Here is a 72,089-nt window from a genome sequence, read left to right on the forward strand (position 1 = left end):
CTTACAAATCGATCGCAAAAAAATATTGTTAAAATATCGTATCGTTATCGTGAACCCAATATCGGGTATCGTATCGTAAACTGAGTGTATCGTGACACCCCTAATTAGGGCTGCACGATATTGGAAAAAACTGACATTGCAATATTTTTTTATTCTGCAATATATATTGAGATATGAAAAAAAACAGGAAATTTCACCAAAAGTCTTAAATAGGTCTATCAAGCCTTGCCTGTTTAAGAAGATGGCCTAGTGGGTAACGTGCACGGTTGACGTAGTAGGAAGTGAGTGTGTTTTTAGCCACAGACAGGGTGAGTTGCAGGATCCCAAGTGAGTAAAGGTACTATAGTTAGTAGGAAAAGAGCTTAGAACGTCACAGAGAGGGCATGCATTACTGTATGTTATGAGTTAATTTGCCTTACTTGACATTGCACGCTCTGCGATGTGACTATTGCGCATGTGCACATTGCGATGACGATGCTGAAACGATATATTGTGCAGCCCTACCCCTAATACACCGTCTCTCTCTCTCTCACACACACACACACACACACAAACACACGTCTGTATTCCACCCACCAGTCGTGCGGTCTCCGCTTTCTCTTCGTCAGCTCCATGTCTGAAGATGTTGATCGGGGCCATCGATAAGGACGCCTGCAGAAACACCGATAACCAATCAATGAGTCAATGGATGAATTAATTAAATTAGTCAATCAGATCGAGTGCTGTCCTCACATCATCCTAAAACAATGAATTAATCACTACAATGTGAAAATCACAAACAAAAATTATGAATATAACGTTATGTCCTCAATCATTCTAATCTGGCATTTTTGTGTGTTGCTATATTTTGCTTAATCAGGAGGATTATTTAAGAAAAAAAATCACATTACGCTTTATTTAGTTAAAATTGGCTAAGTGGGTGGGCGGGTGGTGTCAGTCACAATTTGTGACGGAAGTGATGTCATCAGTGATGTCACTCGAGCAACTGTGATGTTATCAGTGATGTCACTTGAGCAACTATGATTGCCCAACTGTGATGTCACTCAGGCAGTTGTGATGTCATCAGTGATGTCACTCGAGCAACTGTCTGTCAGTCACGATTTTGGGAGCCCGTGGAGAGGGTGATTTCCATAACTGCAGTCATGGCGCATCATCTCCAGAGTCTCCACCCAAGTGTAAATGTACCCAATGAGCTTCCTAGAAATACAGTAGCTCAGAGCAGCACCGCCCCGCCCTGCGGTCCTGATCCCGCCCCACGCGCGCCTCCTAAAAACCACTAGAAGCTTTCATCAAAAACTGTTAATCGTCACACACGCCTCAATAAAACAACATGACTTCACTTCTGTTTCATTCACAAACTTTGCATACTAGCAGCGGTGGTCTGTTCGTTTCTCTGTCCGTTCGGTACCGGCAGAAATGAAACAAAGCTCCATCAGCTCCGCCCGGCTGACGCAGAGTTTAGCTGCTGACCAGCTAGCCTAGCATGCTATCGAGCATCATCAGCCGCCCATGTGCTAGACTCGCCGGTTTAGCACGGCTAGGCTAACAGAGAGCTAACACGACAGACAACAGAAGACGTCAGAGCCAGAGAAGCCGGCCAGAGCTAGCGAACTCCGGCTTCATGTCTGGAACACGGAGCGGCTCCACCGGAGCGGAGCCGCTACCGTCCGTTCAGAGTGAGAAACAACACGAGCAGCTTACCATGATTTTATCTGTCCGTCTGTCTGGAGGTCTGAACAAGACGTGCAGCACAGAGCGGGGAAGAAGGGCTGGACCAGGGCGATGACGCAGTAGATCTCGCGAGAGAAACAAGCAACAACAAGCCCAAAAGAAGCGACTTTCAGCACAATAACCACAAGAGGGAGCCATAGCTCTATATTTAAACTGGCTGTCAGTGAAATTATCCCAGATAAACCTGTCGCCAACAACAAAATACCAATTGGCTTATTTGGAGTGAAACACAGATGTTTCCATTATGAATATGTTACTCTAGTATACAAATTAAAATGTCTATCTAATATCTAAATTTTTTTTTTTTTTTTTGTACAAACAATATGGCATGGTGCAACATTGGATATTTTCAAGTCCAGACAACAGACAAGCAAAACAGAGTAGGGGACACAGAAAAATAAATAAACATTAATGATAATGATAATGATGATGATGATGATGATGATAATAACAATAATAATAATAAGAAGAAGAAGAAGAAGAAGAAGAAGAAGAAGAAGAAGAAGAAGAAGAAGAAGAAGAAGAAGAAGAAGAGAGAGACAGATCATTTCTGACCTCTTATTGTGTTCAATAAAGTAGGCTACTAGGCTATATAGTCATAGTATATTGTGTAGAATTGCAAAAAATGCAATGACAATTTAGTTGTAGGGAGTCTGGATTTGAGGGGTGGGTAGGGGGAGTGGCTAGGAGGATGTGGGTGTGGGACTAGGAAGGTTGTAGAGAGCCGGGATTCGAGGGGTGGGTTAGGTAGGAGGAGTGGCTAGGAGGATTTGGGTGGGGGCGTGGTGCCATAAGGCTCAATGGCCACACCCCTGCACCGTGGGCTTAAAGGTTTGAGCTTGTTCTTCTGTAAAGCAAAGCAGTGATGAAGCCTCTGAGGTTTGAACAGCAAGTTCAGAATCAGAATCAGAATCACTTTATTGCCACAATATGCAATATGCAATATACCAAGACAGGAATTTGTCTTGGTGCCTGCATGCCATACAGTGATCAAGTCAACACAAAAAACACTCAATATTGCTAGTGCAAAAGATCGTATATACACAATGTGCTTAAGTGTGTGTGTGTATGTACATTAAAATCAATATACATTAAAGACCCACATGAGTTCATATTCCGAGGCAACCTGTGTCTGCACAAAATCTACACGACATTAGCAGTCAGAGTTAGATCGGCATTAAAAAACGAGAAACTGATATTAAGTTAGAAGAAGTTAAAACTACAGTTCAAAGCTAGTATTAAGTTTAAAACGAAGTTTCATTTCATTTTAATTTAAAAGAATTATTTAAAAATCTATAAAAAATAAAAAGTCAGTGCAATTTATCATCACGGTCCAAGCCAACCAGGCCCTAGTTACGAGAGCCACAGTCTACTGTGTGAAGGGAGGGGAGGATGGGGGGGATTCAGCTGGGGCAGGGGGGGAGGCAGTGAGTCTCTAGTGGGAGGGGCTTTCGGGCCTTATTGGTGAGGCTGATGGCAGTTGGAAAGAAGCTGCTCTTGTGGCGGGTGGTTTTGGCCTCTTGCCGAGGGGAAGTGCTTGAAAGAGCTTGTGGCCAGGATGGGAGGGGTCGGCCATGATTTGACAGGCGCGTTTCAGTGTCCTGGCTGCATGTAGATCCTGGAGGGGCAGCAGCGTTCTGTATCAGTTGTAGATGGTCCAGAGATGATTTATTGAGGCGGGTGAAAAGCGAGTTACAGTCGTCCAGTCGAGATGAAATAAAAGCATGAACAGCCAATCCCAGTTCTGAGTGGGAGACAATGGATCTGAGTTTGGCAATGTTTCTGAGGTGGAAAAAGCAGGTGCGGGTGTTAGGGAAAATTCAGATGAAATGCCTTGTTGATGCACCAATTAATGAGTTGCTCGTTGTAATGAATAAAGATTTGTTTATTCCAATTCTCAAAAACTCTGCAGAGTGTCACAACCTCCAAGTGTTGTGCCCCGAACATAAACATTACATCTCAGTTATACCCAGCCACCCCCCTGGCACAGATGAGGTGGCCGGTTCAATCCCACGGGATATTTTCCATGAAGACAAAATAAAAGCCTTGTTCTTACAACAAACTGAAACAGAAAATCCTCTCTACACCAGGAAGACAAAATAACACGTTATCCACTGTTCTCCAGCTGGGTTCCCCTCCTACACAAAACAAACTGCTTCCCAGCCCATAAAGTTAAATAGCTTAAATTTATCCATGCATGTTAATTAGCTCATAACTAAACAGAGTCTACATTATTCAACAATCTAACAATAAGCAGTCAATCAATTATTTTACCCTCACACGGGTCAGGGATTTTACATGACTGTCCAGGAGCATGGTCTGATCGAAAATGACACAGAGGTTTCTTAGGCTGGGGCGAATGTTGGGGGTTAGAGATCCCATGTGTTTGATCACCTTTGAAACAATGGAGTCAGCAGCAATGATGAGGACCTCCATCTTGTCTGCATTTAGTTGTAGAAAATTACTGGCCTGGCCATCCAGTTCTTAATGGCAGACACTCATGAAGGATGTTCATTTTTTCAAATTTATCTGGTTTAAATGACAGTTACAGCTGGATATCGTCTGCGTAACAGTGATAGGAGATGCCCTTAAAACTGTTGATGAGGAGGCCTAGAGGCAGCATATACAGAGCCCATAAAATCGGGGCTAAAACAGAACCCTGGGGCAGGCCACATGGTAGAGGGGCGGGGTCAGATGTAAAAGGGCCGACGGCCACAGAGAAGCTTCTCTCAGAGAGATAGGATGAGAACCATTTCAGGGCACTCCCGGAGACACCCACCCAATCACTGAGTCGGTCCAACATGATGCGGTGGTCTACACAGTATCAAAGGCTGCACTTAAGTCTAATAGTACCAGGACTGAGCATTCATCAGCATCTGAGGCCATCATGATGTCGTTTGAGACTTGGAGCAGGGCCGTCTCTGTAGAGTGCTTCTGACCAAAACCAGATTGGAATTTGTCCAAAATGTCATTGTTTGTCAGGAAAGAGGTCAGTTGATTAGTGACAACTTTCTCAAGCACTTTAGAAATAAAAGGCAGTTTAGAAATGGGCCTGTAGTTTTTGGGGAGGGACGGATCCAGATTGGGTTTTTTGAGGAGGGGTTTGACAACAGCCTGCTTAAAGGAGGATGGAACACAGCCAGACTGCAGTGAGGTGTTGATGATGGAAACCATGCTAGGGCCAACAGAGCCGATGACGTCCTTGAGCAGGGAAGTTGGTAAGGCATTAGCATAGACAGGGACTGGTCAAGCAGATTTCCCCCAATTTAAGCTGTTTACACCACTCACTGAAGAACTGACTGAAAAACAGCTAGCTCACATGTACAAGTCAAGCTGATTTAATATTTAAATACATTCTTTTTTAAATAGTAACAGTTGAAACGCTGCTGTAGTAGGGAAAATATTGTATTTTTAAAGAAAAACAGACAATCAAAATAATTTCCAACGTCATATTCAAACACATGAGCAGCCCGTTCCCCAATCCTCTTCAGACTCCGCCCTCTCACATCTCCTCCTCAGGCCCCCCTCGTTTTTTCCTCCTCTTCAGGTTCCACCTCCGGGCGTTGTGATTGACAGCCTGGATGGGCAGGCAGTAGATGTGCATGGGGAACTTCCTGAAGTAGCTGCTGACCCAGGGTCTGACAGACGGACAGACAGACAGACAGACAGACAGGCAATTTGGTGAAACATACAAAGAGCAGTGGTTACCCCCTAGGGGTCCCTGTATATCTTTTTGTATGAGTGGACCTTTCTCTCTCCAGCCAGTGTCTTCTCTCTTTTGGTTCATATTTAAGGTGGGAGCAGTTGCCGTGCGTCATGGTGTGTGTGTGTGAACCATAATCAATAATTAATGTTTAATAATTGGCTTAATTGCCTTACCTTTTATCTTTTTCGTGGCCATAGGTTGACACTCACACCATGATCCTCAGCTCGCAAATGATTCCAGCCTTCAATTGCCCCTCATTGGTAGCGCCATTATGTTGTGGCTAGAAAACCTAATCTAAGTTTTTTTTTTTTTTTTTAATCTGAGGAAAAAACCCTCAAAGAGACCCTCGAAACCCTCTAAGAAAGAGACAGTCACTCATTCACTGGAACAGATAATTGGTCTACTTTATTGTAAGTACACAACCCTTATATAGGCCTCCTGGCACGTAAGTCTCACTCAGGAAGTCACAGGGACCACCCTGTTGCTCATGGGGTTCTCTGCTTCCCGAGATAAGACCTGTTGACAACTTCCTACAGAGAAACCATTTCACTGTTCCATGCCTGTGTGTCTCGCAAAATTCCACCACAGCATGCAGGAAGACAGACATACCGACAGACAATAATTATCAATATCGACTGATATGAAATCTTTTATATCGATATACTTTTTAACTATATCGCCCAGCCCTACTCATGATATAATATACAGTCTCTAGAAGTGTACTGTATGATTCAACTTTTCCCATGTTCTAGTGTAAAAAAGAACAAACAAACTGAAAAAATTAAAATTAAAAAAAGGAAACAAAAATTGTAATAAATCGTAGTATCGAATCGCAATAATCGTAGAATCGCAATATATCGAATCGGCACCCAAGTATCGTGATAGTATCGAATCAGGAGATAAGTGAATCGTCCCACCCCTAACACGCATGTGTACACACACACACACACACACACACACACACACACACACACACGCACACACACACACACACACACACACACACACACACACACACACACACACACACACACAGTCACTGCTCCTCCATGTAAACCAGTTTCCATTGAGATTTGTTTACAGTCAGGCCTGGTCACGGTAACGTATCCCTCCACCAAGGTCGTGGTTCGGTGTAGAGTAAGGCGCTGACAAGGTTCTGCGCAGCCTCAGCTTGGAGCCTTCCCGCTGACTAGCGCGTGGCGACAGTGAGACTGTACATTCGCTTGTTAAGCTGTGACGTATGTGACAATACGACCTTCGGGTCCAAGCGCCAAGCTTCCAAGCGTCTCTGCATTGTCAATATGCCGCAGTGCTGTGTCCTTCATTGTTGGAATAGATCCGAGACTAAAAAACGATTCAACTGTCATTCTATCACTTTCCTTGCGATGAGAAAGAGAAGAGGAAATGGCTGAAGTTAAGGTACGTTACAATTTGGAGAAAGTACGTAGAAAAACAAAGTTTGGCGCTAAGTCGAAACAGATTATCTATAAAAAGTTATGTTAAGTTAAAAAATAATTTATAAAAAGATATCTAAAAAGATTCATGGGAACCATACTTGTTTTGAATGCGGTGAATGAGGAGCGGTGCCGCTTGGCCCCGGAGGTGATGCCTGTCGTCAGTCTTAAAGGAGAATTTCATTTTTTTTTTACCTGAAGCCCAAGTCAGTCCACAGGCCAGCGGCAGGAAAGTCTCGCGGGACTTGACGAGAGTTGGTGACACTGACCCGAAATGAGGAAATGGGATCCCTGTAAAGACTGCTGGAAATAGCCCGGGGGAGATTGGCAGTCTGATGTTTCTTTAGGGATCATATAATGACAATATGGGTCGAAAACGGGAATAAAACTGTCTATTTACATGGAGGAACAGCAGGCTGCCATGTGGCCCCGACGGAGCTCAATTCTAGGACTGGCTTGGACACTATTGATCTCCAAACAACGCGTAGGAGGCACAAAAACGCTGCGGAGAACATTGGGTGAGTCGTCAGATAATAATTAATGTGAGGAGAGGGCTCCAGGTAAAAAAAAACACGAAATTTTCCTTTAACAACCGAATAGGCTACTCGAATGTACCTCGGCGTGTTGGCTGCAGTACACCTCCAAAACACTAGGTGGCTTCTGGTGCACTCATGTCCATTACATAGGGTTAGGGTTAGTGTGAAAGGGCAGTGTGGAAAAAGGAAAGAAAAGAAAAAAACGGGGGAGGGAGGAAACCGCTATGGGCACTGCATCTAATTAAATATTAATTTTGGAACCGTCTGTCTGTCCTTCGCATATTTTGAGAACCGTGCAGAACTGAGCAGGTGGGTGAGTGAGTGGTCACTGTACTTCGACTTGCCTCCCTGCATCCACACACCCACTCATTGCTCAAGTGACATCACTGGTGACATCATCACAATGACATCACAAATGCATGAGTGACATCACTGATGACATCATCACTGATGACATCGTGAGTGATTTATGACATCACTGATGATGTCATAGAAATTGTGACATCATCAGTGATGTCATAAATCCTTCCCTGCAGAGGCAATAAGTATAGTTTGTGTAACCACACTCAGTGATGCACTCAGTGAGTAAAAGTCCAACACAGTGAGTGATTACAAACTGAGCAGCAGGGGAATAGGAGCTGCTATCTACCAACATGACAGAGCAGATTCAAGATTCAAGATTTATTAAGTGTCCCAAAAGGGCAAATTGGATTGCAGAAAGCGTAGTACGAAGTACATACATAAAAACAAATAAGACAAAAAGAACATTGTAAAAACAGTCTAGAGCAGCAGTTTAAAGTGCAACACAATAGTTAAAGTGCAAATGACAACAGTAGCAACGATCTAAAGTGCACAGTAGAGATATAAAGTGCATAGTAGCAAAGTGCAGTTCGCTCACAGCAGCACATTTATATCACAAGAAAGAGCTACAATGTATCATTGTATTAAAGCACAAGAGAAAAAACCTCAGTCCAGACCAAAGGGCAGACAAAGTATATAATACAGATGTACTGTACTGTACCCCTAAGAATAAATAAAGATAAAAGAATAAAAGAATAAAAGGATAAAATAAATAAATAACAAAATAACAGCAACGGCAGATGGGGAGACATTACATTTGTACCCCAGCAGCGTTCAACGCTCTGATAGAGACAGGCACAAAGGAATTTCTGTATCTGTTCTTTTTAACTATGGGGGCACGAAGGCGGAGCCCGGAAGGAAGCAGCTCATATTGGAACCTCAGAGGGTGGGCATCATCTGATCGGATGGACACAGCTTTTTTCAGCACCTGTTTATTACAGATCTGGTCCAGGCTTCTGAACTGGGTTCCGGCTATTTTTGAAGCCACCTTCACTATTCTCCCCAGGGAGTTCTTGTCTTTAGTACAAAGATTACCATACCAGCAGATTATGGAAAATGATATGACAGACTCCACAAAAGCACTATAGAACATTTTCATCAGAGTTTTATCAACCTGAAATTTGGCTAGCTTCCTAAGGCAGTAAAGGCGCTGCTGACCTTTCTTACACAGCATGTCGGTATTCAGATCAAACTTCAGCTTGCTGTCAATTACCGTACCCAGATATTTGTAGTCTGTCACTATATCGACAGGCTGACCGTTGACAAAACTGCTCTGGGGAACAGGGGGGGAACGTCGAAAATCAATACAAACCTCTTTCGTTTTGGAAACGTTGAGTTCCAAGGAAGCGTTTTCGCACCAAGAAACAAAGTCGTCAATGACTTGGCCGTGTCCTACATCATCATCGTCAAGCAGACTGACGATGACAGAATCGTCAGCGTACTTGACGATGAATCTGTTGGCGAAACAGCTGCGACAGTCGTTGGTGTATAGAATATATAAGAAAGCAGATAAAACACAGCCTTGGGGCGAGCCGGTAGAGGACAATAAGATACTGGACAGTATCCCATTGACCCTCACCTGCTGAGATCTATTCGTTAGAAAGTCTAGAATCCAACCAACGAGGCACTTATCCAGACCGAAAAAGCTGGTTAATTTCTCGACCAGAATGTGTGGCTGGATGGTGTTAAATGCTGATGAAAAATCAGCAAAGAGCAGCCTAACGTGATTCTTACTGCCCTCTAGATGCTTGAATATGAGGTTCAGTAAGGTGGCTGTAGCATCCTGCACGCCTCTATTAGCACGATAGGCAAACTGAAGTGGATCGAGCAAATAGTCAGTTTTTGTTACTAGCTCATCCTTCACTAGCCTCTCAAACTGTTTCATGACCAGGGAGGTTAGGGCCACTGGCCGGAAGTCATTAAGTGATTTTGGATTGGTGCACTTGGCAACAGGAACTAGAATTGATTTTTTCCAAAGGGACGGCACCCTCTGCTGGCGGAGTGACAGATTAAAAATATGGCTGAAAATGGGACCTAATTGCTCAGCACATACCTTTAAAATACGCCCGCTTAAGTTGTCTGGGCCAGGGCTTTTTTTAGGTTTGCACCCTTTGAGACATCTTATTACCTTTTGCTCGTCGAAGAAGGGGTTCAATGGGGGGGCCAGAAGGCTGGGCAGGCTGCATCAAGGTAAATAGATCGTTCATTTTTGAATTGTCTCTAAGATATAATAAGGATATGAGCCGCTGTGCATCAGAAAACAAGCTATTTACAGGACATAAATACACGCATTAAACATGCCCCGTATTCCTCGTTTCCAGGTCGCAGCTCAAAGTAATATAATCGTTGTGCAGGTATATCAAACCAAACTTATCAGCGTGAGTTAAAAATCATATTTAAAGCTGGAAATAAGGTTCAGGTTGTAAAAAACAGGAATTCTTCTTTAACTATACTGGGCTCCTGTGTGTGGAGGGCCTGAGAGACACTTCTGTAAAGGCCCTCTCTGTCATTCTCTTTCTTCCTCTTCCTCTTCATTTTTCTTTCTTTCTTGCACTTTGCTGCCCCCACTGTCTGGGCCCCCTAGTCGCAAGAAGGCCCTATAGGCATGTGCCTAGAATGCCTGTGCATAAATCTGGGCCTGGGGGTAGGACCGGTCATTATTTTGTTGTATAAAATAAATATTGCTGTTACCAGTGGTTGAACATTATGCACAAATAGAGGGCGGCTGTGGCTCAGGAGGTAGAGCACGTCGTCCAACCAGAAGGTCGGTGGTTCGGTGGTCCTCCAGTCCGCATGTCGAAGTGTCCGATGGCTGTGCCAGCACCCTGCGTGGCAGCTTGCCGCCTTTGGTGTGTGAATGAATGGGTTAATGTAGGCACATTGTAAAGCGCTTTGGATAAAGCACTATATAAATGCAGTCCATTTAGCATTTACCATATAGACAGTAGCATTGGGAGTCACCTGCTCTTGGCTATAGTATCACAAGGGACCACAAAGACATATGCCCAGATGGAGGACTGTGGACAGGCCCGGTTCTACGGGGGTGCAACAGCATGCATTGCACCCTTCACATTTTTTCTTCAAACGACACCAAACTTCAGCATCTGCATCGTTAGACTGTCCTACACAAAAGTATCAAACAGATTTTCGATTGGTCAAAAATTAAGCCCACAGTGCATCAAAACGTTGAATTCTGCCCCCGTGTATAGCCTAATTGCCTTAATTACCTAGGGCAATTAGGTTGTATTTGTGATGTCATCAGTCACTCAAGCAATTGTGATGCCATCACTGATGTCACTCGAGCAATTTTGATGTCATAATAGCTCAAAGCCCTGAGACTTGCCCGGCCACGACTCATTGCTGCGCAGCAGCTATAATTAAATATTAATTTTGGAACCGTCTGTCTGTCCTTCGCATATTTTGAGAACCGTGCAGAACCGAGCAGGTGGGTGAGTGAGTGGTCACTGTACTTCGAACTTGCCTCCCTGCATCCACACACCCACTCATTGCTGATGACATCACTCACTGATGACATCACAATTGCTCAAGTGACATCACATGTGACATCATCACAATGACATCACAAATGCATGAGTGACATCACTGATGACATCATCACTGATGACATCATGAGTGATTTATGACATCACTGATGATGTCATAGACATTGTGACATCATCAGTGATGTCATAAATCCTTCCCTGCAGAGGCAATAAGTATAGTGTGTAACCGCACTCAGTGAGTAAAAGTCCAACACAGTGAGTGATTACAAACTGAGCAGCAGGAGCAATAGCAGCAGGGGAATAGGAGCTGCTATCAACATGACAGAGCAGGCTGCATCAAGGTAAATAGATCATTCATTTTTGAATTGTCTCTATGATATAATAAGGATATGAGCCGCTGTGCATCAGAAAACAAGCTATTTACAGGACATAAATACACGCATTAAACATGCCCCGTATTCCTCGTTTCCAGGTCGCAGCTCAAAGTAATATAATCGTTGTGCAGGTATATCAAACCAAACTTATCAGGGTGAGTTAAAATCATATTTAAAGCTGGAAATAAGGTTCAGGTTGTAAAAAACAGGAATTATTCTTTAACTATACTGGGCTCCTGCGTGTGGAGGGCCTGAGAGACACTTCTGTAAAGGCCCTCTCTGTCATTCTCTTTCTTCCTCTTCCTCTTCATTTTTCTTTCTTTCTTGCACTTTGCTGCCCCCACTGTCTGGGCCTCCTAGTCGCAAGAAGGCCCTATAGGCATGTGCCTAGAATGCCTGTGCATAAATCTGGGCCTGGGGGTAGGACCGTTCATTATTTTGTTGTATAAAATAAATATTGCTGTTACCAGTGGTTGAACATTATGCACAAATAGAGGGCGGCTGTGGCTCAGGAGGTAGAACACGTCGTCCAACCAGAAGGTCGGTGGTTCGGTGGTCCTCCAGTCCGCATGTCGAAGTGTCCGATGGCTGTGCCAGCACCCTGCGTGGCAGCTTGCCGCCTTTGGTCTGTGAATGGGTTAATGTAGGCACATTGTAAAGCTCTGGATAAAAGCGCTATATAAATGCAGTCCATTTACCATTTACCATATAGACAGTAGCATTGGGAGTCACCTGCTCTTGGCTATAGTATCACAAGGGACCACAAAGACATTGTATGCCCAGATGGAGGACTGTGGAGCTTTAATTCGCATATCTCGAGAACCGTGTGTTGCTGGTGCTGCTGACTATCTGCTTTACATACAGTATGCAAACTTTACCGACAATCATCTCGCTCAGCTTCGTCTCTCGCAGGTTTCCCAGAGAGCTCTCTAGGAAACGACCGACAGCCAGCTCTCTAGGAAAGCTGTGAGAGATGAATGCGAGCAACCTTGAACGTCGTTGGTGGGTAAGATTTAGCCAACACCACAACCAACATGTATCCTGCAGTTCACACTGAGGACATGGATCTGTGTGTGTGTCTGTGTGTGTGTGTGTGTGTGTGTGTGTGTCAAGGAGCATTCAGATAAGGGGTACCTTGCGCACACTGGGGGTGGAGGGGGGCTCCGGTGTGTCCTGGCCCAGCCTTGTCTCTCTTATGTGTGTGGGGTTGGGGGCATCGGTGCTCTCCATCACTGGTGAAGGGATGCCGGTAGGTCAGAGCTGGTGGACTCGGTGCGATTCGGGGGGGTGAAGTTGCAACATTGTTTCAATTTTCATTTGGTAGGCTGTAGACCAGAGGTTTCCAAAGTCCGACACCAGGGGCCTTCTCTCAGAAATAGCATGGAAAAAGCTCCATGAAAAAGTTGCCTCCAATCAAACTATTAATTTAACTATAACTGAAAGAAAAAATATTTCATTCACTGAGCCTCCCCTCAAACTGTTTGAGGCCCACCTCCCACTTTGGAACCCTCTGAACTGGGGTGTTACAGCTGTGTTCAGGCTAAGATCAGAGTAGAGTAGAGTAGGACAGGGCAGACTAGGCTGTAGATTAGCTAGACTCCTTGTGTGCTAGTTAGTTCTGGTTAATATAGTCAGATTATCTGAGCTGCTGCTCATTTGGCCTGGCTGCTCTGCTGCTGGTTCCAGTGTACTGGGCGGATTGAGTAGCTGCTGTATATCTGTTCTGCTCTCCTCTTCCCCCCTTCCCCTGCTCCCCCATCACCTCCTCTCTTTCCCTGCTCTCTCCTCCCCCACATTCCCCTGCTCCCCCATCACCTCCTCTCTTTCCCTGCTCTCTCCTCCCCCACATTCCCCTGCTCCCCCATCACCTCCTCTCTTTCCCTGCTCTCTCCTCCCCCACATTCCCCTGTTCCCTCCCCACCTCCCTTTCCCTGCTCTCTCCTCCCCCACATTCCCCTGTTCCCTCCCCACTCCTCCCTTTCACCTGCTCTCTCCTCCCCCACATTCCCCTGCTCCCCCATCACCTCCTCCCTTTCCCTGCTCTCTCCTCCCCCACATTCCCCTGTTCCCTCCCCACCTCCTCCCTCTCCCTGCTCTCTCCTCCCCCCACATTTCCATCGCGCTTTCTCCCTCTCTTTCTCTCTGTCTCTATTGTATGATTGTTCAATCATGTTGTCATTATTACTACTGTAATTGCTATTGTCGTGTCAGCTAGATTTAGCTAGAGACATTCTCCGTGAAGTCCTCTGAGACGTGCTTGTGAATTAGGGCTATACAAATAAACTTGACTTGACTAGATAGGAAGCAATTTGCACTGCGCTCGGTGCTGGGTTCAGCGCGCATTAGACTAGTCTCGATGGCAAGTGAACGCGTATCCGTTGCAGCGGTCAAAGTTCAACCTAGCCGTGAGAAATAATAGGTTTCAGAGGTTTTCAGAGGTTTCAGAGGCTGAAAGGGGCTTTAGTGCTGACAAACCTATAGCAGCATGTCGGCCTATTGATGTCTGGTCTGAAGGTCTGAAGGAAAGAGTGCTCATAGACTCGTTTTCATATCTATCTGCATTTTGTGGGGAATAACAAAACTGGTTTTGTTAAAAATGCTTCAAGGAGAAATGAAGCTTCTTACTGTAACATGATCTCTTGGGCTGGCTGAAGGCCTGAGGTGCTGATGCTCAGATCATTTCCAGATGTTTGAGTGGAGCCGTTACAATAGGAGTCATATTACAAGAGCCTGGAGTAGGAGATGTGCTGCATGCTCAGACAGGCTATCTTGCTGATGTTGTACAGAACAAGCAGCAGAAGCAGTTGGTCAGTCCTGACACCCAGGCTTCTGACACACTTGTGGGAGTGAGCTGAGACGATTGGAGCAGGATATGATCTGTTGTTGTACAGACTCAGAGGGACTGGCCGGGATGAGGAAGAGCTCCGTCTTTGACAGGGAGGTGGCCTTCCTTCAACGTGTCAACTGGAGACATCGCCGAGGCATGCTGCTCTCCGTGCTGAGACTGTGAGGTCACCAAACGCACACGGTGAATCAACAAGTTAGATCCTCTACGACTTCAGTAGGAGGATATGGAGAAGGAATTTAACTCCATCGTGAATCCAGAGAGACAATTCTCCAAGGTAATGTAATGATATCTGCTGTGTCTCGGCCCACTCTGAGTACCAGTAACAGGCAGTGGATAGAACAGGCTAGCCTTTCATGGGTGAAGATAAATACATACTGGTGGTTTTCGGTTGACATGAGATATAGACACAGTGGCAGAGAGCTCTTCAAAACCAAGATCTTTGAAGAACGTGAACGTTGTTGGAAAATTTAACTTTTTCCATTTTTGTATAATAATCACACAAGTTGTTTTGTGACACAGTTTTGGGTCAGCGTGGCTGAAATAATAATTGTTTTGACAGATTCTATTGTATTTGGCGAGGTTTCAGTTCCTGTTTCAGTTCCTCTCTCGTCTGTCGTTATGACTCCACAACAGTTTCCTAAGTGAGGGATTTGATTGACTTCGTTATGAGTTTGTAAAGAGGATAATGTTGCCCCGCCTTCTCAGATATCAAAGCTGTGCTCTGTCTCAGTGTTTGCCCATTCTCTATCTGTGTTGTACTGTAAAGTAAGTGTGTGTGTGTGTGTGTGTGTGTGTGTGTGTGTGTGTGTGTGTGTGTGTGTGTGTGTGTGTGTGTGTGTGTGTGTGTGTGTGTGTGTGTGTGTGCGTGCGTGCGTGCGCGTGTGTGTGTGTGTGCATTAGGGGTGTCAAAAATAATCGATTATAAGATGCATCGCGATGCGGACGTGCACGATTCTGCATCGATTCACAAATGTCAAAAATCGATTATAAAAAAAAACATGCAGTTGTTTATTTGGATCATAATACAATGCAATTCCAAATGCACTTTTATTTTAAAAGTAGCCACACAGTGAGAAAAAAAAAAAAAAAAAAAAAAAATGTATTGATTGAACTGATTAATGTCAGGTGTGCCTGATCACTGTTGTTGTGACTGCAGCAGTCAGGCACACCTGACATTAATCAGTTCATCCAATAGTGTAGGACAGGAAAGCAAGATGCCCTACTCATTTCAGGAAGTAGTGGAGTTGTGCAAGTAGTCTATTCAGGCCGGGCATTAGATACCATGCAGGCCAGGCCAACACACATGAAAAAAAGAATATTTTTATTTTTATTTTTTAGAACTCATCCGTGACTTGATTGGCGGGCCACCAGTTGAATAGCCCTGGGCTACAATGTAACAATGAGAACAATTAGGCTACCATAACCTGAACATTACTGAATTTAGTTAATTGATACACACATTTCAAACCAACTCACTAAGTTAATTTGAACACAAGTAGCTGCCAAAATAATGTAAGCATTCAAGTAATTGAGGGATGCATTATTATAGAAAACAGACTACATTGTGTCCAATGTGTGACTGTTTCTCTCTTGACATAGCCTACAGTCAGTAACGCGTTATTTCGAAACCCACCGTGGTTAAGCCAAAACCACGACCTGTGCCCGCCAATGCAGCAGTCAAGCGCCGGGATTGGCCAGGAGCAAGTCTTTTGTCTTCTTTTGAAAGCTCGAATCTCCCACACCACAAACACTGCACGGCACGTAGCCCAGCGATTTCATGAACCAACTGAATTGCTCTTGATAGCGGACATGTGGAAGCTAAAAACCTAATCTAAGAAAAACCCTCAGATACCCTCAGAAACCCTCTAAGAAAGAGACAGTCACACAGTCCTGGAATAGATAATTGGTCTATTTTATTGTAAGTACACAACCCTTATATAGGCCTCCTAGTAGCATGCAAGTCTCACTCAGGAAGTCACAGGGACCACCCTGTTGCTCTGAGGCGGCCCTCTGCTTCCCGAGATAAGACCTGTTCACAACTTTCTACAGAGAAACCATTTCACTGTTCCATGCCAAAATTCCACCACAGACATTTAAATGAATTATGGTCACATAGCCTACCTTCCTTAGTGTATTAACGCTAATGAAAACGTAGCCTAATACAAGCTTTTAACACATTTCCAACACCACAAACACTGTGCCCAGCCCAGCGATTTTATTAACCCAATTGCTCTTGATAGCGGACATTGAAAATAAATTACTGTAATATATTAACCCCAATAACAACGTAACACAAGCTTTTAACACACAATCGATTTACATTTATTTCAAAACATCATTGTAAAAGGCAGGCCTGACGGTGGGGTCGTCAAAAGGGCCTTTCTGTGTGGAGTTTGCATGTTCTCCCTGTGCCTCCCGGGGGTTTCCTTCATATAGGAACCCCCTTCACCAAAACATGCAATATCCTGGTTGCTAATGTGGTTCAAGTTTCGGCTCTCCCCAGATTGGCAGAGGGTGGAGTAGCAACCAGGATAAATAAATTAAATTAGCACTAATTATGGGGGTTAAAAATGGGATAAAAAAATCGGGGGGGGGGGAATGCATGCCTTTAGCCAAAGCTTCAATAACAGAGCTCAGCTGACAGTTTAACTTGCAAATGAAAAATATAAAATGAAAAATACAATAGGCTACAGCACATAGGCCTAGCTCCCCCCCCCCCCCCCCTTCCCCCAGGCCAGCCGTTTGTTCCAGGCATAGGTTCCAGGCCAGTGAAGTCCCAACAATCTACAAAAACATGCAATACTGTAAAGTATTAGGGCATTTATGTCCTTATATCTACTGTGAGTATATGTACTGTTCAGTGTATTACGGTAAGATTCTCATACGAGATGACGTCACCACACAATGCACACTGCTTCCTGATGCCGCGCAATCGCAGCCTGTCTGTTGTCATGTCATGGCTCTGTTCATGTGAAAGCCACAGAGAAATAAATACGCCAGATCAGCTAAAGATATAAGTGTGTCAAGCTCACTCCGTATCCAGCTAAAGGAACCGCTGAGTAGCCACTCTACAGTCTCCTGGTGTCATCTCAATCATTCTGCCCGTAGACGCCGTCTACCTGCGTCTACCCTCCACTACACCACTGGACAGATTGTGGCAATGTTTCACTTTATTGATCCGGGGTCAATAAAGTGAAACATTGGTAAAGCACAAAGGAGGCCTCTTTCCTACAGTAGTAAAGTAAACAAGATGCTATGCCTACAACCTGATTTTCAACAAAACCATCCATGCTCCGAGCTGGACAAACACTGGTCCCTCCGGCGAGCGATATTTTTTTCCCATAATGGCGAAGGCTAGGCGACGGCATGACCCGCCCCTCTCTGCCTCTGATTGGCTGATTGCACTCGGCTGCTCACGCCTGCTTCCCTAGTCTGGGCACCTTTCACCCCGCTTTTTGTCATGGGACATAAACCACGGAACCAGAATGAACACCGGAAGGGTCAACACCAAAATCATCCTGCAATACAGCTTCACTTCCACATTAAGGACTGTGTTAAGAAGACACTCCCCAATCTTGCCCCCTGTACCAGTTAGCAAAGATCTAATCTTTGAGTTCAGTTTGAAAACTATCCGTAAAACAGATTAAAAGGAATTACAGGTTGATCAGACCCCCAACCCTTTCAGAACATAGGGGTGCAGCCTACACCCCATTACACATGGTTCCTTTGGGCTCATGCGACCGTGTCCCCCTCAACACACATCCAAAACGTCTACTAGCTATCTAATAGCTACTTTAGCTTCATGCTACACCATCCCTTGCGCTTCTCCAACATACCTGATGCAACGAATACATTCAGTATTCTCTATATTAAGCCTGGAATAAACAGAATAAATCAAACACATATTATACACTATACAGCATTTTCATACTCCTTCCAACACTCCGCTGTGGCTCCCCAGCCCGACCCCGCAACACCTGAACAGTCCCAGTGTCCCCAGTGAGCAGCGGCTCCTCGTTCAGCTACTCTCCACCTACATCCTCGTCGCTCTCCGAGGGAAAAGTATGAAGAGGTGATCGGAGGCTCCCACACCAAGGTCAGGGATCTGCAGTACGTTTCTCAGCTCTCCAGTGAGGAAGCCACACAGTCAATTCAATCATCTCTACAGTGAAACATGCTCATTACATAAAAACAAAATAAAACAAGTCAACAGTATGGTGAAACAAATAATAGACCCGGAACAGTTCAGAACCATAGGGCACGTTCACCCCCAACTCAGTCCATGGCGACCCAGCTGAACTCCCGGGACGCCGGCCGGCTCTCCCGCACGTAGCTCCATGGCACCTCTGGCGACGCGCTCACCCTGGACCCGCTCCTGCAGCGCCTGCCCCCGGGCTCCTTCACCGACCAGCTCCCCCACCTCCACCGGACAGCACCGCATGGCCGACCGCCGCTCCCTGGCTCGCTCCTCCGTCATTCTCCGACGCTTCTCCCCATGCTCCTCTACGCTGGAGAAAACTCCACGACGGCTAGCCTGAGCAACCATGCTAGCTTTTCACCACACGTGCGGTGTAGGCAGCTAACGTTAGCTCACCTAGCCGCACCAGCTGCAGTTCCTCCGTCTATTCAAAAATGTCCCACACGGCCGAGAGTGACCATCTTGAAAAAAAATCGATTGTGTCGAGCTTCCCACGGCGACCGAGACGACATCGATCACAGATTTATCCAAAAAGGGTCACGGCACTAATGTAGCCGGTGTGTTTCGTCTGCGTTGTGTTCTGGCTAATATATACTGTGTGGCGACACTTATGAGTCAGGAGGCAGCAGTAGTGGGTCTCAGAACTCTTTACTGTTCACAAAATAAATAAAACAATAAACGGTTGCATACACTGATACAAAATAAACAATAAACTACAAATAATACGCGTTCTCAGGCAGAGATATCAGTAGCACGTCCATCTCGTTTCATTCTCCCATTCAACTGACTTCCTGGAGCTGTGCGCATGTGCACTAAGCGACACACCACTTGGGGTGTGTTCACACGCAACAACCACAGAACACTCAAACAAGACATTCACATACAAAACGAAGGAAAATGGTGGTGTTTTGGTTAAATTCATACATGAACCAAATTAAACCCGTTACACACACACTTCACCACACACTTGCGCACACACACATACCGTTTACAATGTAGCCTCAGCTCGGCGATCCCCCGAGGAAAGCGACTATCACCTCATGCCGCAAGGCAATCGGCGTCTTGCAGCCTAGCTGACAGCACCAGAGTCAAATCAACCGCCCTGAGCTCGGCGCGTCCTTATAACGTCATGAGCGCGCCCGCGGTAACCTTGACAACGAGTCACACAGCCTTACAATAAACGCTGCCCTTCCTGTCTAGGGCGGGCTCTAGGCCGGAACCAGGTAGGGTGACAAAATCAATTGTGAACGGAAGCCAGGCTCTTTCTCGCCGAGAAGAGCCTGGTGACGCGAGGTTACTGCTTCCCAGGCAAGCCAGAAGTCATTATGCAGCGGGGGGACTAGATAGGCTAGTGGTGTTTGCTGGACAACTAACATTCATACTTTAGTCAGTTAGTTCCTGCTGAGGCTATTAGTCCGGGAGCCGTGGGGTTGAACCTCGCTTCGTCGGATAAAGTTTTTTTCTCTGCTGATTCTTGAAGTTTGGGGGTACCTAATCAAAATCCAAGAGGGTGCCCGGTGAGTACCCTTGAGCATTTTCAGATATTAACCCCTTAAGTGCCAAAATCTCAGAAAAATTGCGATTTATAAGATTTCATGCAAATACTCAAATCAAATGCATCAAATGTGTTTTATCCAATGTTTATTCATAAAGGAGATGTACAATGTACAATGTATTCGAAGTTTATTAATATTAACCCTTTTAGGACATGCCAGCAAAACACACTTTTTATGATAATACAGGTCATGCTGGATGAACCTACTTGAACACTCATTGAGCCTTTGCTCATTGGCATGTAGAGATTTAGATTAGATGATACACACTGGTAGGTGTGAATAGCAATTCTTTCTGATGGTTGTCTAACAGCAGTTAAGCCTATTTGCATCTTGAGCATCCTGAAACATGCACAGAACATTGTGCACGGCAAACCATGCACTCTACAGTTGCACTTCTTGGAGTTACAAGGGGTTTCCCTCTTGCAGCCACACCTGATCATCTCCAAAATGTAGTCTGGGACAAGTTTGCACTGTTCTGGTAGAGTAGTTGGGCTCAGTGATCTGTTGCATGTGTCTTTTCTCCATCCAAATTCCTCCGGATTCAATGCTGGTGGCAGATTATTGAGATTTCGCCACAAGATAGCTTGTAAGTGGGCCCTCTTAACATTCTCAATGAATGCTTCATTTGTTGGCGGTAGAGCAGACAAGTTTGGAGCAGATATGTGTCCTTTCCCATTCTTTTTCCCCCAGACAAGTAGCCTTGTGTGTGACATATCTGTGCTCTCCTTTATGCCATTATTGCCATAACAGGCTGAGATGAAGGCAGTGGCTTGGTTGAGGACTTGCTGGAATGGTGCATCCACATTGGCAATGGCTGACAGTTCATACCCAGCTTTCAGGACTTTGATGACAGAGCCTTTCCCTAACCCAAAGTACGCTACGGTGTCACATCCCGATATGGCATGGGCAGCTAAAAGGTTCTTCACAATTTGTGAATGCTTGGCCAGTGTCGATTTGATGTCCACTATTGCCCTTTCCTTGCGGGGGGATTCCATCGTGAGTGGTACATCCAGTCCTGCCTGATTGTAATGGTGAAGGAGTAGGACGAACACATCTGTGTCATCAGAAACCACAGCAATTTGATGGGCTTCTCCAGCACAACTCAGGACTTGTTGGACAATGATGGTGTCCACTTCTTCCTGCTGATTTTCTAGATCATATCGCCTCCTTCTTTCTTCCATCCTGATCTCGATGGGGCATGGGTCCTCCCCTGTCACCACCAACTTGTGTTTGCTTGTGCTCCGTAGATGGAAAAGCCGGTCTTGGGTCAGTTCCTCACATAATAATAGGTTCAACTGTTTCTTGTTTTCAATGGATGACAAGACAACCTTCTGGGCAGGAAGTTTTGTTGATGGGAGGAGATGATGTTTCTTGCTGACCCCTGTCTCTCTCACATCTCTGGTGACAGACTTGATACTGTAATCATAGTACCTGTCGAAGATGAGATAGACGTCACTGTCTGACAGGTATGAAGTCAGCCGTGTCTTAACATTTTCGATGAAGTCAGCTATGGTGCCATCAGCTGGCCAGTGGATGGTCCAAAGAAGGGCTGATCCATCAATGACAGTGATGTCTGCACCACTGACATTCCTCCTGGAGACTTCTACCTGGAGTGACTTCTTCAGTATGGACTTGGCTTTGCAAATTCTCATTCCGTCCTCGGAAAACATGGCAGTTGGGACTGGTGCCAGCTCGTAGGCGAGAACATCATGCACGTCAACATCATGGTCACTAGACAACAGTGCGATGACCCTTGAATAGATGGCATTTAGGTCATAGATTTTGGAGTTGCCAACTTTGATTGATTTGGTTGTTGTTGCCATTGTCTTCACTTTGTTTGAGATGGTCTTGTAAAACCCCTCTGGCCAGGTCTTCTCAAAATCTTTTAACATTGCCTCTCCAATCTTTACGGCACTGTCTACATTGACTGTTGGTGGGGCTATCTTCCCACTGGTGATGTTCACAATGCTCTCCCCTGGATGTTCATTGGGATCTAATGGATGGAGGCAAGTTTCCAGTTTCTGACGAACTCCATCCCTGTCCTTGGCATCTGCTATAATCCTGGCGTTAGCCTCTTCCTTGTGATAGAGATGGACTCTTGCAGTATCTGGCTCTGCCTCTTCCATCTCCTTCATATCAGATTCAATCTTGCAGCAGATGTGGCGGCTCAGGGCCCAGATCTTCAGTGCCTTTGGTAGTAGAGGCCATACCTGGCATAGTTGACATGGCCAGCTGCAAAGTAGTACGGAAGCATCTTCCGGAATGTGGTCAGATGGAGAATCCAGTCACCCTCACGTTCAGCCCGGATGTACGACATCATCAGCATCACTGGTTTCACCAAGACCTCAACCCAAAGTTTAGCTGTCCTGCTCTGACTCGCAATCTGATCCAAGGCTCTCATCAGGTCATCTGCTTTCTGGAAATGGCCATTCGTAATCATGCTACGAAGCACCTCCTCCGCCATCATTCGCAGGGCACGTACATTCTGAGGGAACTTCTTGCCATTCAACATCTTGGCAACCCCTCCAAATACGGGGACTGCTCCCTAGTCCGACACCTCACGAGACCGAATTTGGGTTAGGGTCTGGGGGAGGTTAGGTTTAGGCGTGGGGGTGGGAGAGGTTAGGTTTTGGGTTAGGGTCTGGGGGAGGTTAGGTTCAGGGTTAGTGAAAAACGGGGAATATAGAACCCGGGGAACATAGAACCCGGGGAACATAGACATGGTCCCCTGTCCAATGCCTCTTTTTTCGGACTCGTGAGGTGTCGGACTCGTGAGGTATCGGACTCGTGCCATGGCACCACAAATACTGCTGACAGGACTCCTGAGAGCCCACTTTCAGCCATCAGTCACATTGTCACATTGTCATGTTGACAAATAACATACTGTCATTCTTTTGACTGTTTTTGGAGCTACTGTAATGCTGCATTAGCTTGTGTCCTGCTACTCTAGCTAGCTAGCAAGATTTTATGGGCAGGCGGCATTACCTTAAGATTAGCTAGCAAACTTTCCAGTAATTGCCTAACCATGGTAGCCTAATCCTCACTATAGAAGATGAACTACTTACCTGTTTGTCTGCATCTACATCTCTGTCCCTCTCTCTGCCTCTTTGCCTCAAAGACCTGCACCTGTTGGATGCATGGTTGTATCTATGAGTTACATTTTGAAGCGGTGATGTAGCTGCTTCTATACGCAGTGGTGTATAAAGTACTTGAAAGCCATACTTGAGTAAAAGTAGATAACTTACCAGAAAATAACTTTGGTAAACGTCAGTCACATATATTACTTGACTAAAACTCTCAAAGTAGCTGATATTTTCTGTAGGCCTACTTAAGTAGGCTACCAAATGTACCAAAATTGTCTTATAGTTAATGTCCTACTTGAGTATTGAAATTAAAAGTACAAGTAAATGCTGTTAATAAAAAAGCAAGCAAGAGACATGTTTGGGCTTGAGTGGAAATCTTCTTCTTCTTCTTGAGTTTGATCTTGGTTGGCAACATTATGGTGCATTATCGCCACCTGCTGGAATGAAGTATAGATCGTGATTAACGTAACATGCCAGCTAGGATCACTTATTCGCCAAACCTGCTTGCTTGCAGGCTACCAAATTTCTTCTGATTTTACTTTGCATCCACACATGCGCACACACACATCTGCACATGCTCCGAATTGCACTGCTTACTTCAACAGCTAGGTGTAATTTATCAAATTAAAAGTCCTCTGCTTATTTCAGGTTTTTATTGGGCGACCTCCTTTATGAATAAACATTGGAGAAAGCAAATGTGATGCATTTGAGTATTTTTTCATTAAATCTCATAAATCCTCATTTTCCTGGGATTTTGGCACTTAAGGGGTTAATATCTAAAAATGCTCAAGGGATATCACCGGGCACCCTCCTGTATTTTGAACAGGAACCCCCAAGCTCCAAGAATCAGCAGAGAAAAAAACTTTATCCGACGAAACAAGGTTCATAAAAAAAACAGCCTTTGGCTCCCGGACTATATGGGTCAGCATTTGTTCATAACGTGAGCAGCAGGTGCAAAACAATCATTAAATCAACAAGCATGAGATGGCAGTTGGCAGCATACAGAATCAAAAGGTTATGTGTGAGATCTTACTTTAAACGTTGCAATTGCAAACCGTACAACTGAGTTATTTAGGCCTACTGATCGCCTATTGCACAGGCATATATGATAGAATGTGTATTTTTTCTTGTCATTCTCATTTCATCACCAATTGTTTCCTCTGATTAATATTTAAATTCAAATAGGCTACATGCAATTCTTGTGTTACAATGAGCTGAATTAGTTCACTGTAAATGCGCATTGTAGCACCCTCATCAATTATCTGTCTACAGAGTGAGTGAGTAAAGTCTAAAAAATATCGCCTCCGGTGGTGAGACGGGGTCAGGGACCATCTAAAAAGTGCAACATCAAAAAGAGATAGGCTACTACAAAAAATATACTTTTCTAAACTACGTGCAATAGTAGCCTATATTAACATGAGTATTGATGTGGTAGGTGATTTTGGTGAAACATCCCTATTTTTTTTAATATAGTTTAGATTTAGGGCTCCGGCTCCCCCTCAAAGTCTCAAATTATTATTTCATGGGAGCCCCTTTTCAGTGCCCCCCCCCAGGGCACCTCGAGCAACCCGGAAGTCGTTGTTCCGGGTTGCTTCAGATCAGAGAAGAAGAAGAAGTGGTGCGCCAGATAAATGCTTTTCGGTTTTTGAAAGACAGAAAAGTGGATTTTATGCAACAATTTGGATGCAACAACTAGGTGTCATTAAAAGAAGAGGATGTTTTACATCGGATAGCGTCTTCACTTCACGTGAAGACTCAGGTAGAAGCCGGCATTTAGACCTAGACGTGAAAATGTCACAGTGTAAAATGGGAAAATGCGTGACGTTCACCGGGCGCTAATGCGCTCGTATGAGCCAGAAGCGCCCGGCTAGCGGGGAAAGACGAGCATGACTCCCGACTCGATACTCCCAAACAAAGGACATCGGTCATCTAGCTAGCAGATAACGGCACAGAAAGCAGGGGAGATGGACATTAACAGCAGGTGAGTATCTGTAGTCTCTAGAAACTAGGTCGGTGGAAAAGGGCTTGTGTCTTCTGAGGAGAGAGAACGGGCGAGAATAACAAGTGTACAGTACAGTAGTAGCCCACCATAGAGTGGTGATGTAGCACGTTAGCCTCCTAACGCAAATTTAGTGAATCAGCAGATCCGCTACCAAATGTAATATTCTTCCTCTATTCTTCCTTGTTACACCCTCCACCAAGTTTCAGGAAAATCGGCCCAGCAATTTTCAATAATCCTGTACCTACTGGCGAAAGCTAGTTAAGTTAATTGGGGACTTTCCAGTACGCTAAACACGTCATCTCTAACGGTAAACCGTGTAGCCTATAGTAACTTTACTATCAAATGTTGATAGTAAAGTTATAGCCTAAAAATAGGCCTTGAAGTTCAGCTAAACGTTCCGGCCATAACGTTAGAAATGACAGCAGATATGTTGTAAAAGGCTTTCGTTTTTGAGATACCCTACCCTATAAACAAAACACAACAATGATTTTTCTTATCTCCCTTTCATGAAATTGATTGTTGTCAAATTTTATTTTGGGGGAAAATATGTTTTTTGGGGGGTTGTTCTTTCGATGTGAAAGGAAATATATATTATGTGAATAAATGTACCGGTACATACAATAATAGTAGGAAAAAAACTAAATAGTGTAGCTAGTGTAGCCCAACACCACCTCAGGCTAGTGGGCCCCCAAATAAAATAAAATCAGCCTTTCAGATGGTGTTGTAGGAGGCCTTTGGAGATGATAATGAAGTGTTTGCAAAAAAGTATGTTTTTGTAAGGTTTTATGGAAATACTTATATTATAGCCTATATAATATATCATATTTGGGGAATGTATTTCACAATAACAACTATGTACGTGTTCTAGTCATTTTACTGATCACAAAAAAAATTAAAGGCATTTTACTACTTTACTTACTTAGAATTGATAAGTCCAATGAGACCCAGTCCAATGAAACAAAGGGTGGTTAATTATCAGCCAAGTTCTGGAAGTTGTGATACATCATGACCTTGTGGGCGGGACTTATATACAATTGTCATATCCAATAGCATTGTTAGACTAAACAATATGACCCAATCACTATGTATATGAGGGGAGGGGACACAAAAAACAAACATTTATACCTTTTTTTAGATCCAATAAAAATGTTGTAATTCTGCAACAGCGGGTCTTACAGGGTTAAAAGAAGATTGTTAATGACACCCCCGCTCCGTGGGAGTTGCACATGCTCAATCCAATATAGCTGAGAGAGGCAACAGTATGGTGCAAGTGATTAAAGTGGTTAGCAACAGGGCTCTTGGGATCATGGTTTCTGATATTGCTTCTATGTTCTGAGATTCTGTTCTTCAGAGGCCTAGAGGTTTTACCTATACATAAGGCCACAGGGGTATTTGAGCATAACATTACTGGTTTTACATGAAATTATACCTTTCATGTTGAAGGCTTTGCCTGTGTGTGCATGGGTTTTTTGGTCTTTCTTCTAGTGAAATTGCACTGTTGGCAGTTACCACACTTGTAGTTCCCTGGTTTAACAGGTGGGAGGAACGTGAGTGGAGTGGGTGGGGGGTTGGGTGGGCAGTCAGCCCTCACCAGCATCTTCCTGAGGTTGGGGGTTAGTTTGTAGATGATCCGAGGTGGGTGGTCCAAGTGTCCCCTGATAGCTGTGGAGGTCTGTGGAGATAATATGCCAGTGTTTGTTAATCACACAGGACATGTCTTTAGCCCATAGGGGAGTACTGAAAGGCACATGTGATCCTGTTCTCTGTGGTGGTTGGTCTGGTCTGATTTAGGCATGCAGCTTGTGTGAGCTGAGCAAACAGTTTGGAGGCTTGTGTCACCCACTCCTCTTTGTCACTCCTGGCAAGGAATGTGTTTTCTAGGTCTGTTCTGTATTTGTTGAAGTTGCTGTCTGAGATAGAGAATATTTTGCATATTATGCGACATATTCTGTTGAATTGTGAAACCGGGAGAGCTCTTTTGAGAGGTATGGGGTGATACGACTTAGGGGTGTCAAAAATAATCGATTATAAGATGCATCGCGATGCGGACGTGCACGATTCTGCATCGATTAACAAATATCAAAAATCGATTATTAAAAATAAAATAAAAAATAGAATGTAAGTACATGCAGTTGTTTATTTTAATTATGGATCATAATACAATGCAATTCCAAATGCACTTTTATTTTAAAAGTAGCCACACAGTGAGAAAAAAGAAAGTGAGAAAAAATAAATCATGTATTGCGGAAAAAGTGATGCATCGATTTAAGATGCATCGCGATGCATCGTGATGCATGCATCGTTTAATCGAATCGAATCGAATCGTTGACAGATGAATCGTAATCGAATCGAATCGTGAGGCCAGTGAAGATTCACAGCCCTAATACGACTGTCCATGTACATGGGTCAAGAAATGTGGTGAAAACATGGCTCAGTGTGCTTTACTTCTTGATTTAATTTCTCTCTCTGCAGAGAGCAGCGCTCCCCGGGAGCTGTGGAGGTACGCGCTGTTAGAAATATTTTTAGGTACGCGCTGTGCGGCTGCGGAGGGCGCGCCCAGCGCATTGACATAATTTTTTGTAAAACGAGCTTACCCGCTCACACCAGATAGACACTCTCCTCAGCGCCTGGCTCGCAGCTGCTCCACTGGCCACTCCCCTCCTCCCCTCACAACCTCCCTTCACTTCATGCCTGTCAGCTTCATGCTTGGACAATAGGGGTGAATCCTGAACGATCGCGTGGCTTCGGCGAGGCATCAGCATGCCACGCGCACGGCTGGTGTGAACAGCTTCGCCTGTTAACAAGGACGTCTAAATGAAACTTGTGGGTTCAGCGTAGGTTGAGCATTGCTTCGGCGTACTGTGTGAACGGGCGCTAAAGGAGCACTGCTCCCCTCATGAAAACAAACCAAAAGAATGATGATGATATAAGAAAAACCTGCATTCAGTGGAGAGAGAGTCAGTCAGCCAGACAGCACAGATATCAGAGTACTGTAGCAGTTCAAGTTAGGCAGAAAAATAGGTCAGAAACTGACAGAATGTAAATTGCTGTATTCTGCATTTAAACTGCTTAAATTATTAAATAATTATGCTTAAATTGGATTGATTTAAATGGGTGTGTTGCTGCCTTGATGTTATTTTACGACGTTTCAAATGAATTCTTTAATTATTTTGTTGAGTAAATCAAAAGCATTTACAAACTATTTTGCATGGATATATGAATTACAGCTGTGCCTTGAGATTTTGGCTCTGCAGCGTCTCTATGGTATTCTGACAAAGCTGCAGAATTTTACATCAATAACATTAACACGTTGAGTGCCATGGACGAGATATCTCGTCTTACATAATCCAACCGTTGAGTGCCAAAGACGAGATATCTCGTCTTACATAAACATTTTTTTTTTTGACGGTGGGACATCAATCAACCCCTTTTACGTCTTCTATATCAATATTGGAGGAAGAGAATGTGTATAATCTATTTTACCGACCACTAAGTGGCGACAGTTCTCTCCAGACAGAGAGAAAGCCAGTCCGCGGGAGAAAGCCATTCTAATTTTCAAGGAAATAGCTGGGCGAAAACTCTTTCGATTTCACACACACACACACACACACACACACACACACACACACACGCGCGCGCGCGCACACACACACACACACTCGAGTACCTTTGCGCATAAATAAGACCAGAATCGCAAAAGCTTCTTCAAAGCTCTCAGCCGACACCTCAAGAAACGAACGAGCCCGTTTCCAGACTCGCCCGAGAGCCGCCAGCAGCAGCAGCCCAGAGGAGCAGCAGCAGCAGCAGCAGCAGCAGCAGAGCGGAGTAGGCTGCCTCAAGATTGGAAGAAGGGGATCGCGAAGGAATTTCTCTCCCGTGTCTAACCCCCCCCTCGCCTCTCCTCTCCTCTTCCCCGCTCCTGCGATTCCCTTCTATTTTTTTGGGATCTGTGAGGCAACAGAAACTCGCCTGTGACAAAACACTGCAAAGCCACACCTACGGAGGGAGGAGTTTATAGACACACACACACACACACACACACACACACACACACACACACACACACACACACACACACACACACACACACACAGACACACACACACACACACAGACACACACACACACAAAAAACAGTATACAGACTTGCCCAAGGGCACCCATAATCACAGGCACGTGAGGTGGTTCTAAAAATCCATTTATCTCAAAACTATCTGAAAATTTCTGAAACCATGCTGTACTCAACGGCTAATATCTACATAACTACTAACTCTACAAACTAACTCTTTTAGACAGAGAAAGCACACATTCTATTAGTTCTTTTTAGATGATTGGTGTTCACGAAGTCTTAACAGAAAAGAATCCTCGGCTCTTGTAAAATGAGCCAGAATCCTCAAAAAAAAACCTGGCACAACTTACCTACAGCATTGAAAAAACGGCTGGCACTCAATGTGTTAAGATGATTAAAAACTGGACATAGGACACTTTTTACATGTGAAACAAGACGGCTATACTATAGCATAAAATAAATAGAATTATGTTTACATAAACTAAGAATAAGCACAGCTCAGTCTATCCCCACCATAAATGGGAGCTCTGGCTTTGTGTGTCTCTCCCACTGTGATTGTCCCACTGTGACATCATTCGTGATGTCATAAATCCCACTGTGACATCATCAGTGACATCATTAGTGATGTCATAAATCCCACTGACATCATCAGCGAGCGGGCTCGCCCAGGAATCGGTAATAAAGATGACAATGTAACCTCGAGAGCTGTTCAAAATAGGGATGCACATTTTCCACAAATTCCGGAATCGATCATTGGTAACGTTAACGATCAATCAATCAATTGTAATTAAAAATACAAAATTTTCCAAACAATACCAAATGTTTTTTCCTCAACAAAACCTTTATTTATACAGCAGCAACATATTGTATATTACAATTTCTCACAGCATTGCATAGCATAGCCTATGAAACACATAAAAACGTAGAGGCATAACTTTTAGACATGTCAACATTTGCCCAGAATCCACCCTGCGGCTGCTACCTATAGGTCCAACAGGAGCTCACTTACTGCAGATTGTTTGTTTTTTCTGCTCGCCGTGCGTTGCAGCTCTTAAACGCTGAGCTGATGCTAAGTTGCTCAGCTCCAGTCCAGGTGAGACTAGGATCCAGGCAATTTATCCGAATGAACATTGTTCAAGTGATTGTTGTTGTAGATGTACACCAAATCACAGATAGGCATGATGTCTTTTTCTATAAGCCCGCAGATCGATTGGGTTATTTTTTCTGCTCGCCGTGCGTCACTCCTCTTCCTCGCTGAGCTGATGGTGGGTTGCTCCAGGTTTGAGGAAGAGGAGCCAGCCAATTTATCGGAATGAACACTGTTCATGTAATATATGAACAGATATATAATATAATAATATATATGGGGCACTGTGCCCACATACGCCAACATTTTGGGGAGATTCGCCTATTTGCCATATTCCCGATAACTAGGGTGTAGACGTCTTTCTCTCCTCTGTGTAGCATTAGAGAGTCAGTTTCACCCTCCTGCTACTTGGCTTAGCATTACAATGGCAGTCTATGGGACAGCTGCCTACCCCCATTCAGTCGCCCAATATACACATTCCAACAGCGCCAGAAACACTCACATGTACATGTTGTGACTCGTGTACTCGCCACGTGATGAAATAATAAATCCTAAGTTACTAGTCATTTACGAAGTAAATCCATAGCGAGAACTAACAACAACAAAGCGGGTTCCCTCTGAAACCAAAGTTACTTCCTGCTTTGCCTGAGGCGCATGTATAGAAACATGTAGCCTGCATCATGTGAAGGGGCCTTGGCGCCGTTCATTAATTATTATTTTCTTTGTTTTCAGCCAAAAAGATGGCCATCTCCTGTTTGCACCCCTAATGATGCCGATGCTGATGCTGATGCTGTCTCTCCTTGTGCCACCAGGTAAATATAAATATATATATACACATGCGTATATGTAATATGGGTATGTATGCATCTATGCTAGGCATCTTGCGCGCTGTGCACGCTCAATTCCTAGGCTCGCCCGCTGCACGGCCTCGCCCGACAAGCTGGCCCTGCAGCTCGCATACGCAGCTCAGCCGCTGCACAGCTCTGCATCCCATGTGTTTAGACTTTATTTTTACAACAGTAAAAAGTTTGCGTTTCTTTGGTTAACACAGTAGTAAGTATTGATGTGGGTGCAGAATGAATAGATGCCAGCAATAACTGCTCAAAGACCTCTAATCTACTGCATCTAATGTAAATATCAACCTGGCTGCAGCTTTTACAACCCCATAGTGGCAAATAACCAAACTACAAGCAACATATATTTGAAATTGTAATACAAGTTCTGACAATATGTAAACACTATGTACAATGACAAATGGATGTTCAAAAAGCATAGTTCAAAGAGTTCTAATCTGCATTGTCCAAGATGTAGCCTACAGATAATGAAAAATGTATGCCTAATTTTAAGAGTTCAAATAGTTCTTCTGTGTCATGGATTGTTTGCTGGAAGCCACGGTATTATCCATCAGGTGAAGGGTACACAGATCGCCTGCACAGCACACGCTGGCAAAACAATAGGACGATGCCTCCCTCTCTCGCCGTGTAGAATAGGCTATCAGGCGACACTGTCAGCATAAAAACAAACAGAAAAAACTTTAGAACGAACGGCACGCCTATTTTCAGTGTAACGTTTGACGTTACATACAAATGTTCTGCTAAATAGTAGGATGCAAAAAACGATTGGTTATCATCATAATCTACTGCAAGCTATCAGGACTAACGTTACACAGACACCAAAACAGTATAGTAACGTATTGTTATTGTTACATGTATGGTTGTATCGCTATGAAAAACATCATCACATAATTATTTAATTTATTCACAGATGCCACTATAAGACCAAAACAGTATAGTTTTGGTCGGGTCTGAAGCCAGACTCCCACTTCTTTCAGTGTCTGCCCCTGGGACTTGATTTTGCTCTTATGACATCACTGATGACATCATCAGTGGGACTCTTGTGACATCACTGAAGATGTCACAACTGATTTTATGACATCATTGATGACATCACAACCTCTTATGACATCACTGATGATGTCACAATGCCTCTCTGACATCACTGATCACATCTTCACTGGGACTTTGTGTGTGTGTCCGTGTGTGTCCGTGTGTGTGATGTCACAATGCCATTGACATCACTGATAATGTCAATTTGACATCACTGATGACATCATCACTGTCTGGGACTGTGTGTGTGTGTCTGTTTCTTGTGTGTCTAAGTGAATTTATGACATCACTGATGATGTCATCAGTGGGACAGACAGACAAAGCCCTAGCTCTCTTTTATATACTGATGATTGATAATGGATAGATAGATGGATAGATGTTATGTATGTGGCCTATAGACGGGTTTCTTGTATACAACAAACATTAGTGGGTGCGTGCGCGCGCAGGGACAGAGGATGACGAGAAACGCATCGAGCTGATCGCCCATTGGTTCAACACAGGTGCATCACAAACCCACAGTGAAGTGTAGAAACTTCAATTTTATATCTATTCCAAGCTGTCACTCTACATTTTACATAAATACCACCTGTAATGCCTACATTAACAATAAATTAAGTAATCTGAAGGGCTGGGTCATTTGAGCAGTGAGTGTGGGTGGCGCTAATGCACGTTTTAATTTGTTTACAAACCGCTGTTAAACCAAACTGTAGAAGAAGAAAAGCAGCAGTGAGTGTGCTGCGGGGGTGTTTGACTTGTTGACGCCTCACCTGACTGTGCTCGGCTGCTCTCGTCTGCTTTCCAGGCGAGGCAGCAGTCAACTCAAAGGAGTGTGTGGAGCATTATGTCTAATGTGTGGAGCGGCTTTCTACCCCCGCGATGTGCGTGCATCTATGAGATGACGTTGCACAGAAACCCGTCTATGTAGGCTATGTATATGTGGTATGTGTATAATCTACCGTAAAACTTCAATTAATAGCCCGGGCGTTTATTTACAAAATATGTAGCCAGACCCTGCGTCTATATGGGACCTGCGGCAATTTGGGACCTGCGTTAAATTATTTTTGCACAAAATTCTTGCTCAGCAAAGATTGGAAATAGTATCAAATTATTGAACCAAACCTGTCGGATTGAGTGTAAAAAAATCATCAGAAATGAATAGAGCTCAGAACGAAAATGTGTTGCTGGTGAACGAATTTCCACTTTAACACATTCACTGCCAGCCATTTTTTTTTTACTGTAGGTAGCTTCTGCCAAGCCGTTTTTTGAGGATTCTGGCTCATTTTACAAGAGCCGAGGATAATTTTCTGCTTGGACTTTGTGAACACGAAGTTCACAAAAGTACTAATAGAATGTGTGCTTTCTCTGTCTAAAAGAGTTAGTTTGTAGAGTTAGTAGTTATGTAGATATTAGCCGTTGAGTACAGCATGGTTTCAGTGTCTGAGACAGGAAGCTGAGATAATCGCAGTTTTGTGAAATTCAATCAAACAGGCAGAACAGTCACTTTAACCATTTATTTTTGGCATCAGTGAGAGATCAGACATCTGAACAATATAGTTCTGAACACCCTCTCCCTTAAACTCCTCCCTCCGTGGGCGTGTCTGGTGGCGTTTGTCACAAGCCAGTTTCTCCTGCCTGTCTGAGCAGTGAGCAGCCTCCCTCTCTGGCGGCCCCTCGTCGGCGAGTGTGGCGAGTGTGGACTGTGGATGGGACTCAATCGTTTCTTGGATTTTCGGTTGAGAGCTTTGATGAAGCTTTGTGCGATTCTAGGCTTTATGCTGCCCACCCAGTCTATTTTTGGAACCCCCCACCCTTGTGCGCCCGTGTGCAGCAGCGTGAAAGCGTTTTCGCCTACAGTATGAGAATGAGGCTCGTTCGTTTCTGGGTTTTCGGAATGCGTGCGATTCTGGCCTTTCTGCGGGTGTTTCAAAGTGTGTTTCACCCATAATCTATTATGCAAATTTGCAATCCCCCATGCCAGCACCGCTCTCCGCTCTCGGTGTGCTGCTCTGCTGGCGCGGCCGCTCTCGGGCGAGTCTGGTGACTGATGACTGTAAAATCGCCAAGCCATTTCCTTGAGAATGGCTTTCTCCCGCAACTGTTTTTGGTTGGCTTTCTCTCTGTCGGGAGAGCACTGTCGCCACTTAGTTGGTCGGTAAAATAGATTATACTAATTCAATACTTCCAATATTTTTATAGGAGACGTGGGGGGCATTGATCCACGTAGCACCGTCAAAAGTCAACTCGTCATTGGCAGTGAACGTGTTAAATAGCGCATCACTCAGCTGCGGCATACTTACGCACCTCTCGCATTCACTGTAGTTGAGCCGACCATGCATGTCAATCCCACTGACCTAAAAAATATGGTCAAAGCTATCCCATTCATTTTGGTTTGGAGTTGAAACGTTGGCCATCGCAATCTTGATTTTTCGTCAGCAGAGGAATGGGTTGAGTCCTTGCGCAGCTCACATTAGATGGGGGTTTCCCAGAGCCGCAGCTCCGCCTGCTATTGGTCCGTGATCGGCAAGCTGCGGGATCACTGGACAGGCGATCTGTCAATCACCCCCTTTCCTATCATCTATCTTACGCCAAACGGGCGAGTTATATAAAAAATGGCCCAGTTGTTATGAAGGTGAAATTAGCTATATAGACCAAAATCGTGTTAAGGCCCAGGCTGTAAAGATGCTTAAAGGATGGCTTTACCGTGGTGAATATGAAGATCTATTAAATGTAATGCACCTATGGAGTTGGAATCCGTTGAAATTTTTAAAATTGGTCGTTTCTACACCGAGAAATCAAACAAAACCCACTCTGTGGGGTGGGGTGGGGGAGGGGAGGGGCGGTTGCGGGAGGCAGAAATCCTCCACTTCCCACAATGCACTGGGCTCATGGTTTTCCAGTCCACGCCCAGCCCGCAGGCCCTGGGGGCAAACTCCTGTAGGTGGCGGTAATGCACAAAAAGCTGATTACCAACCGCCATAAAACAATAGAAGAAGAAGAAGAAGAAGAAGAAGAAGAAGAAGAAGAAGAAGAAGAAGAAGAAGAGTCATTTCACCATCAAGAAGAAGAAGAAGAGTCATTTCACCATCAAGAAGAAGAAGAAGAGTCATTTCACCATCAAGAAGAAGAAGAAGAAGAGTCATTTCACCATCAAGAAGAAGAAGAAGAGTCATTTCACCATCAAGAAGAAGAGTCATTTCACCATCAAGAAGAAGAAGAAGAGTCATTTCACCATCAAGAAGAAGAAGAAGAGTCATTTCACCATCAAGAAGAAGAAGAAGAGTCATTTCACCATCAAGAAGAAGAAGAAGAAGAGTCATTTCACCATCAAGAAGAAGAATAATGCTTGATTTTACCTGTCTTGTCATTTCACCATCAAGAAGAAGAATAATGCTTGATTTTACCTGTCTTGTCATTTCAGCGTGATTTCTAACCCCACATAGGATAAGCAAAAACCACGCCCTGTTGCGCTGGGATTGGCCAGGAGCATTGAAGCTTGGGACTAAAGCACCTGGGGTTTTTCATCTTTTAAAATAAAGATGTTTAAAAAACTATTGCTTGTTACATTTTCAGTGCTGTACCTTTTCTCTGGGTAAGAATTGAGCTTGAAATTAACGATATGATACATTATATTATATGAGCTATGAACGTGAACACAACACTGTTTATATTATTGCATGTTTTTGTAGATTGTGTACATTGTGTAGATTACAATTATTATGCTTGACCATAATTAATTCATTTCAATGTCCGCTCTCAATGTCCGCTCTCGAAATTGCTGTCCGTTCTCAAGAGCTATTCAGTTGGTTCATGAAATCGCTGGGCTGCGTGCCCTCCAGTGTTGCTCCTGGCCAATCCCGGCGCCACAGGGCGTGGTTATTGCTTATCCTAAGTGGGGTTAGAAATCACGCGTCATTTCACCATCAAGAAGAAGAATAATGCTTGATTTTACCTGTCTTGTCATTTCACCATCATCGCTGGCCAGCCTCCCCTCGCTGTCTACATTTTCACTTTCCAGGACTTGGCATATATCGTCAATTTCAATTTGTGAATTATAAAGTTATATATATAGATATATATTTTTTCATCCATCACTTACCACAGCAAGTCAAGGATTTGAAATCATTCAAATATGTTTTCATTCAGATGTGAATTCAATCCATAAGTAACACATTGACAGAATGTGGCTATTTTGGTCATGGGTTTCCTACACTTTCTGTAATAAAACATCTAAAGCAAAAATCTTATCAGATGGGGTGCTCTCGGACATAATCTTATCAAATGAGGGTCAATGGTCTAATTTGGCACCGTTTAGGGGTCCTTGACATGAAAAGTTTGAGAACCACTGTCTTAAAAAATGCAGTAGGATTTCTATTACAAATTTATGGAATGAAGACATTTTATAGGTTGGTGTGAAAATCAACAGCTCTGCATCCCATGTGCACTTTATTTTTGCAACAGTAAAAAGTTTGCATTTCTTTGGTTAACACAGTAGTAAGTATTGATGCGGGTGCAGAATGAATAGATGCCAGCAATAACTGCCCAAATACCTCTAATCTACTGCATCTAATGTAAATATCAACCTGGCTGCAGCTTTTACAACCCCATAGAGGCAAATAACCAAACTACAAGCAACATATATTTGAAATTGTAATACAAGTTCTGACAATATGTAAACACTATGTACAATGACAAATGGATGTTCAAAAAGCATAGTTCAAAGAGTTCTAATCTGCATTGTCCAAGATGTAGCCTACAGATAATGAAAAATGTATGCCTAATTTTAAGAGTTCAAATAGTTCTTCTGTGTCATGGATTGTTTGCTGGAAGCCACGGTATTATCCATCAGGTGAAGGGTACACAGATCGCCTGCACAGCACACGCTGGCAAAACAATAGGACGATGCCTCCCTCTCTCGCCGTGTAGAATAGGCTATCAGGCGACACTGTCAGCATAAAAACAAACAGAAAAAACATTAGAACGAACGGCATGCCTATTTTCAGTGTAACGTTTGACGTTACATACAAATGTTCTGCTAAATAGTAGGATGCAAAAAACGATTGGTTATCATCATAATCTACTGCAAGCTATCAGGACTAACGTTACACAGACACCAACACAGTATAGTAACGTATTGTTATTGTTACATGTATGGTTGTATCGCTATGAAAAACATCATCACATAATTATTTAATTTATTCACAGATGCAACTCTTCTAACACCAAAACAGTATAGTTACGTATTGTTACACGTTCTGCTATTACTTACTCGACGCTGCTGGCCTTGGCCTCGTTCCTCGGTATATTCAGCGACTTCTTCAAGAAGTAATTGGCCTCTCGCTGTAGCAGAGCGATCCATCGGAGCACATTTGCAGCAGCGGCACGATGCAGAATGTCTCCCCGCACAGCGAGCCTCGGGGCCTCGGCCTCTGGTTCGTCGCCAGCGGCCTGTTCAACTGCCTCTCCTTCCATACAATTACGCAATTCCTCTGCACTGGAGTCTGGCTCATATGGCATTCGGTAGCCCTGAATGTCAGAGTTTATTAGCACACTTTGGAAATCGTCTTCATCCATATCAAACTCTTCAATTTCACCAGAAATATTTCTTCTAGCCATGGTTCTTTGCAAGGAGCTAGGGGAGCTAACGTTAGCTGTGTGGTGGAAAAAGATGGCTGCCCACTGTTTTGGTTTTGGAGCTGTGGAGGGGCGTGGAGGCCCTCTAGAGGCGGGACCATGGCGGCACACCCACACAAGACTTGTAGTTTAAAGCTGCTCATCTTCCGCAAGTGTGGTACACCGCTCTGACGCGGTCGTGACGTAAAACGCGTCAGAGCGGTGTACTAAATATGTGAAAGATAAGGGAGATCAGCCAGGAGGGTTGAGTGAGGGGAGGTAAAGGCTGCTTATCTAATCCAACTACTGACATTGTAATGACAAAAATCTGTTTGAAAATCAGGAAAGCCGGCCTTTAATTACTGTTACAAAGTGGAGCATTTTAACAGGAACAATGGGACTTCTGAGCCCTCCCTCAAGTGGCGATTCAAGGAATTACAGTTTAAACAAAGACTTCCGCATCTTCCTGGGAAAGTGGCAGAGCTTCTTTGCCCACTGGTCAATCCACACCGCAGTTTCATCCATGGCTATGATGTCCCTCGCCTGTATCTTCTTTGTCTCAAATCTGTGTTGAAAATGCAGGGTATCCGAGGGGTCTTGAAAAGTATTAAAAGTTGATAAATAAATTTAGGTAAAATTAAGACCCTCAAAGTCTTAAAAAGTCTTAAGTCCATTTCAAATTCAAGACGTTCTAAATTAATTTTTTTCGATGCGAATAGCATATTTGTCCAAAGATTTTGTTAAAATTTTACGTGAATTCATTTATTTTGGGCCTTACATCAGCGCAACAAAAAACTACAACCCGGAAACACTCACGTTAATGCATAACTTCAACCCGGATGCTAAGGGCGCGAGTAGCGCTTGTGTTTTCTTCCGTGTGCTGGCTGCAAACGGAATGGGGAAATGTAACTTTGTTGAGTCATGGTTGGAGCACACTGAGTTCAAACCATGGCTGAAGCCCGTCACTGGGAATGACCGGGAGGCGTATTGTTCGCTGCGTGAAAAGAAAATAAGCGTAGCTTCGATGGGGATCAATGCTCTCTGTCCCATATGCAAGGCGCTAGCCACAAATCCGCTGCAGCACAGACAGCGGTTGTCCATCGCGCTTTTCTGTGCTACACCTTCTGTGCTACACCTTCCCCGGCCAACATTAGACCACCCAGTATGACAGCTGAAGCTAGTACTGCTAACGTTAGACCACCCGGTACGACAGCTGAAGCTAGTACTGCTAACGTTAGACCACCCGGTACGACAGCTGAAGCTAGTACTGCTAACGTTAGACCACCCAGTACGACAGCTGAAGCTAGTACTGCTAACGTTAGACCACCCAGTATGACAGCTGAAGCTAGTACTGCTAACGTTAGACCACCCAGTACGACAGCTGAAGCTAGTACTGCTAACGTTAGACCACCCAGTATGACAGCTGAAGCTAGTACTGCTAACGTTAGACCACCCAGTATGACAGCTGAAGCTAGTACTGCTAACGTTAGCCACCCAGTATGACAGCTGAAGCTAGTACTGCTAACGTTAGACCACCCAGTACAACAGCTGAAGCTAGTACTGCTAACGTTAGACCACCCAGTACGACAGCTGAAGCTAGTACTGCTAACGTTAGACCACCCAGTATGACAGCTGAAGCTAGTACTGCTAACGTTAGACCACCCAGTAAAACAGCTGAAGCTAGTACTGCTAACGTTAGACCACCCAGTATGACAGCTGAAGCTAGTACTGCTAACGTTAGACCACCCAGTACAACAGCTGAAGCTAGTACTGCTAACGTTAGACCACCCAGTATGACAGCTGCAGCTAGTACTGCTAACGTTAGACCACCCAGTACAACAGCTGAAGCTAGTACTGCTAACGTTAGACCACCCAGTACGACAGCTGAAGCTAGTACTGCTAACGTTAGACCACCCAGTACGACAGCTGAAGCTAGTACTGCTAACGTTAGACCACCCAGTACAACAGCTGAAGCTAGTAGTCAAGTCAAGTCAAATTTTATTTATATAGCACCTTTCATACACAAAGGCAATTCAAGGTGCTTTACAAAAAAATAATCGAAAAAACAAGCAGCAAAGCAATGCACATATAAAAAACACATAAAAAACACAGCCGACAGTTTTAGTTAAAATATATACTCAAATTAACAAACATGAAACATTATTTATGTTTTAAATAAGTTACAAGGCATTCTTCAGTATTATTATTACATGCACAGTCCATTTGTTGGAAATGTACAGGAATCTTTTTTTTTTTTTTTTTTTTTTTTTTTAAATTACAGGCCGAGAGAGGCTAGTAGTTAGTAGAGGCTACTAGTTTAGTAGCAGTTAAAAGCAAGAGTAAACATAAAGGTCTTTAGCTTGGATTTAAAAATAGGCAGAGTAGGGGCAGATCTAATGTGTTCAGGGAGTTTGTTCCAGTTATGAGAGGCATAGTGGGAGAACGCGGCTTCACCATGTTTTGATTTGGTCCTCGGGACCATTAGTAGACCAGTGCCTGAAGATCTCAGGGATCTGGATGGTTCATAGTGTAGAAGCATTTCAGAGATGTAGTGTGGGCCTGACCCGTTGAGAGATTTGTAAACTATTAGCAGAATTTTAAAGTCTATTCTAAGATTTACTGGCAGCCAATGCAGGGATTTGAGAACTGGTGTAATGTGTTCAGCTTTCTTGGTTCTTGTTAGAACTCTAGCAGCCGCATTCTAGTACTGCTAACGTTAGACCACCCAGTACAACAGCTGAAGCTAGTACTGCTAACGTTAGACCACCCAGTACAACAGCTGAAGCTAGTACTGCTAACGTTAGACCACCCAGTACGAACGACAGCTGAAGCTAGTACTGCTAACGTTAGGTCGGCTGCCGCTTCAACTTCTGCTGACAACACTAGCGCTGCGCTGGTGTTGTAAAACACCACTCTCACACCTCCAATGAACGAATTTCAGAAGTTTTCAAAGCAATTTTTCCTGAGGAACTTCTCCCTGGAAGTGATGTTGGTATAGATGGGCCATTGTATTTAAGAAAACAGTATTATATCATATAGTGAGTGACCTGTATGCAGAATATAAATTGTATGTAGGGAGATATTGTTCATCATTGTAAAGCCACAGCACAGTAAAGAGGATATTGATGTGATGTTTGTCGTTCTTCATAGATCTATAGCCTTTTCATTTTGCTCTCAAAGTTCACCACATTCATGCATTTTACTTTAAAATGTATTACATTTTCTTCCGGGGGCGTCGCCCCCCTAGAGGGTCCAAGGTCCACCCACCATGATCTCTCCAAATACTGCGGGAAATGAACACTGCTGTGTGCATTAGCGGTGGGGGAAGAAATCGATACACCATAGTATCGTGATATTTTCCCTGACGATATTGTATCGATATTTGGACGCCAAGTATCGATATTGCATTTTTTTTTTTTTTTGCAGGCCATGCCAGGCCACCGGGCTACTATAAACTTTAGTTCCAAGGCCAGCAGTAAACAAACAGTAGCATATTTTCATTTTGTTTTAACAGTAACAGTTTTGTCATAACAGTCATTTACAAATTCCCCAGTTACTGAATGGGCTGCACAAGATGTTTTGTGCAAGTGAAGTGAAGTTGCATTGTTCAAAAACTACCTAAGTACAGTAGTCCACACACACATCCAGTTAAGGTGGACTGTAAGTAGGCTGTAACAAACAGTTCAGTTTGTCAGGTGCATGCAACTATGACATGACTTTATGAAAGTTGTTGGTCTGTCTACTTGACAATGTTGCTGCAATAAAATGGTTGAAGTCAGATGTACAGACTGGAAAATTGTTCTTTATATACAGTAAAACAGATGTTGACAAAGTTTTCCTTTGGGGACATCATTTGCAGTTGAAAAAGTAAGAAATCGCAATACATAGAATGAAATATCGCAATAATCAATATATCGCAATAATCAATATATCGCAATATCGGCGATATCGCAATACTATCGTATCGTGACTCAAGTATTGTTTTAGTATCGTATCGTGGGCATCTGGTGATTCCCACCCCTAGTGTGCATGAGTGAGCCTGTCACTCAATGTATTCTCTTATTCCCTCCCAGCCTATCTGATTTCTGTTGTATTGGTACAGTGCTCCATAGAAGTTATAGAAAATTAAGACCGTTTAGTTTTGCAATCTCAAACTCAATGTATAGTAAGTGTTAGTTAAGGGTGTGTCGCTGATGTAACCGGTTACAGCTCAAAGTGGCGCTGAGGTCTTGAAATATATTGGAAGGGTCTTGAAAAAGGTCTTAAAAAATATTGAATTTAATTGCTGCATATACCCTGAAATGTGACCAAATTCACCAGCTTCTCGGTGAAGAGCCTGGCATCTTTCTGTGCAACTGTTGTCTTCTGACAGAAAGGTTGTTGGAATGTGTCAAGCAGCAAAATCTTCCTCGTCCCTGCTGTCACTCACCGAGGCGTAGATTTCTTTAGCGTTCATAGAAGGAGAGTACTCAAGCATTTAAATCATCATCATCATCATACATGCCGAAGTGGCGTCTGTCTGTGATTTTGGTCCCACATTGTGAGATTTGTGACACGTTTTTGGTCCCACATTTGTTGTGATGATTTTGGTCAGTAATGATGTCACTCGAGCACTCGATGTCATCAGTGATGGTCACTCAAACAATTGTGATGTCACTGATGATGTCACAAGGTCGCCATGACCAAATGTAAATCTTCTATGCGATGTGCAGACTCGACTTTTAATGCACAATTTATTTCTTCCCAAATCTTATGAAATGGACCTTTTAATGGGGAGTAAATAAAACCAAATTTTGTTGTTATCTTGTAGCTTCTGGCCAGGAGATGATGATCAGCGGTTTCAGAGGAGAAGATGTCCTGTTACCCTGCACCACCAGTCAGCCTGACAAGGGCGCCACCTTCTACTGGCGGGACAAAGACGACCTCAATGTCTACGATACTGTCGGCAATAAACCGGACGTTTCTGAACAGGATGTTCGCTTCAGGAATCGAACCCACAGTTTCCCTGAGCTGTACAGCCAGGGGAACTTCTCCATCATTCTGCAGAAGGTCCAGCTGATGGACAGTGGAACATACAGCTGCATCATACCGTTTGGCGACTTCGAACACCAAGTCACACTCAGCGTCATAGGTTTGTAGCAGTGGGTTCTTGTGTTTTTTTATTAGTAACGTGCACAAAAACTGATGTATTCTATTCACTCTGCAAATCAATTAATTAATCAATTAACAGCAGGCATTGGCACAGTGGGAGGCGTGTGCAAGTTGTTCGCTATTCTCCCTGCAAACCACATGCTATATGTAGCAACCAGGCGACCTCATGCAACTCAAGCCCATTCAAGGAAACTACGGTACATCTTTCAACAGCCCAAGTTTGGCAGGTTTAAAGATGTTTTCAATATCTCCAATCTCTGGCAGATGTTCAGCTGTGTAACACTGGAACAGAACCATCGCCAAGGCAATTTGATTCTTTAAACATCCGTCCCTTTCAAAGTACATCACAAACGGTCCATTTTTCTGCAACTCGACAGTGCTGCTTATCCCAGAAGCTTACTTCCTGGAACTTTTGTGAGGTAAAACACTGGTCCATTGGAGTGAGTGGAGATGTTGCAACTCTTCTATTCTATTATACAGCTCTGGATGAAACCACCAAAATATTTGGTATGTTGTCATCACTGATGACATCACTGATGACAACATCACTAATGACATCATCACTGATGATATCCTATCCGTTCCTGACTGAATGAATGAAAGAATGAATGAATGCATGACTCACCCCAAAAAGCCTAGGGATGTCTAGGGATGCAGGTGGCGACTAATTTCCCTGAAGACTAGTCTATTCTTTTTTACTTAGACTAGTCAACTAGTCTATAAGTAAGAAAACAGTTAGAAAACAGCCAAAACTGAGCACAATTTAATCTAAGGTTAAAACACTGTCTGAAAAAAACATTGCGTGTCTTTAACACGTTCACTGTCCTCGGCTCTTGAAAGATGAGCCAGAATCCTCAAAAAAACCCTTGGCAGAAGCTACCTACAGTAAAAAAAAACTGTTGGCAGTGAATGTGTTAAGAGCCATTTGAAACCATTAACTCATTGTGTGCCAGCCACTTTTGGAGAACGGACGCTCCCAGTGCCAGAGTTTCAGAGCGTTTTCAGTGATTTCTCGAGGCCCACAGAATATTGTGTGATATTACTATGTAAACACCGAACACGCACAAAGAATGATGAGACTCTCTTCTATCATCTGCAAAAAAAAGTTTATTGATATAATTTTCTGTTCTTTAGTTATCAGCCGGAGAAGATAGGTTGATTTCAGCAAAAACACACGTTTCAATTTAGAATCTGAGATATTCAGCCTTTTGTGAAATTAAGCATTTCAAGCACATCATTGACTCTGAAGCTAATATTTTCTGATGTAATGACACCTCAAAAATAATTTCCTTCAATAAAACAGTGAAAACAAAGGAATTTTGTTTGGCCAAATAATATTTTTTAGCTGCAACCAGCAGCGCTGGCCCCTGCGTGCGCAGACCCTACACCTTCTTGCTGGTCTTGATTTACTGCTGGTGGGCATCAGATATTCTAGCTTGTTTGCCTGTCTCTGTGCATCAAGCCTGCTGTCTGGGTCTGTGTCCACCATACTTTCACAGGAGATGGATCTGGCTTTGATCCACGTCCCACCGTCAAAAAACGCAATTGACGAACATACTCGTCCTTGGCACTCTACGTTACTAAACGAATTGACGAACATACTCATCCTTGGCACTCAATGAGTTAATTACGTTCGTCATAATCGTCAATATTCAAATCATCTTGCACTGTTTATGAACATTGCACATCAGAAAACGTTACAGCCAATGCTCCACTCCCACTAACACATGCTGCCTGCTTTGCTTACATCTAGGCATTAGAAGAGGGGGGCCACCGTAGTGACTGGTGGTTAGTAAAGACGCAACAGCTCCTGCCCGCATTGTTTATGATTATAATTTAATTATTTGTTTAACCGACTAGTATTTCTCATGCCGACTAGTGAAGGAGTGGGCGTTTAAACGTTTAACTGGATGAATCATCTGCATCTCTACTCTTGACCACGTATCACTTAACGTTACAGCTCCAGGAATGATTTTTCACGCACACTGGGCACAGATCCACACACACACCCAGCCTCACCTCAGTCTTCAAAGTGACTGGGCCTCTTCAGGGCTGTTTCACCGTTAAACGCCACATGGAGTCGGGCAGGATGAAGAAGAACAGAGCGTATGTTCTTGTTGTAGACGGCTGATTTCACGTTAGCCCGCTGAGCTCATTATGTCAAGTTAAGTTATTTAGCAAATGCTTTTATCCAAAGCGACTTCCTGTACATTTTGTAAAGAGTGAAATCAATGATGCATCAGCCAAGACTAAAGCAATAGAGCTCAACGGTCATTTGACATTTCCTGCCACTGAAGTGAGTTTAATTTTCTCTATAGACATTTCAAAAAACCTTAAATACCGTAATGAGTTTTAAGGCTGGAACCAAGCCAACCCGTGACCTACTGAATCATGAGTGACCATAAAACATTTCACTTTGAGCAAAAATAACTATATATATAACTTATATATATATATATATATATATATATATTGCCACTGTCACTAGCCACCACCAGGGTTTTTGATCATTTTTATTAATTTTCCAAGACCCACAGAATATTTTCTTCTATGACTACGTAAAGACTGAATATCCCAAAATAAAGAAGAGAGCCTCGACTTTCATAATAAAAATAAGTTTGATTCTACCATCATCCGTTCTTTAAAGGGGGACTAACCCCCCAGATATGTATCAGAACAGTGATTTGAAAATACCTATGGAAAAAACCAAGAAATAACATAATGCTCTTGTCTATACTATACTCTTTGGCTGTGTTCAAGTCAGGATTTTTTTTCGGAAATCGACGCCATTACATTTTGCCCACCGCCTCGAAAATAATTTATTTGAGAGCTGCAATATCTTTATAAATATCAACAACTAGCCAACGCTGGTGGCCTGTATGGAAACAGCGTTTCTGAAAATGGTTGAAAGTTATATCAATTTGGCCATTCAGTGGCGAACTAGAAATTTAATTATTTTTCTCCCATATGTGTGTGCGTGGCTTGTCTAAACTTACGTTAAAAGAGACTAGTGACGCGAAGCGAGGCTCGTTACCGCAGCACACAGCACGGACAAATGCCCCGCTCTCAGTTTATGTAATCACAATGCGAGATTTCTCCACGTCATTCCCTCGCCCAACTTTCGATAAACCGCGCCATGATTTTCAATTCAATTAATTTATTGAAGAGTTTTGCAGAGACAGGTCTGAAATGCACTCTTCTTAACAACAAAGATAAAAAATTGACAAAGTGTACATACTGTAGGCTGAAAACTAAACAAGGATAAACAATTTAACTAAGTAAGTGATTCACATATCAAGCCTCAACATGGAGATGGTGACGGTCAGACAGTTTTCACTTCTTTATCATTATAGAGTCTGACTGCAGTGTGCAGGAAGGACTGCTGGAGGCGCTGTGTCCTGGCAGGCGGCATGGAGAGGGCGGTGCTGTTTCTCATGTGCCTCCCAGTACATTGCAGTCTGGTTGGAGGGAGAAGATCATGTAGTGGATGGGATGGACTCATCATCTCTTTTAGTAAAGTGATTGCAGCTTCCTCCCTACGATTCTTTACAGATGGGAGGTGGGGGAGCGGCCGCGTGCCACGTCTGGAGATGATCTTAAGTGCCCTACGTTGCACTCGCTCTAACTCCTCCTCCTGTCCTTTGCTGCATCCAACCAGGAGGACATGTCCATACTCCAGCACTGATCTGATAAGGGCAAAGTATATCAGTAGGAGGTCATCGACTGACATGCTTGTTCTGGCCAGCACTCTCAGCAGATAGAGATGCTTTGATGCCTTGAGCACCATGTCCTGGACTTGGTGAGAGTGAGAAAGAGAGGAATCTACCTGCCAGCCTAGGTAGCGAGCAGATGGAACCACAGGCACTGCCTCTCCAGCCAGATGTAATGGTGTTATCACAGGGGCTTTTCTCACACAGGTGATCCGCACCTCATAGCTCTTCTTCCCATTTAGGATCATGTCATTTTGCAGAGCCCATTCATCCAGATGCTGGGCTTCCAGTTGCATAGTCAGATCTGATGGCAGAGACCTGGTAGCCAGGCATCTTGAGAGACTGATGTCATCTGCATAACCCACCGATACTGAGTCATCAAAGAGAGTGTTCCTAGAACTCATGTAGAGCAGGAATAGGAATGGAGACCACACACCTCCTTGAGGGACTCCAGATGTTATGTGAGTCCACTGGCTACTATACTGGCACAACTACTCGTTGTGTCCTGCCGTGGAGATAGTTGAGGGTCCATGCAATGTCCCGGGGGTCTGAGATGACCTCACAAAAACGCTGCATCAGTGTTGCATGGTTGACTCTATCAAAGGCCTTGCTCATATCAGCCAATAACACCCGGATCACTGTGCCATCACGAGAGTCTAGCGCAGTAAGCCAGGACTGGTAGGCTTTGACCAGGGCAATTGTCGTGGAAGACTTCTTTTGGTAGGCAAATTGGTCCTTCACCACTGAGAGGATGTGATCACTGGTTCATTTGAGCATGCACTTTTCCATAAGTTTAGCTATGACACTTATTAGGGATATTGGTCTGAACTGGTTTAACTGATTAGCGCCAGCCTCTTTAGGAATGGGCACCACATTTGCACTTTTCCAGATGGTTGGGAGTTTGCCCTCTGAGAACGAGTGGTTGAAAAGATGTGTGATGATTGGTGCTAATTCTTCAGCATGTTCTTTTAAAAGCCACGAGGGAATGTTATCGGGCCCGGCTGCTTTTCTGCCATTTATGTTTTTGAGTAATGACTTGACCTCTCCAACAGAGCACAGCTCATTGTTGTTTGTTGGTCCTGGGAGGGGGAGAATACTCAGTGAGTTGCTTTCACACCAAGCACCTGCAAAGAAAGTGTTAAGCTCCATGGCTACATCCCCATCTGAAACGCCCTCTATTCTTACATGAGCTGAGCCCTTCTGCTTCCTTCCCAGCTCCATGTTGACGAAGTTCCACCATTTTCTAGGGTTTTCATTTTTCAACTGCTGAATGTGTCTTGTATAGTATGAATCCTTTGCTTGCTTAACAAGCTTCTGTGCCTGGTTCCTGAGTGTCTTCCACTTCTTGGTCCTGCCATGTTTGTGGAAGTGCTCCTGTCTCTTTAGAATTATTGACTTGACCTTTTCTGTCATCCATGGCTTGTCTGTTTTTCTGACCCTCTCTCTCCTTTTTGGCATGCATGTGTCTAGCATGGTGGTGATGGTAGTGTTGAGGGCCTCAGTTTTGTTATCCATCCCCTCAGCTGAGAGCACATGGTTCCAGTCAGTCATGGCCATGCAGAGTCCCAGTGCTGCCTTAGTGGTGGAGTTCACTGTCCTTGTATATACAAACTCAATTTTTGGCCTGCAGGTGTCACCTTTGGGCATCATCGAGACACAGGCATGGTCACTGGTTCCCACTGGAGCTGATACTTCTGGCCTGCTGTAAAACTGACCCATGTTGGATATCACAAGGTCCAGAGTTGCATCCCCCCTGGTGTGCTCTTTTACAAGCTGTTTCATGGAAGGAAAAGCACGTTGAAGGGGGAGGATGTTGAGGCGATTGAAATCACCACAGAGAATTATGCCCACTTGTGGTTGCTTTTGGAGGATTGTGTCAACAGATCTAATTAGATGGTCAACCAGTTTATTTTGACCATCTGCATTGTTCTCAGAGGGCGGATGGTATATCAGACCAACAACCATATAGGGGGTTTGCCTAGGTAGCCTACAAGGCCTCAGCTTAATCCACAGAGTCTCTAATGAGTCGTCTTCCAGTTCTTTTAGTTGGTTGGCATGAATGTCTTCTGACACTTGCATTACAATCCCTCCCCCCTTTCTACCAGAAGATCTGTCCTTCCTGAACATCTGATAACCGTCAATGTGGAATAGTTCATTTGGTATGAATTTTGTGCCCCAAGTTTCTGTGACACAGACAATGCTGCTCTGTTTGTTAGACACATGTGTGGCAAGTTCATCTCTTTTGTGAACCAGAGATCTAACATTTGACAGCAGAAGACTTGGCACACAGGAGGGCATATCTTTTTGCTGGACAAATCCGTTTTAAATTTTCGTTTATGGGCTTTTCGTAATTCTTGTTAAAAGTTACTGCAGCGCAGGGCGGTGTCAGACCTCCATGTGAAGAGCTCCGCCCGCGCGTCCCCGCTGCCTGGAGCACAGCAGCTCTAAAAGGCAGGGTGCCTACGAGCTGCTGCCTGGCCGGCAGAAAGTACTCCAGACTCGGTGTGATAATCCTGTAACAGCATTTGAGCTTATTCAGGTAAGATATTAATAATGTAATGCCTACCTACTTCACTTGCCTGATCAAACCCATTCCGCGCATTCCTCAGCCCAGCGCTGAGGAGCGCACACACACAGACAGAGAGTGTGCTGCTGTGCCAGTCCCCAGTCGCTCTGCTGACTTCATTTCCTGAAAAGTGTTGCTTTCATTGCACAGTGACGATATTATAGTAGCCGATGTGTTTAGAGAAGCTTTGTCACGTTGTCACGTCGTAGTATAGCGTTATATTTTACATGTGCGCTAAACTGCGATGAGATTTGTTTGCGGAAATGTCAGACTGAACTTCTCATCCCCATGCAAAAGCCCCCGCTTGAGGCAGAGCACCGCTGCTGCTGCGCGCGCCCCCGCTTGGGGCTCGTGCATGAGGATACAGTACGACTCTCTCCCGCCTGACTGGCCGTGAGAGAGTGCTTCCAACTCGGACTGATAATATAAACATCATCACTTGAGCTTATCCAGGTAAGATATTAATAAAGTAATGACACATTCAGCGGGAAACTAACTATAATTAAGACATGTGCCAACTTCGACGACGTTTGGTTCAGTATTTTAAGAGCAAACTTCCTGAAAAGTTGCTGTTTTGGAGTTTTCTAAAAGGTTGGGAATGATTTTACAGCAACACAATGCCATGTCCTTCCTTTTATGATTATAGTGGCGTTTATTGATAGTATTGTGTTACATAGGAGTTGGTAGGAAAATAACAGGCGATTGTAATCAATTTACAGGTGATTAACACATTCACTGCCAGCCATTTTTTTTTTACTGTAGGTAGCTTCTGCCAGAGGTTTTTTTTGAGGATTCTGGCTCATCTGTTAAGACCCGAGGATTCTTTTCTGCTAAGATTTTAAAAAATATCAAAAGATAATATAGAATATATAGAATAGAATATATAGAATATATCAAAAGAACTAATAGAATGTGTGCTTTCTCTGTCTAAAAGAGTTAGTTTGTAGAGTTAGTAGTTATGTAGGCATTAGCACTTGAATACAGCATGGTTTCAGCGTCTGAAAATTTAAGCTGAGATAAATAGCTTTTTGTGAAATTCGATAGAACAGTCACTTTAACCATTCATTTTTGGCATCAGTAAGACGTCAGACATCTAAACAATAGTTTTGAACAGTAATTTCCTCCATAACAGCAGGAAACCCCCCTCTACTTCAAACTCCTCCCTCCGTGTGTGTTCTTCTTGGCTGCAGCGGGCGTGTCACAAGCTCGTTTCTGCTGCTGCTTTGCTGCTGCTCCTGTCTGCTGGCGGCCGCTGGGCAAGTCTGGATGGGCTCGCTCGTTTCTTGGGGTTTCGGTTGAGAAACCCCAAGAAACGGGGTTTCTTTTGCGATTCTGGTCTTATTTATGCTGCGTGTTTCAAAGTGTGTTGCACCCATAATCTATTATGCAAATTTGCAATCCCCCACCGCCAGCAATCAGCGCGAAAGCGAAAGCGTTTTCGCCAATCCATTTTACAGTATGAGAATGGTTTCATTGCGCGTTCCCCTGCAGTTTTGGCTCGGCTTTTTCTAGAATGGAGAGCACTGTCGCCACTTAGTGGGTCGGTGGAATGGGTTGTACATGTTCGGTGGCTTCAATATTTATATAAGAGATGTAAAAGGGTTAGATCAACGTCCCACCGTCAAATTTTTTTTTTTTTTTTTTTGACGTATTGACACGTCATTGGCAGTCAACCGTTGGATTCTTTTTTGACGTATCAACACGTCATTGGCAGTGAACGTGTTAACAGGTCAAGTGACATCATGGGAATAGGCTTGGAGTTGTGAGGAGCCGAAAGGGTACAGGGAGAGTAGGGGAGTAACTATTGTGAAATCCCATAGTCTTTGGGGACAACCTGACGTCAGGTTGTACCAAATCTCCCATTCATTTGAGGGCAAAAAAAAAAGCAGTGTTCCACCCTTAGAGGGCGCTTATGCCAGGTATGCTGCTGAAAAATGATACAAATGGTAAAATGGCAACAGTTTGGTGTCAAATGTGGAAATTTTGACCAGAATTCTTCACACATCACCCCCAAAGTCATATATATTGGTTAAAAGCTGAAAAAAAAGTGTTTTGGGGGTTAGTTACACTTTAACAGCGGTCTCTGTCTGACCAGAAAGCGGAGGAAATGGCATTTTTGTAAATTAAGTCATCTTCATGGCTCCTGACCCGAATAAATGCCTTTGATGGCGGATACTGGCGGTGTTACACTCAACTATGAACCCCATAATGATTTTGTTTCCCCATCTAACTCGCCCGTGGGCACGGCTTTTACCGTAACACCGGTGTGAGAAAGAGATTCACCCGGCTATGAGAGAGGGAAGCCTGGGTCGCTCGTTCGTCTTGCACGGGGAGGCGACTGGTTGTCTGTGTAGGCTACTGTATGTCAGGAGCAATCTACCGGCTGAAATTTACACGGCGTCAAGAGTTCAGGAACTGGATTACTATTTCCTGAGGACAAGTGACTTGTGGAAGTGTCTGGCTGGGTGGGCTTCCTGCTGCAGCCATCCGACCGCTTCAGCTCATCCAGAACGCTGCAGCCCATTTGGTGTTCAACCAACCAAAATTCTCTCATGTCACTCCCCTCTTCCGTGACCTTCACTGGCTTCCCATCTCGGCTCGCATCAAATTCAAGACACTGGTACTGGCCTACAGGGCAGTCCACATGACAGCCCCTTCATATCTGCAGTCCATGGTCAAGTTCCAAACTTCTCATCGCTCCCTCCGCTCTTCCACCCGTCCAGATCGCCTCGCTCCTCCACCCGCTACGTGGGCTCAAAAGTCACGCGTCCCGATCGCGACTCTTCTCGTCCCTGGCCCCTCAATGGTGGAATGAGCTCCGGTCAGAATGGCCGAATCACTGCCAATCTTTCGGCGGAGACTAAACACTCACCTTTTCAGGCTACACCTGGGCCCTTCTTGAACTAACATCTCTAAAAAATAAAAAAAAAAACTACTAATGCTACATGTTACTTATTCCTTCTCAAACTACTTCCTACATGGTGCTAGTCTATCAAAATATCTTAGCTGTCATTGATTGTGTTGCATAGTGGTTTTCTGTACTGTTGACAAATTGTGATATTGTAAGTCGTAATTTTTTTTTTTTTTTTGCAGGCCAGGCCACCGGGCATCGGCCCGACGTGTTAGCTTGGACGCTCACAGTCACAACACTGCCTCAGAAACTTGGCTGCATCCAACTCGAGACAACTTTTCAGACCCTGGAGACAATCTTTCTCAGAAGAGACTAACGCGACAAATCTGGAGACTTTTTCTGACATGGGATTAACATTACCAGCAAGCAGCAGTTGGTTAATTTTGGTTAATAAAAAAAAATAAAAAAAAATCGACAGGTCAATTATACATTCGAATATGCCCTCCTCCCCCACATTCGAAGTTAAATTCGAATTTAGAATAAAAAGTGACAGCCCTAATCTCTGGGCACTGATGACATCAGTGATGTCGCAACACTGATGACATCATCATGATGTTACAATGCACAATTGCTGAAGTGACATCACTGATGACGTGTGTGTGTGTATGTGTGTGTGTGTGTGTGTGTGTGTGTGTGTGTGTGTGTGTTTTCCCAGGATGGCGATTGTCTGATTTTTTTGTGTAGGACAGTCTTAACGATGCAGATGCTGAAGTTTGGTGTCGTTGAAAGAAAAAATGTGGGAGGAGTAGGGTTTAATTAGTTTTACAGTTTTTGCAGTTTTGCAGTCTTTAGACTTCATAATTGGCCATAGGTTGCAGTGTACAAAAGTTTCTCCTCACTTGGGCCCACATTTCAATGAAGGTTGCAAAGTCGTATGGCTGATTTGTTATGAAATTTAAAAGTTTGAAACTTTAGACGGTCATTGTGTTATGTATGAATGGAATTATAGCTAAAGTAAATTACCCCCCTTTTGGCTGTTGACCCCCTAGAACCCCCTCAAGGACCCCTGGGGGTCCCCGGACCCCCATTTGAGAACCACTGGTTTAAGCCACCAAATTCTTACTGCTCTATCATTTATTTTTTAAGACCATCATCAGATAGCGCGGCCAACTGAATATATTGCAATGCATAGGCTATCTGTTATTATGGTTGTTATAAGCATCACAAACCGCACGTCCAGTTCAAAGAGAAAACATTTCAAGAAGCGTCAACTCGAGCAGTTCGTTTTTCACTCTTAACACATTGACTGCCAGCCGTTTTTTTTTTGCTGTAGGTAGCTTTTGCCAAGCCGTTTTTTTGAGGATTCTGGCTCATTTTACAAGAGCCGAGGATTCTTTTCTGCTTGGAGTTTGTCAACACAAAGTTCACAAAAGTACTAATAGAATGTGTGCTTTCTCTGTCTAAAAGAGTTAGTTTGTAGAGTTAGTAGTTATGTAGATATTAGCCGTTGAGTACAGCATGGTTTTAGCGTCTGAGACAGGAAGCTGAGATAATCGCAGTTTTGTGAAATTCAATCAAACAGGCAGAACAGTCACTTTAACCATTTATTTTTGGCATCAGTGAGAGATCAGACATCCAAACAATATAGTTCCGAACGCCCTCTCCTTCAACTCCTCCCTCCGTGGGCGTGTCTAGTGGCTTTCAGCCTGCGTTGGTCACAAGCGAGTGCTCTGCTGCTGGGAGTTTGAGCAGCGTCCCTCCCTGGCAGCGAGTTTGAGCAGCCTCCCTCCCTGGCAGCGAGTGTGGATAGGTCTCACTCGTCTCTTGGGTTTGAGAGCCCCGATGAAGCCCCGTGCGACTCTAGGCTTTATGCTGCCCACACAGTCCATTTCTGGAACCCCCCACCGCAGCAGCGCGAAAGCGTCCCCGCCTACAGTATGAGAATGAGGCTCGTTCGTTTCTGACTGTAAAATCGCCAAGCCATTTCCTTGTGAATGGAGGAAGCAGCCGCGGGAGGCGGCTGCTTTTGGTTGACTTTATCTCTGTCGGGAGAGGACCGTCGCCACCTAGCTGGTCGGTAAAATAGATTATACACATTCAATACTTCCAATATCTCCATAGGAGACGCGGGGGGCATTGATCCACGTAGCACCGTCAAAAAAAAAAAACTATTTTTTTGACGTATTAACACATTGAGTGCCAGCCATTTTTTCAATCCTGTGGGTAAGTTGTGCCAGGTTTTTTTTTGAGGATTCTGGCTCATTTTACAACAGCCGAGGATCGGTTTTCTGTTAAGACTTCGTGAACACCAATCATCTAAAAATAACTAATATAATGTGTGCTTTCTCTGTCTAAAAGAGTTAGTTTGCAGAGTTAGTAGTTATGTAGATATTAGCCGTTGAGTACAGCATGGTTTTAGCGTATGAGACAGCAAGCTGAGATAATCGCAGTTTTGTGAAACTCAGCAGAACAGTCACCTGCCTGTGATTGTGGGTGCCTTTGGGCGAGTCTGTATACTGTATTGTGTGTGTGTGTGTGTGTGTGTGTGTGTGTGTGTGTGTGTGTGTGTGTGTGTGTGTGTGTGTTCGCGCGTTGCTCCGCGGCTCTGGGGGGAGGGGATCTCTGTCCGTTCTGTGTGTGTGTCTCCGGGCTCCTCCCTCCGTCTGTGCTGCTGGGAGTTTCCAGCGAGTTGAGCAGCCTCTCCCTGGCAGCGAGTGTGGATAGGTCTCACTGTCTCTTGGGTTTGAGAGCCCCGATTAAGCCCCGTGCGACTCTAGGCTTTATGCTGCTCACCCAGTCCATTTCTGGAAACCCCCACCGCAGCAGCGCGAAGCGTCCCCGCCTACAGTATGAGAATGAGGCTCCTTCGTTTCTGACTGTAAAATCGCCAAGCCATTTCCGCGGGAGGCGGCTGCTTTTGGTCCACGGGTCCCGTGGCTGTGGCTTCTCTCTGTCTCTGTCGCCACTTAGTGGTCGGTAAAATAGATTACACACATTCTCTTGCTCCAATAGTTATCTCGAAGATGTAAAAGGGGTTGATTGATGTCCCACCGTCAAAAAAAAAAAATGTTTATGTAAGACGAGTTAGCTCGTCCTTGGCACTCAAGCGCTGGATTATGTAAGACGAGTTAGGTCGTCTATGGCACTTAATGTGTTAATACGTCAATGGCAGTGAACCGCTGGATTTTTTTTGACGTATATATACGTCAGTGGCAGTCAACGTGTTAAGTTGTGAAAACGATCTCTCACCCTAAGTCTACAGTTAGCGACAGGGTGAGAGATGGAGATCTTTAAATTGTGAAGCAGAGGTGTGGACTCGAGTCACATGACTTGGCACAAATTTGATGACTTTAGACTCGACTTGACAAAATCAACAAAGACTTGCAACTCGACTTGGACTTGAACACCAATGACTCATGACTTGACTTGGACTTGAGCCTTTTGATTTGAAAAGACTTGATACCTTCCTCCAAACCCAAAGATTATATATATATTTTTAAAGACACTAATATCGCTACAGCAAGCCTGCCGTTCACAAGATGGGACAATCAATACAGACCTCACGGAGGGAGTCATTCATGAACGTAGGCTACAGTGAACGTCGCGGGAGTCAACTTTTCACCTCTCTTACCTCGATAATTGCCCATTGTGTTTACATGCATCTGGTAATTTGCATAAGAATAAAACCGGTTTTGCGATGATCCTGGTTTTGTAGACCCGTTCAGTTTCTCCGCGGCTTCGGGGGCTCTCTTTCCCCCTCCCTTCGTTCTCCCACGTCTGCCAGACACAGCATCAGGCTAGCCAAAAGAAAATTTAAACTTCCGGGTAAAACTTTCAAAATAATGTAATTTAAGTAAAAAGCCTCACTGATGCACGTTGGAGGAGAAAGGAGTGTTTCAACAAACGAAGCAGCAAACCTTGTATCAAAATGTGGATATTAAGATTACAGAATGGCATTAAACTGTGGCTGTAAAGCATTACTCAAAATTAAAATGAATGTTAACGTTACAAGGGTTTTATTTTGAAAGAGCTCAAGGGGATGACCTACTTACATTCTGACTGACTTGACACTGGTTCAGTAAAGTGAAGTATGTTTCAGTGCTGCAGTAAAAGTCGTCTCATCCGTGAGATGCTTTTCTTTCTGTTTTTTAGCTACAGTGTGCATTATACATGTAGCTATATTTTTTTACATTAATCTTTTTATTTCATTTAAACATAAAACATGACTGATAGTATGAAACGATGAAAGTGTAATGTCAACCAACTTGTTACTAACTAAACTAAAAAAGCATTCATGACTCTTGTTAAAATACCATTGCATTTGGTGAAGAGACTTGTTTAAGACTCGAAACTAAATGTTTATGACTTCGACTTGACTTGGGACTTGTGAGTGTTGACTTGTGACTTGACTCGAGACTTGCCTGTCTTGACTTGGGACTTGTGAGTGTTGACTTGTGACTTGACTCAAGACTTGCCTGTCTTGAGAAGCTGGTCATATCAAAGATCCGCCCCACACTCCCCCCGGACCACGACCCACTACAATTTGCATACCGCCCCAACAGGAGCACAGCGGATGCAGTAGCACACGTGCTCCACACCGCCCTGTCCCACCTGGAGGGGAAGGACACCTATGTAAGAATGCTGTTCGTGGACTATAGCTCAGCATTCAACACCATAGTGCCCTCCAGGCTGGTACGCAAGCTCAGGGATCTGGGACTAAACACAGCAATGTGCGACTGGATCCTGGATTTCCTGACAGACCGCCGCCAGATGGTGAGGGTGGGCAACCTCACCTCCTCACCACTGACCATCAGCATAGGAGCGCCCCAGGGGTGCGTCTCCAGCCCCTTCTGGTACGACCTCTACACCCACGACTGCGTGGCGACTCAAACTTCGAACACCATCGTGAAGTTTGCAGACGACACAGCGGTCGTGGGGCTGATCTCGGGGGGCGACGAGACGGCCTACAGAGAGGAGGTGGGGGCCCTGGAACAATGGTGCCAGGACAACCACCTCTCTCTGAACGTCTCCAAGACCAAGGAGATCATTGTAGACTACAGGAGGGGGGGGGGGCACACACCCCCCAATCACCATCAACGGCACAGTGGTGGAAAGGGTGGACAGCTTCAAGTACCTGGGAGTCAACATCCACCAGGACCTGACTTGGGCCGGCCACACCGCCACTGTTGTCAAAAAGGCCCAACAGCGAATACACGGACTCAGGCGCCTGAAGAAATTTGGGCTAAGGCCAGAAATCCTTATGGACTTCTACAGAGGCACCATTGAAAGCCTGCTGACTGGCTGCTTCACCTGTACCACCATGGACCGCAGGGCGCTACGGAGAGTGAGACGCGCGGCCCAGCACGTAACAGGATGTGAGTTGCCAGATCTGCATGAACTGTATAAACAGCGGTGCCTCAGGAGGTCCCTGAAGATCATCAAAGACACAAACCATCCCCACAACAGCCTGTTCTCCCTGCTACCCTCAGGGAGAAGATACAGGGTCCCAAAAGCACGCACAAATCGCTTGAGGAACAGTTTCTTCCCGCAGGCCACGAGACTCCTTAACATACAAAAATAGTGCAGTAGCCGTACTGTAACGTACCGTAGCTGCTACCACTACATATGTCTAATGTTTAATTGTATGTTTAATAAGGAATATGCTATTTGCACCTGTATGTCAAATACGCCGAATTTAAAACGCAGAGTTTAATTGTATGTTTAATAAGGAATATGCTATTGGCACCTGTATGTCAAATACGCCGAATTTAAAATGTTTAAGCACGTTTAAAGTATGCACACGACATGTGCACCTATGTGCAGTGAATATGCCACTGTCTCTGACTGTCCTATCACTATACTGCCTTATTGCTTGTTGTGTCTATTGTTGTTTTTTTGCACTCATATGCCCTGTTACATTTGTACTATGTTGTAAATGGAGTCCACAGCACAAGAATTTCACACGTGATACTTGTACCATGGAGTGACAATAAAAATCTTGAATCTTGAATCTTGACTTGGGACTTGACTCGAGACTTGCCTGTCTTGACTTGTGACTTGACTCGAGACTTGCCTGTCTTGACTTGTGACTTGACTCGAGACTTGCCTGTCTTGATTTGGGACTTGACTTGAGACTTGCCTGTCTTGACTTGGGACTTGACTCGAGACTTGCCTGTCTTGACTTGTGACTTGACTCGAGACTTGCCTGTTTTGACTTGGGACTTGACTTGAGACTTGCCTGTCTTGACTTGGGACTTGACTCGAGACTTGCCTGTCTTGACTTGTGACTTGACTCGAGACTTGGGTGCAAAGACTTGTGACTGACTTGTGACTTGCAAAACAATGACTTGGTCCCACCTCTGTTGTGAAGATCTCTCACCCACAGTTAACAGGAAGGGTTAAGAAAAGTGACTGTGACTGTGGTGAGCACACTTGGGGAAGTAGTTTTCAGCCTACCTTTTCTTAGCAGTTCCTCTGGGGCCAGTTGCACCAACTAACTTTACGATTAAGCCTTCTTTTCACTACGCCCAGGCATAACTCTTACGCCTGGTCAGGAGGAGGGGTAAAGTGCCTGCCTGTAACAGAGATCTCCGAGGTAGTCTCAGCGGAGACCTGATGTGATTGAGTCCTTACCGTCCTCATCGTCGTAAAGTTGTCTTCGAAGCATGACGTTAGATTATAACGAACTAGTTGTGTGGCTTAGCCTTCTCAAATGTTGAGGGTCGTTTTTTTGAATTTAATACATAGAATTGGGAACGTTACATTCAATTTCATTCAGACTGCCTGGCACTAATCGCCGCCGCCATTTTCCCCCGGGGCTTCCACAGGAGGAGGGGGGTGGGAGGAGGGAGGGTGTAGTGACGCACATACAGTAGTGGGTGACGGTGCGAGGCACATTTTTGGGCTAATCAGGGGGCATTCCCCGGCAATTCACATGGACGCGCATTGCTACGACCAGCGTAGTTAAGACCAGACATAAACCCTGTCGGTGCAACAGGCGTAAATCCACTCTAAAGACTGGTCTTAACTAAGACCGACGTAGGAGTTACGACCAGGCATAGTTAAGACCACTTGGTGCAACTGGCCCCTGGTGAACATGTTTTCTGTCACCACACAAAATGCTTGAACTGGACACATTCAAATGTGATGGAGGGGGTGGGGGTATTGAAGATTAATTTTGGCCGCGGAGTCGGCCTAATATATAAAGAAAATATGATGAAGCTTATAAAGAATTGAATTTGAATGTGTGGAGAGAGTCCAACAGTCTGTATATTCCTACGAAGAGTGACCAGTGGATGTGACATGTCCACACAGCTCTGTGCTGATCACTGACCATTCATCCACACCCTGTTTCTTTTGCAGATCCGCCGGTGACAACAGAGGGGACACGTGACTCTGGAGAAGGAAATGGAAGCTCCTCTGTGAGAGTGAAGCCACTCAGTCTGCTGCTGATTCTGCTCTTGGGGAAAACTGTCCTCCTGTAAGAAAACTAGACAGTCCATTCTGCTTTAGGGTTGTCCCAAACAATTATTTTCTTCTAGATTAAAGGAGGACTTACCTCCAAAACACTTTTTTTCAGCTTTTAACCAATATATATGACTTTGGGGGTGATGTGTGAAGAATTCTGGTCAAAATTTCCACATTTGACACCAAACTGTTGCCATTTTACCATTTGTATCATTTTTCAGCAGCATACCTGGCATAAGCGCCCTCTTAGGGTCGAACACTGCTTTTTTTTTTTCTCTCAAATTAATGGGATATTTGACACGTCGTGACGTCACGGTGACCCAAAGACTATGGGATTTCAAGATAATTACTCCCCTACCCCCCCTGTACCCTTTCGGCTCCTCAGAACGCCAAGCCTATTCCTATTGAAGTTTGCTCTTAAAATACTGAACCAAACGTCGTCAAAGTTGGCACATGTCTTAATTATAGTTAGTTTCCCGCTGAATGTGTCACTACTTTATTAATATATTACCTGGATAAGCTCGAATGATGATGTTTATATTATCAGTCCGAGTTGTAAGCACTTTCTCCAGCCCAGGCAGGCGGGAGAGAGTCGTACTGTAAAACCTCATGCGCGCGCAGCAGCAGCTGGGCTCTCTGTGCACAGTCTGACATTTCCGTGGCTATCAGTCCGACTTGGAAGCACTTTCTCTCGGCCAGTCAAACGGGAGAGTCTGCTCGCTCATGCACCCGCAGCAGCAGCAGCACACAGCAGCAGTGAGAGGCGGGGGCTTTCAACAGTCTGACATTTCAGCAAACAAATCTCGTCGCAGTTTAGCGGGAATCTAAGTGAAATGAAAGTCAGCAGAGCAGAGCAACTGGCTCTGTCTGTGTGTGTGTGCTCCGAGGAGGAGAAGAGCTCTGTCGTGTTCTGCCTGCGCCCTGAGAGGAAAAATCAGAGGTGTTGTAACTTTCAACAAGAATCACGAAAAGCCCCAAAACGCAAATTAAAAACGGATTTCATTGCGCGGTTTATCTCTAGTTAGACGAGGGAATTACGTGGAGAAATCTCGCATTGTGTTACCCCAGAGCGAGAGGTTTGTCCTATTGTGGGTGTGCTGCTGTTAACGAGCCCATGTCACTTTGCTCTCGTAACATAGTTTGAGACGCTGCCATAGAGATACATGCAGAAAAATAATTAAATTTCTAGTTCGCCACTGAATTACCAAATTGATATAACTTTCAACCATTTTCAGATTTTCTGTTTCCATACAGACCAACAGCGTTGGCTAGTTGTTGATATTTATAAAGATGTTGCCCCTCTCAAATAAATTATTTTTGAGGCAGTAGGCAAACTGTAATGGCGTCGATTTCCGAAAAAGAATCTTGACTTGAACACAGCCAAAGAGTCCAGTATAGACAAGAGCATATGTCATTTCTTGTTTTTTTCCATAGGTATTTTCAAATCACTGTTCTAATACATATCTAGGGGGTAAGTCCTCCTTTAATCTAATCTAATCAGGCGCGGACTGCATAATCGGGCACGTCGGACAAATGCCCGGTGGCCTGGCCTGCAATTTTATTTTATTTTAATTTTTAATTTTTTGGTGTGTGCCTGCAATCAGGCCACTCACTGAACAGCAGGCCAGACACTGCTCATTTCTGGACTCTTGTGTTGGAGCCTTGAGTTTTGCATTGCTCAACACTTGGCTATAGGCTATAGAGACTAAAACCATTGTTGGCCTAATTCTTCAGAAACAAAGGTTGGAGCTTGAGCAGAACACACTACCATGTGTTTAATGTTAGGGGCTTGCTTAAACAGGAAGATGTTTAATGAAACTGAGAATATGTTGATGTTTATTATTATTGTTATTATGACGTGTAGTTCTTAAGCCTGTGGAGAATAACGCAGTATGCCCGATCTGATCACTCTTCCTTAAATAAAGTTTGCTGTGAAGCGTTTGTACAGAGGCATGTTTTTGGTTTTACTTCTTCATATTATACTTGCAGTTATCTAGGCAATGTTGATGTTTCTATTAGTGAACAAATAGGTAACATGTATCATCGCGTTAACATTATATTCACTCAATCTTGCTTCAAACGACCCAAATTGGGCTTCAAACGGCCCAAATTTTTCACGCTGGCCCATATTGGCCTGGCCTGCTTGGTATAAATGCCCGGCCTGAATTATGATCCCAGTCCACCCCTGAATCTAATCGGCTGAGGTCCTTCAACGTCTGCCGGACCATGCTGAGGATGTTCTATGAGTCGGTAGTGGCTAGTGCCTTCCTCTATGCTATTGTGTGCTGGGGCAGCAGGCTGAAGGCAGCGGATGCCAACAGACTTAACAAATTGATCCATAAAGCCAGGGACATTGTGGGGCTGGACCTGGGCTCTCTGACTGCGGTGTCAGAAAAGAGAACGTTATCCAGGCTACGCTCCATCATGAGCAATGACTCGCACCCACTCCACGGCGTGCTAGTCAAACACAGGAGTACATTCAGTGAGAGACTGATTCCACCCAGATGCAACACGGAGAGGCACAGGAAGTCATTCCTGCCTGTGGCCATTGGTCTATTTAATGCCTCTCTTAAAAGAGCACCTCGGAGACGCTCAGTCTCCCTGAGACTGAGCCAGCCGATAGGCTAACTGGAAAAGTGCCTGGCTGAGCCACGTGTAACGTATAGGGCAAGCCGAATAATATAACTTCAGTGTGCAATAAAGATAGGCTAACTGGGAAAGTGCATGGCTGAGCCACGTGTAACGTATGGGGCAGGCCGAATAATATAAGTTCAGTGTGCAATAATGACAATTGGCACGTAAGTTATACTTACTCTACGTATTGCTTACTTAGACGTACTCCACTATTTTGCACTATTTTGCTCCTATTGCATTTAATACTGTTTACTGTTTATACTGTTATACTGTTTATTCCATGCTATGTTGTGTTCTTTCTTCTTCTCATTCTGCTTATTTTACTATAGCATTACTACTGTGTATTTTATTTTATTTTATGCTATCTGTGTTATGTGAACGAGCAACTGTAACTTGTCCTAATTTCCCCCTGGGGATCATTAAAGTCTTTCTGATTCTGATTAATCTAAAGATTTGGAACCGCCACACACAAACGCTCCTAAAAGCAAAATGCTTATTCTTTGGAATGATTGTATATTTGGCATTATTTAGTGCTCTTCTATATATTATTACTGTCAACACCAATATACGTTTTCTTGTATTGTAATATCATCTCAAAGATTCATTGAAAATGTTGGGGAGGGAGGTTTTTTTTTCTGGCCTGATGGGGGCCTCGTTGGCCTGTACAATTGTAAGGGAAACACTGTACTGAACCTCAAATTCAAAAGGATTGCTGACAGATGATAGTTTAAACTGGAGTAATATGCAGTTAAGATACTCACTGGCAAATAAATGTGCGGCAAGGAAAGTAATTGAAATGATTTAACTTGCATTAATTATGTGCAGGGATGCAAAGTCATGGGTAGTGAAAAAGGTGACAGATACCAGGACAGAAATACCACCAAATCATCTATTTTAGGACGAAAAAGGTGACTGTCACCTAAGTTATACTAACAAACACGTTCCATGTGTTGATAATCCTAATAACAACAGGACGCGTGCTCCGGGTCTACGTGTACATAACGTCATTTCCAATTTGCGGCGGTTAACGTTACAGAGCAGCACATTGTTGGGTCTCGGTCTAAAATACTCCCACATTTTAATTTAGATGATCGTGGACGATGTTTTCTAGCTTGTTCTGTCCCTGTCACTTGGGAGTTGGGAATAAGTTAACAAATCCATGTGATAGACGAAGCCAACTTCACTTTCACTGAAACAGCTTCCGCTATCCGACAACATAGCAGAAAGGATCTCTGCACACCTGTGAATATGACAGGTCCCTAAGGGGAGCTGCCTCGGGCCTGAACCCTTATCCAAATTTTTGCACTGCCCATAGGCCTACCTGTATGATCACCAAATATTGCACTTTCTTGTCCTGTTGTTCCACTGTATTTGCCTCGTTTTGCACTGTCCCTTTTATGTGAAAAAAGTTTAAGCACTTTAATGCCAAAACAAGTTCCTATATGTTACAAAACATAATGGTGAATAAATGATATCTGATTCTGAGTCGGGGAAAAAACATGTAACTATAAAGAAAAGCTCCCGCACACTGTCTCACCTTTTTAGGATAATTTATTGAATAAACGTTTCGGTCACTAGGACCTTCATCAGTATTATGGGCGACATCGCCTTGACTCCATCTATATATACATATAGGGGATGCCCCCATGAACCAATCATCCAATCACAACGAAGGACCTTACCTGGTTGAGCACCTTGAAGTGGTTACATTGAGTGCTCAATCAGGGGAAAATTTGAATATATGTGCACTAGAATTAAAACATAGACAGTGCCCAATACATCACAAGTACAACATCCATATTCAAAGTATTATAAATAAAAATAATGTAAATATAAGAAAATACGGGACAATATAAGAAAAACAATAACATACTTACAGGCTGCATGGCCTAAATAGGCTATATGCTTTCTGTTTTGTAAGACCAGTCAGTACCAATCTGGACAGATGGACAAATGTTTAACATAAGCATTACAATATACACAAAAGCCATATTATAGCATTACATTCAATAAAAGTTCATCATTTAATCCCTTAGGAGACAGCGTCTGAAGTGTAAAAATCCAGTATGCTTCCCTTCTCTTCAAAATCAGGTCATGGTCTCCATGGTTCATGCAAATTTCTCATATAACAAACCCAAAAGTCAGATTCAAACTCTTCTAAGCCCTTTGGAAAATGGCAATTATCGATGTGGATCTTTTGCTCAATGCAACAACACAGCAAAAACATCACGCTTCTGTCACCCACAGAATGGGAAAAAAATCTTTATTAAGAGTGTCATTGTACAAGTTGTATGCTTGCTCAATGATACTCGGTGACGACAAGCTCGTTGTTCTCAGCATCCGTTTCTTTATTAGCATCTCTTAGCTTCAGTGTTAGCAGCGTGCTTGTATCAGCATTCAGCACAGGAACTTAACTCCTCACAACTGTACTGCGCATGCGTCATGTCTCTGTGACCTAATCACTACGCATGTCCTTGCGCCTAAGGTAGTCCATACATGACATCTCCCCTCTTTTGAGTCACAGACATAGCACGTGCAGTAGAATAACATTTCATGTATTAGGGCATTCACGACTAGTGAATTTTACTAGTCGACTAGTCGTCCCTAAAGGTAGTCGACTAGTCGACTAACCGTTTTTAATTTATTTTTAATTAACACGTTGACTGCCACTGACGTATATATACGTCAAAAAAAATCCAGCGGTTCACTGCCATTGACGTATTAATACGTCAAAAAAAAAAAAAATTTTGACGGTGCTACGTGGATCAATGCCCCCCGCGTCTCCTATGGAGATATTGGAAGTATTGAATGTGTATAATCTATTTTACCGACCAGCTAGGTGGCGACGGTCCTCTCCCGACAGAGATAAAGTCAACCAAAAGCAGCCGCCTCCCGCGGCTGCTTCCTCCATTCTCAAGGAAATGGCTTGGCGATTTTACAGTCAGAAACGAACGAGCCTCATTCTCATACTGTAGGCGGGGACGCTTTCGCGCTGCTGCGGTGGGGGGTTCCAGAAATGGACTGTGTGGGCAGCATAAAGCCTAGAGTCGCACGGGGCTTCATCGGGGCTCTCAAACCCAAGAGACGAGTGAGACCTATCCACACTCGCTGCCAGGGAGGGAGGCTGCTCAAACTCGCTGCCAGGGAGGGAGGCTGCTCAAACTCCCAGCAGCAGAGCACTCGCTTGTGACAAACGCAGGCTGAAAGCCACTAGACACGCCCACGGAGGGAGGAGTTGAAGGAGAGGGCGTTCGGAACTATATTGTTTGGATGTCTGATCTCTCACTGATGCCAAAAATAAATGGTTAAAGTGACTGTTCTGCCTGTTTGATTGAATTTCACAAAACTGCGATTATCTCAGCTTTCACTCTCAGACGCTAAAACCATGCTGTACTCAACGGCTAATATCTACATAACTACTAACTCTACAAACTAACTATTTTAGACAGAGAAAGCACACATTCTATTAGTACTTTTGTGAACTTTGTGTTGACAAACTCCAAGCAGAAAAGAATCCTCGGCTCTTGTAAAATGAGCCAGAATCCTCAAAAAAACGGCTTGGCAAAAGCTACCTACAGCAAAAAAAAAACGGCTGGCAGTCAATGTGTTAATTAATTTTTTTTTTTTTTTTTTTTTTTTTTTATCTTTAAGAAAGAACATGAGGTATTTACACGACATACATGGACTATCATATCCCATATCCCCCACAAAGAACATCAAAACAGAACAAAACAAAACAGGAAAACTGCATAAGATACACAATAATCCAAGAACAAACAAGACTATTGGACAAACAACCAAACAAAAACAATGCATTCAGCTCCTATCCTGATAAGCCTAATGACACTGGGGTAAAAAGTTCTTAAAGTCAAACTCTGTATGTGGTTGCCATATTTTGGGGATGTCTAAGAATCTGCCTTTGCTCTTGTAGTAAATGTTATCCAACGTATGGTAGCTTGAGAGTTCATTCCACCAGTGAACTACAGCTGGGGGATTGGATGCTTTCCAATTTAAAGCTATGCATTTCCTAGCTGCCAACAGGGAAAGATCTATGTATTTACTTTGAATGCATTGTTTTTGTTTGGTTGTTTGTCCAATAGTCTTGTTTGTTCTTGGATTATTGTGTATCTTATGCAGTTTTCTTGTTTTGTTTTGTTGTGTTTTGATGTTCTTTGTGGGGGATATGGGATATGATAGTCCATGTATGTTCTTTCTTAACACGTTAAGTGCCATAGCCGAGATAATTCGTCTTACATAATCCAACGCTTGAGTGCCAGAGCCGAGTTTACTCGTCTTACATAAACATTTTTTTTTTTTGACGGTGGGACATCAATCAACAACTTTTACATCTTCGAGATCACTATTGGAGCAAGAGAATGTGTATAATCTATTTTACCGACCCACTAAGTGTTGACAGTGCTCCCCCAGACGACCGAAATCAAAGAAAAAACTGCCGCGGAGAAAGCCATTCAAGGAAATGGCGAGGCGATTTTACAGTAATCCATTTCAGACTTGTCTTGGCCGAGAGCGGCCGCGCGCAGGCAGCAGCACACAGAGAGCGGAGAGCGATTTGCAAAATAGATTATAGGTGAAACACACTTTGAAACACCTCAGAAAGGCCAGAATCAACATCTGCCCATCGCCCACGCATTCCCCGGCCCATCTTGACTCAAACAAGGAGCGTCCGCACGCAGGCAAGCAGGCAGGCAGGCACGCAGGCAGGCAGGCAGGCAGCAGCAACGCGCTTCTGACACGCCCGCTGTAAAGCCAGGAGGAAGGAGGAGAAGACACACGGAGGGAGGAGTTTGAATGAGAGGGGTGTTTCCTGTTGTTATGGAGGAAATTACTGTTCAAAACTATTGTTTAGAATGTCTGACGGTCTTACTGATGCCAAAAATGAATGGTTAAAGTGACTGTTTCACAAAAAGCCATTTATCTCTGAATAAATTTCCAGACGCTGAAACCATGCTGTACTCAACGGCTAATATCTACATAACTACTAACTCTGCAAACTAACTCTTTTAGACAGAGAAAGCACACATTCTATTAGTTATTTTTAGATGATTGGTGTTCATGAATTCTTAACAGAAAATAATCCTCGGCTGTTGTAAAATGAGCCAGAATCGTCAAAAACACCCCTGGCACAACTTACCTACAGGATTGAAAACATGACTGGCACTCAATGTGTTAAAGATATAAAAAATTTTTTTTTTTTGCTAAAACGACTAGTCGACTACTAAGCACAGTGTCGACTAGTGGTTTTACTAGTCGACTAGTCTGTGAATGCCCTATCATTTATAACTGACGAGACATTCTATAATGCTGTTGGTCTCCTGTAAACAGTGTAACAGGACGGGTTAGGTTGAGAGCATTGAGTTGTACAGTTATCAACCACACACACACAAAGTAGTGAGTTCTCCCCAGTGGCAATGGCCTGGGCTTTTATTTATCAAAAGGTAGAACCAAAAAAAAGTCTCAAAAAGGTAAACCTAAACTGGTTCCCACTGGAACTCGGCTTGATGCCCTATCCGGGCCGCTATCCGGCTTACCGGGTTGTAACTCACAAGTTACGCTTCATTCACACAGACAACCTACGCCTTGCCTTGCCTCAACCCACGCCTACGCCGAGCTGGGCGTGAACCTGTTACACGCTTTTGCGATCACACCGCACACCTTTTGCACGCCGAACCTGGAGCCGAGTCACAAGCGCCTCTCCTCTCTCCCGACTGTATTTTTTCACGTGTTGTCCAGAATTGTCATGGGTAGCCTCTAGGTAAAATAAATCGGATATATTTAATGTTATATTGATGCTGGATATGTATAACCAGGTCTGACTATAGTCGGACATTTTAGAGAGGTGATCTTGCAAGAATATGTGCTGGCAGCCTGGCACAACAACATTGTCCATCTTGCTTCTTCGGTCGCTATTCTCTCTCATGAAGATTTGTTTGCCGACGGGGAGAAAGCCCCACGTGATAGCCACCCGTCAATCTCTCTGTCTCTCTGCTCAACATGTTGTAGTAACTCCATTTTATTTTGAAATTCAGTTGACTTTTCCATTTCCGACGGATATTGTGCGTTTTTCTTTCATGGCTTGACAGAAGAAGTCTGCCTGCACGCGCCTTGTCGGCTTCAAAATAGAACTCACGCCTATTCGATAAAATCGGCAAGGCATAGGCAAGGCGTGGGTACACGCAGGGTTCACGCTCAGGCGCCCGGTGTACACAGCCTCGTTGACTAAAACGGACGCCTATTAAAAAGCGTGGGTAAAGGCAAGGCATAGGCAAGGCTTGGGTCGTCGGTGTGAAACCAGCCTTAGGAGTCTGGTCTGCTTGTCCATGCTCAGCTCTCTCTCCCTGAGCCTCCTTGCTCTGCTGCTCTTCTCCTCAATGAGTGTGGCCCTCTGCACTTACGCCTACCCCACACTACAGGATTTTCAAATCCTTGAAGATTATAAAATCTTGAGAGCCCACACACTACAGGACAGAGAGCCGATTTTTTAACATTTGTTCAATCAAACGCAACCCCACACACTAGAAGATTATGCCGAAGATTCACCTTGGAAGCAGGGCTCGACGTTAACTTTTAAAATGCCTATTCAGTGTGCGCACCGGGTGTAGTAGTAGTAATAATGATAATAATAATAATACATTTGTGTCATTTCGTTTTCTAAACAAATCTTATTTTTTGTTTTTATAATGCATTTGCACTGAAAGGATTTGCGCGGACAGCCGCGTCCATTCGGGGTGTAGGCCTACTGTGCACTGCCAGGCGAAAACCGTCTGCACAGGTGCCTTGTGGAGGGGGCGTCTGCTGATTTGACTCACTTTTCCGTGCGGACACTCGCCGATGCGGGAAGCATATGAGACCTAAGCGCTTGTTGTAGGCTACATGCTTTGCAGTATAGCATTAGTTTTCCGTCCCGTTCAAAGACGCACGGGTATTTCACCTCTATGACAATTTCCTTGTTCTTTGTTTCTGTGCGGGGCTGCGGACAGACGCGGACCAGATTATTTTGCGAAAAACTGTAATGGAAACGCAGCTACTACTGGCTCTCTGCTCAAGATGCAATCGCCTGTCGGGTTGTAAATATCTAACATGTTAGATATGCCCGATTCACAATCGGGAAGAGGCAGTCTTCCCGATTGTGAATCTTTGAACCCCACACACTACAGGATCATTTGGGAAGATTATCTGCCCGACGCGCCTCAAATCGTGAGCACCCCCGAGAAAATCGGGAGGGGGGAATCTTGGCCATAATCTTGCAAATTATCCTGTAGTGTGGGGTAGGCATTAGTCTCCTCTGGGCCTAATCAGGTGGATGGGGAACATCTGGGCCCAATCAGGTAGTTGGGGACAGCTGGGGTGAGTTTGGTCAGGTACACCATCCTCCTGAGACCACATGATGGAGCCAACGGGCGGGGACATAGCAACCCTCAATCACCATGCCCATCAGCCCCTTACAACAGATACACAGAAAATGCTTCACTAGGAAAGTGCTTCACAACTTCGTAAAGTGCCATAAACATGAACTTTTTTCTTTCCCATACATTTTCATTATCACATTTGTTTTATATTCATTCCTCCCCTGTTTTCTTTTTTTTTTTCTTTTCCCTCCCCAAACTATCCTGAAGTGAAGGGGTCCGACTCCCCAATCACCTCCATAGCTGCCGGAGTTTATTCTGCTCCATTTGGGCAAGCTATGTGTTAAGCAACAACATAGTCTTTAAACTTGTCAGGCTCACGGATGACTCTTCCCCTGGAAGTCACCCGAGCTTGAGCAGGGAGATGTCCCACGGGCTCCGGTGGAACAGTCTCTCTGACAGGTGAATCTGGAAGGGGCGAGGCCGGAGGTGAAGGCTGGGGTGGTGATGGCTGTTCGCTCACCTGTGCGCCCTCTGTCTCACCCGGCTCCTGAACAGGAAGGAAGGTTGGTCGCAGGTGGCGTCTGTTCCGCCGCAGTGTTCCGTGGTCTGTCTGGATCATGTAGGACCTCGGAGCTGAGTGTGGCTGTTGAACCGTCCCTGCTGTCGTCCAACCTGACTCGCCGTCAAGCTTCACTGCCACGCTCTCCCCTGGATTGAGGAGTGGAAGTGATCTGACGCGTGGCGTCTGTTGTAGGCCCGCCTGTAGCCCGCTTTTGCTCTGGCATCAGCTTCGCGTACCTTTGTGAAGTCCGGCCATCTTGGAGACAGGACTTTGTCGACTGTGGGCACTGTCGTTTTGATCTGGCGGCCCAACATTAGCTGTGCAGGACTGGCACCCGTGGCTTGTAGTGGTGTGGCTCTGTAGCTCATGAGAGCCAGGAACGGGTCATCCTGCCGGAGGATCTTCTTTGCAGTTTGTACCGCTCTCTCAGCCTCCCCGTTAGACTGAGGGTAGTGGGGACTGGAAGTGATGTGTTTAAAGTCATAAGCTATAGAAAAGCTTTTAAACTCCCTACTTGAGAACTGTCCTCCGTTGTCTGTGTATAGCTCATCTGGACAGCCCCACCTGGCCAAGATGTTGTTCAGCCGCACACAGGTGGTCTCACTTGTCATGTCGGGCAAGTGAGCTATTTCCAGATAGCGAGAGAAATAATCAATGACGATCAGATAGTTCTGCTTTGCGTACTCACAGATATCTGCTCCGATCTTTTGCCAGGGCCTTTCTGGGAGTGGTGTTGTGATCAGAGGCTCCTTCCTCTGTGTCGGTCTGGACTGCATGCATTCAGGACACCTTGTCACCAGCTCCTGAATCTCGCTCTCTAGCCCAGTCCACCACACACTCATGCGTGCCCTCTCGCGACACTTGGTGATGCCCTGGTGTCCGTCGTGCAAACGGTGGAGTATGTCACCTCTCATACTGTGTGGGATGACGATGCGGTCCCCGTACAGCAGAAGTCCTTTTGAGGTTGACAGGCTGTTGCCCCACTGGTGATATGCTTTAGCTTGTGCTGGGACGTTACTCACATGCTTTGGCCAACCCTGAGTCACCAATCTGCCGACCACTTGTAGCTCATGGTCCGCCTTAGTCTCCTGCCTGATCCGCTCCAGTTTGGGAGGAGACACGGGCCATGCTGTGTGAGCTCCATCCTCAAACGCTGCAACGTCACAAGTTAGTTCTGACACTTCACTCAGTATCAACGGTAGTGGCTGTCTGGATAGTGTGTCGGCTAGTGTTAGTGTTTTGCCCGGCACATACTCTGCAGTGGGGTTGTACCGCATTAAGCGCATGAGCAAACGCTGGCACCTCAGAGGAACTGCATCAAGATCTTTGTTATTGATAAGAGGGACCAGTGGTTTATGGTCTGTGTGGACCGTGAAACTATCTAAGCCATACAGGTAGGTCGAGAATCTTTCACAGGCCCAAACTACAGCTAGAGTCTCTTTCTCTATCTGAGCATAGCGCTTCTCAGCATCGGTTAGTGTCCTCGAGCAGAACGCTACTGGTTTCAGTCCCTCAGCATGCCGCTGTAGCAGCACGGCACCTAGCCCGTAGCTGCTTGCGTCTGCGCTCACCACTGTGGGTTTGTTTACATCATAAAAGGTGAGAGTGGGTGCGGTGGAAATTAGTTGCTTTACCTTGTTGAAGGCGTCGGCTTGGGCTGCGTCCCATGTCCATGCAGCTTCATCTTTAAGCAGGTCGTTAAGGGGTTGTACTGCATCTGTCAAGTTGGGCAGGTATCTCCCCAGGTAATGAACCATGCCCATGAACCTTCGCAGGCC

General features: G+C 44.4%; 2 protein-coding genes across 3 annotated transcripts in view; one reads left to right on the forward strand and one right to left on the reverse strand.

Moving 5' to 3' along the window:
* Positions 1 to 4,167, reverse strand: part of LOC310771596 (T-complex protein 1 subunit beta-like) — a gene marked incomplete at its 5' end in the record, with an annotated part of 21,941 nt that extends 17,774 nt beyond the window's left edge. Inside the window, 2 exons of the mRNA XM_083631922.1 lie at positions 577 to 651; positions 4,006 to 4,167. Coding sequence (XP_083488048.1) covers positions 577 to 651; positions 4,006 to 4,167 — 237 coding nt within the window. The remainder of the gene's footprint in view (positions 1 to 576; positions 652 to 4,005) is intronic.
* A 10,409-nt stretch (positions 4,168 to 14,576) lies between these two features.
* On the forward strand, positions 14,577 to 59,821 carry LOC310772373 (T-cell surface glycoprotein CD4-like). Of its 2 annotated transcripts, none has more exons than XM_083632159.1 (4): positions 14,577 to 14,786; positions 31,240 to 31,319; positions 42,814 to 43,134; positions 59,644 to 59,821. In XM_083632159.1, exons 2-4 carry the CDS (start codon positions 31,274 to 31,276, stop codon positions 59,763 to 59,765), a joined length of 489 nt encoding a protein of 162 aa, XP_083488285.1. In that variant the 5' UTR covers positions 14,577 to 14,786; positions 31,240 to 31,273; the 3' UTR covers positions 59,766 to 59,821. The 2 variants fall into 2 exon arrangements, with proteins under 2 accessions (XP_083488285.1, XP_083488284.1); XM_083632158.1 differs by lacking the exon at positions 14,577 to 14,786 and adding an exon at positions 25,287 to 25,330.
* Positions 59,822 to 72,089: the final 12,268 nt, after the last annotated feature.

The sequence above is a fragment of the Poromitra crassiceps genome, assembly GCF_964638095.1.
Source record: "Poromitra crassiceps genome assembly, chromosome: 2".
NCBI classification, from domain to species: domain Eukaryota; kingdom Metazoa; phylum Chordata; class Actinopteri; order Beryciformes; family Melamphaidae; genus Poromitra; species Poromitra crassiceps.

Coding starts and splice junctions, on each gene's coding strand:
- LOC310772373 (XM_083632158.1), top strand. Junction 31,320..42,813: donor GTCTCTCCTTGTGCCACCAG/GTAAATATAAAT, acceptor GTTATCTTGTAG/CTTCTGGCCAGGAGATGATG. Junction 43,135..59,643: donor AGTCACACTCAGCGTCATAG/GTTTGTAGCAGT, acceptor TTTCTTTTGCAG/ATCCGCCGGTGACAACAGAG.